At 39.3% G+C, this 72,051-nt stretch overlaps 4 protein-coding genes across 9 annotated transcripts; 3 read left to right on the top strand and 1 right to left on the bottom strand.

Annotated features, from left to right (window-relative positions):
* The first annotated feature begins 807 nt into the window (after positions 1-807).
* Positions 808-2,645, top strand: LOC131320426 (probable E3 ubiquitin-protein ligase RHC2A). Its single transcript, XM_058351129.1, has one exon. It carries the CDS (start codon positions 1,010-1,012, stop codon positions 2,207-2,209), a length of 1,200 nt encoding a protein of 399 aa, XP_058207112.1. The 5' UTR covers positions 808-1,009; the 3' UTR covers positions 2,210-2,645.
* Positions 2,646-12,595: 9,950 nt separating this feature from the next.
* On the top strand, positions 12,596-15,363 carry LOC131321207 (uncharacterized). Its single transcript, XM_058352210.1, has 3 exons — positions 12,596-13,562; positions 13,619-14,436; positions 14,611-15,363. The coding sequence occupies exons 1-3, from the start codon at positions 12,596-12,598 to the stop codon at positions 15,361-15,363; spliced, it is 2,538 nt and encodes an 845-aa protein (XP_058208193.1).
* Positions 15,364-29,459: 14,096 nt separating this feature from the next.
* LOC131320424 (aspartic proteinase PCS1-like) lies at positions 29,460-31,158 on the top strand. The gene has a single exon (XM_058351128.1). The coding sequence runs from the start codon at positions 29,680-29,682 to the stop codon at positions 30,991-30,993; it is 1,314 nt and encodes a 437-aa protein (XP_058207111.1). The 5' UTR covers positions 29,460-29,679; the 3' UTR covers positions 30,994-31,158.
* A 7,269-nt stretch (positions 31,159-38,427) lies between these two features.
* Positions 38,428-46,971, bottom strand: LOC131320423 (peptidyl-prolyl cis-trans isomerase FKBP20-1). Of its 6 annotated transcripts, none has more exons than XM_058351126.1 (7): positions 46,790-46,971; positions 45,813-46,069; positions 43,771-43,904; positions 39,694-39,827; positions 39,515-39,594; positions 38,879-38,971; positions 38,428-38,768 (listed from the first exon to the last, which is right to left on the bottom strand). In XM_058351126.1, the coding sequence occupies exons 3-7, from the start codon at positions 43,877-43,879 to the stop codon at positions 38,618-38,620; spliced, it is 567 nt and encodes a 188-aa protein (XP_058207109.1). In that variant the 5' UTR covers positions 43,880-43,904; positions 45,813-46,069; positions 46,790-46,971; the 3' UTR covers positions 38,428-38,617. The 6 variants fall into 6 exon arrangements, with proteins under 6 accessions (XP_058207109.1, XP_058207110.1, XP_058207106.1 ...); XM_058351127.1 differs by having other exon boundaries at positions 43,771-43,900; positions 46,790-46,959; XM_058351123.1 differs by lacking the exon at positions 45,813-46,069 and adding an exon at positions 44,780-44,842 and having other exon boundaries at positions 46,790-46,959.
* Between the last annotated feature and the right edge of the window lie 25,080 nt (positions 46,972-72,051).

The following is a 72,051-nucleotide window of genomic DNA, read 5'->3' as shown; positions in this document are numbered from 1 at the left end:
TTGGGTCCCATAAAAAATACAGAAAAATATCCATAAATTTTGAAATAATATTTAGGGGGCCTTGTAAAAAATCAGCTTTAACGGGTATCGGTAAGTATTATTTCTAAATTTGTAGAAACGAAAATGCTCAACTGCGCAATTTCGGACATATGAATCCAGAAATAATATTTACCGATATTCGTTAGAACTGATTTTTTACAGGACCTCATAAAACATTATTTTAAAATTTTTGAATACTCCATCCGTCCATTTTTAAGTGTCCTGCTTCGTAACTCTAACTTATTAAAAAGACATCATCATTATACCTTTCACATCAACTTTTTCCTCCACTTTTCCTACTTACCCATCATCATTACACTTTTACTCACTAACTTTTCAAAATAAAATTTACTTTTAAGGACAAAATAGACAATGCACAAACTTTTACCTCATTGACTTTACAAAATGGATACTTATTAAAGGACAGCCCAGAATAGAATACTGGACACAAAATAAGGGACGAAGGTAGTACTTTTTTGTATTTTTGTAAAATCCTGAATTGGCTCCACAAAAAATGTAATAGATGGTGTAGTGATTTGGTACAGTGTATGTAGCATCTCTCCTTATTCCTCACGAGTCACCAACAAAACCAGCGGTGAGATAGCCTGGCTCCATTCTTTTTAACTAACGTTTCCACTAACGCCGTCTAACTTTCTTCCACCAATATCTGCCCACGTGTCCTTAAAATCCAAGCGTTGATCGCACGCTATTCGTTCAACCCGGTTCCTCCGTTATCCCATCTCTCCTCCCTCCACTACCCCACTCCACCCATTATCGCATCCCCCTCTCTCTCCTCCGCCCAAACCCGCTCCTCTCTCTCTCTCTCTCTCTCTACCCCCGGGATTATTATTCCAAAATTCACAAGTTTAAAAAGATTTGATTTTTCGGGGGTGTAAACATTCATTTCTTGACAAAAAGATTTGATTTTTCCTAGGCAAAATCTATTCCTAGGATTTGTGCGTCGGTATTGATGTCTAACGGGGGATCATCGTCCTCCTCGTACTGGTGCTACAGATGCAGCCGATTCGTTAGGGTTCGCGCCAACCAAGACTCCATCTCTTGTCCCGATTGCGACGGAGGATTCATCGAGCAGATCCCCGACGACCACCACGTCCCGACCCGATCCACCCTGTCCGACTCCCGACGGCGCCGTTTCCCCGCCGCCGCCATGTACATGATCGGCAACGGTCGGAACTCCAACCTCGGCTCGAGCCCCGCGCTCCGCAGGAGCAGGAGGAACGGTGGGGACCGGTCCCCGTTCAACCCCGTCATCGTCCTACGTGGCCCCTCCGACGACGGTAATAATAACAATAACAACAATAATAATGGGTTGGAGTTGTATTACGACGATGGGGTCGGCTCGGAGCTGAGGCCGTTGCCTGCGAGCATGTCGGAGTTTCTACTAGGGTCGGGTTTCGAGAGGCTTCTGGATCAGTTATCCCAAATCGAAGTCAACGGAATAGGGCGCGTCGATCACTCCCCGGCTTCCAAGGCCGCCATCGAGTCGATGCCCACGATCCATATCGACTCGGCCCACGTCGTTACGGAATCTCACTGCGCCGTCTGTAAAGAGGCGTTCGAGTTGGGCACAGAAGTCAAGGAAATGCCGTGCAAGCACATATACCACTCCGATTGCATACTCCCCTGGCTTTTGATGCGGAATTCCTGCCCCGTTTGCCGCCACGAATTGCCTTCTGAAGGTAGTGCTGATAGGAACACGGTCGAGCCGAATAGAGGGCAAATTGAAAATGATGATGAGGCTATTGGGTTAACGATATGGAGGCTTCCGGGGGGAGGGTTTGCAGTGGGGAGGTTTTCGGGAGGGAGGAGAGGTGGGGGAGGAGGCGGGGGCGGAGGGGAGAGGGAGCATACGGTTGTGTACACAGAGATGGACGGGGGTTTCAACAACGGGGGCGCTCCGAGGAGGGTTTCGTGGGCGTCCAGAGGGAATGCGTCAAGAGAGGGTGGTGGTGGTGGTGGTTTGAGACGGGTTTTTCGGAACTTGTTTGGTTGTTTCGGGGGAATCGGTTCCTCCTCGGCCTCTACTTCTAGTTCGGGATCTCAGTTGAGTCACAGAAGTGGTTCTTCTCCGTCCTCGGTTTTCAGCACGTCGTTTCGGAGGCGCAGGGATCTGGCTTTCGACACTAGTAATGGTATGCGGAGATGGTGATTTTATGGGCTGGAGAAACCTTATGAGAATTCTGTTAATTGAGAGGAAATGCTATGTTGAAGACATACTTGCCTAGTTGATGTTAATTGCAAGAAATGAGAAAACAAATGAGATTTGTAAAGTCGCCTAAGTGCATTATGCCTATGATAATTGCAGATGGAAGACTCCAGTGACTTGGTAATTGAAAACATGATGGAGCAAAGGAGATTCTTTTCTAAAGGAAGGAACTTTCGGTTGATTATTGGATTGCAGTTAAGAAGGTACATGGACTCGTGTATCGCTGTGACATTGGACTTGAGAGTAGGTGCAGTATGTTTTTATTTGTATTTTCTCTTGTTTCCCATAATGCTTTTTCAATTTCCAATTTTTAGGTAGCTCTAATTTCATGCCTTTATGTTGAGTTATTTTCTTTTATGAAATTTAAAGTTTTTGTGAAGCTTGTTCTTTGAGTTCTATGTCTCAGATCTAGCTTATTGCTTTACTGGACCTATCTTGTATGTTTTGACAGTATATTTATCTTGAATGTCAAAGGATCAGGAAATCTTGAGGTTTAAATGGTTGCATTAAGTAGTTTGTGGATGCATGAATCGTGAGGTAAAAGTCACCAATTAAATTCTGTTTTGAAATTGAAAATTTGAATTTGACTATATGTTTAGTGAGGACTACTTGTAGCCAGGAAGATAGAATGTTGTTGATTGTAGTAGACTATATTCTGAGGGTTCAGCTACCTAAGAAGATGACTATTTTGCTGTAGTTGAGTATCCAAAATGTTGATATCACCGGCATTGGGGTTTTTTTTTTTAAATGCCAGAGAGCACTTGTCTTGTGAGCAATTCCTGTATGGATGATCAAAGGATCAGGAAATCTTGAGGTTTAAATAGTTGCATTAAGTAGTTTGTGGATGCATGAATCGTGAGGTAAAAGTCACCAATTAAATTCTGTTTTGAAATTGAAAATTTGAATTTGACTATATGTTTAGTGAAGACTACTTGTAGCCGGGAAGATAGAATGTTGTTGATTGTAGTAGACTATATTCTGAGGGTTCAGCTACCTAAGAAGATGACTATTTTGCCGTAGTTGAGTATCCAAAATGTTGATATCACCGGCATTGGGTTTTTTTTTTAAATGCCAGAGAGCACTTGTCTTATGAGCAATTCCTGTATGGATGATCAGATTTGCAAGTCGAAGGTAATAAATACTGTGATCCAGTATTTGGTAAACTTAGAATAGGATACTTTTGGCGAGTAAATAAGCAGTTGGAGAACGTTTTGAATTCTGGGATAGAATCTTAAACAAAGGGAATTCTCTGAAATGGTAGAGCTCCAAGGCGGCAATAACACCTAGAACAGGAGGGGGGCCCTTGAAGAATTAGTAGACTGCTATTACTCCTTTAGTTTTCACAGGGTGGATCTTGGATTGGCAGCAGCAGATTTTGTGATGTATTGGTGATCAACTAGGAAATATAGAAAGGAAAAGTGAAGCCGAAGGCAAAACCAAAGAATGGTTCCCCTCGCTCACCTATTTAGTAATGAGATGAAAAATGCAGTTTTTTTTCGCGCACACGCGCGTGTGAGTGTTGGGAATTTGAGTGTATGCGCTTGATTGAGAAAAGGAAGGGTGAAATATTTGTCTTGTATTGGTGGTGTGATGGAGTGAGAGGGGGTCGGAATGCCAATTACCAGCACCAAAGCTGTCTGGGTGTAGGTGCCTTTGAAGAAGACTGGCACATCAAGTTGCAGTGTAGTACTCACTGGCAAATAGGTGTAAAGTTGGGCTCACAGGTTGTGCTTAATACTTCCTTCTTCTTCTTCTAGGGTGAGCCCTGATTAAGCACTTTTTAGTCGCTTTCTTTAGTCATTGGGGGCCCTGTGTTCTAAATGATCATCCCTTAGCCTGGCTGGCTGTGTCTATAAGGACCTGATAGGACAAGCATCTTTAGCTCCAGCTTTGACGCCTGCATTTTTTGACCGGAACAGGGTTCAAACAAATCCTGACTGCAGAAGATTTGAGAGGTGCTTTGTCGTGGTTGGCATAACCAAATAGTATTTCAACGGGAAGATGGAATTAGGAGAAACTAACAGCCCTTGCATGCTGTTCTCTAGGCGTAGGTAGCCCATTGCAAAGGCACTTTACCCCCATGAGACCGTGACCGAGATGAGACATTTTCCCCCTCGATGTTCTTAGAGGCCTTGTATATTCTAATTAAGTGCAAATTTTCACGTGCATCAAGCTTGTATATTTTGGGTCGTAAATTCGTGAACAAGTTTTTGAACTCGATATATTGCAGCACCGATACAAGCTTTACAATGTATTACTTGCTTGGTATTGTTATGTTGTTTCCTGGCATGACTTCTAACCCTTCTGTATTTTTCTTGAATTTGTTGGACTATGGAAATTCGAGTTCATCTATTGGTGATTCTAAAGAGGGAAAACAAAAGCATGAAACATTTGTCGCTTTGAAAGGGGTTGAAATTAGCCAGGTAGGCAGAGGTGTAAATTGAAAGCCATAATTCGAGAGCATCAAAAGGGTGACCCGTGCTCGTCATTTCATAAACTCCGAATCCAAGAGGAGACTGTATAAAATCACTGTTTTTTTTTTTTAGCAGTATCCTCTGATGTTGCTATCAGGAGGTACCCTGTTTCAATCGTATAATTGATTCTCTCTAGTTTCAAATTGTTGGCAATAAGAGCAAAAGGATTGGACTTGTCCATAAATGACACAGACCGTTCTAGTATCATTTTCAGATATTGATTGATGTCTACACCGTTCCACCATTGTTTTGGTTGGACTTGTTTGGTCGTTTCTTCTTACGTTTTCTAAACTTTAATTGTGGGTAAACTTTGCTTTGACCCCTGTACTTTGCAAGTTTCAACTACACCCCCGTACTTCTTTTTTAGACATGTACACACCCAAGCTTGAATTTTGGAGTCGAGTGGAATTGTTTTTTTTTGGGTAAAACAGTTTGAAATTGAAAAAGAGGCTAACCAAATAGCCTACAAGGGGCATACCTCAGGAGGGAAAGAAGAAGAAAACAAAACAAGAGTAAAGAAAATTGCTTAGGCCAAATGGCTACATGGGCTAAAAGATACGCGTTGTTTCCAATCCATCTAGAAGAGGGAAGGAAAACAAAGCCATAAGTACACTAACCAAAAGGTAACACAATAACCTGAGACTTAAACTACTGAACGTCCTAGACAACTCTACAAGAGAGATGGAGTGTACTAAGGTATACAGCCCACAAAATAGGATGCTCTCAATGAGGCTACCAAGAGAACATACAATCTGTGGGCAGCGTGCCCTTCGGAATTTCCGGATTTTGAAAACGCAAGGGCCCAGATCGAGGGAGTGCGAGCGGGGAAGCAAGCGCTCGCAAAATACAGAGTCGCCACTCGGGTTTTGAAGGTCCGACACCCAAGGAACCGTATTTCGAAGCACTCGTCGCGCTGTTTGATTTGAAAAAGTTAAGGAACCAGTCCGTCATAACCATATCTGGGTTCGGGAGCCAGGTTACGAGAGGGGAAGGGTTTTATGGCACCCCTCTCGCCCGATCCGGAGATCGGTCTCTACTTAGGCATTTGCGAAAAATGTTTGTTTGCGATTCTGTTTCATTAATCAATTTTTAGCCAATTAGGGCGGGGGAACAGTTAATCGGGAATTAAAACTGTAACAGTTTGCAGGATGTGAAAAGATATGGCATGGACGGGTGGGATAACAAGTAATAAATGGAATGAGGTTCAAAACGTCGATCATACATCAAGGCAGTGCTGTGTATGATTTTGGCACAAACAAACAGCCAGCTTGCATGCGTGAATCCATCTGCATGCAAGCGAACCGTCGCGCGACAATACCATACACTCGCGTGAGTGTTGATGCTTCACCGATGGTTTGAATTTCACCCCCTTCTGGGCTCTGGAAGGACCAGTGCTCACCCAGGTGCAAACCAAGCAGTTTGTAAGTACTTGAAAGTAAACAATATTACAACAGGCAGATGGAAATATTATGAAAACACGACCCCTAAACAGTGGGGGTATCTAAACAGAGGCCAAGGCTAAGCTGCTCATGCAAGGGCAGTCCCTGGAAAACACAGAACCGTCGCGCGACAGTGTGATACAGGCGCGCGATTGTTCAGACTGGACTTCCAGGAATTGCTTTGCATATTTAGGGCTCTGAGACATGTTCAAGAGCATCCCAAGAGCATTCTGAACCAAGTGAAGTTATAAACTAAGCTAAACGATGATTTTTAACATGCAAAACAGTGAACTAATACTTTTAAAAGACTTGAAAGTGACTATGAACACAACAAGAAACTTAAAGACCAGCATCCCTTCCCCACGTGGTCCAATCTCACGCAGACACAACTGTCGCGCGAGTGTTTGGGACCATCGCGCGAGGGAGTGCTTGGTGACGGCTCTTGAAACCTTGCTAGCTTTAGGGCCAGAACTGGTATTGATTACCAGTCTTGACCCTGCCAGCCCCCCTCAGGGGTTCGAACAGTGAGCAGAAAGGTATATACCTTTGCTTGAGTGTCTTGGAGATGGCTTGAATGAGGTGGTGAGGCTTGGAGGGTGATTATGTGGGAGTGAGTGTGGTATGGGATGTTTGTGCTTGAGCTTTCCTTCTTCTTTCTTGGAGAGAAATTGGTAACCCTTTGCAATGAAGCATGGGGGGGGGGGGGGGGGGGGTTTATAGAAGAATGGGTTGGTTGGTGGCTAGACAAGGCCATGCAACCAGCCAACAAGGTTGGTCACATTTGCTTGGTGGAGAAGTGGGGTGGCAAAGGTGATGGGAGAATGGGGTAGAGGTGGTGCAAGGGGAACCCCCCAGAACGCTGTTCAGTCGACGAAACGGGGTCACATAGACCTGTAGCCCCCTGATCACCACGCAATACGGGTGAAAATGACAGGTGTTGACCATCGCGCGAGACAGTGAGACCATCGCGCGAGGGTCAAGCTAACCCCGCGAGGGTCAACAGTAGGGTCAAGCTAACCCCGCGAGGGTCAACAGTCAAAACTTTGACTTTGACCACCACCTGGCAAACAAAGCATCGCGCGAGTGTTTCAGTGCATCGCGCGACTGTCAAAACCGAGGCCCAGGTTTGGATTCAAGGGTTTTCAGGGCTAAGGATGGGTTCCACACACGCCAAACTCAAGCCATTCCAAATTCTCGAGACTGTTTTCGACCTGATTCATCATCGGGGAAACAAGAAGCCGAAAAACGAAGTAAAACGATCGGGAAGTCAGATTGGGGTGTCTACACAATCTGCAGTGGCCACATGCTCGACAGTAGCACTTCACCATGTAGTAAATGAACGACCAATCGTTACCCATCAGACAACAGCAACTGCTTGATGGTCAATAGCAGCAGAACACTTCCATTGCTGGATTGCACAGAATAACAAAACAGCAGCAGAACAGGAAGTACAATAACAACTACAGAACAACACATATCTGGTGGTACAATAACAGGACAGCAGCAGTCGTGGGATAGCAGCACAGAGGGCAAATAACATCTGTGATTTAGAAAATAGCAGCAGCCACCACAAGTGAAGCAGCAGCAGTAACTGGAAGAAAAGAATTGCCATCAAAACAGCAGCAATACAACCCCTTCCAACAGGCAACCATTAGATTGAAGTTGGCCACTACACAGCTAGGGACATGCCCCCTAGCAAAAGCATAAACTCTCCAAGGGACAACTCCCCAAGGGTAGGTAAAATCAAGTGAAAAAACTATTGTACCAGCTCAAGCTAGTTTGACAAGGATAAATAGCTCATGTACAATAATCTAGGGCCTCAATTACAGCCAACAAATTTGCATAGAGTCCAAAATCCAACAAAGAATACATCTGCTGGAATACACACAAGTATCAGGTTATGTGCAAAAGCAGAAAAGTAAAAGCAGCATGATTGGAACATCCAGTCAAACAACTGGAATGGTAGTGTGCAGTAGACCTGTTCAATGTAGTCCTATTCATGGGACATTCATTCAAACAATTCACTGCACATATCTCACAAGCAGACAATTAAACAATCAACCATTCTATCAAACAAACAATGTCCTTGGCAAGTATAGTGCTCACACCTCTACTCCCTCGGAAACTCACACCTCCCACTCTCTTTTCCAATACCAAGAACAAGGGAGCCCTCATCTCCCTCCACTGATCCTCACAAGATTCCCCCACTAACTATTATCTCCTTTTACAAGGAAAGATGGGGATTTAGCACTCAACTCACATGGATTGCACACAATATGTTAAGAGCACACATAAGCTATGAATTCCCAAGTAACCTCCAATGAGTAAGGTAACTACTTGAGTACTTAGCAGTAATAGCAGTCAAGTACCCTCCTTTGTAGCTTGCTAGCCACCTTGTACATAAAAGTGTAGCAGGCTGAGCAAAATAGCTCATGCCATTTCCGAACGTGATCCAGTATCCCTATCAACTTCAAGTCATCTTTCTCTCAACGTTCGGAACTCCGAAGGCCTCCGTAGCCGAGGGTCTCGCTAATTACGACTTCCTTAATCGCCTCAGTCTCCAGCACCCACGCGAGCAAGAAACGCTCTCGGATTGGACACCCTCCGAGGTCGCACAACACGCTCGGTGCCGAACGAAGCATAGCCATCGTTCCAGCTCTCCTGCGTGGGAACAACAACCGTGGCAATGATGATGGTTGTGACGTCATCCAACGCTTATGAGGACAACGATGGGGGCACGTGAAGGTGCCAGCTCATCCTGTAAATGGTTACAAAACCCTAAACGTGACATAAGAGTGACGTCAGCCGACGCGTGTTGAGCGTTGGTGCAATCTTGGAGATCAAGCTAAGAGGTTTCTCTATAAATATCCCATCATGCCTACCTGGAAGAGGCACGCACAAATAAACCCTGGCTCCTGGTTCTTAATTTCTCTCTGCAAGTAAACTGACTCTTGCACCGGAGGGCCATCCCGGAGGACCTCCGGTGTGGTCTTTAGTTGTGCTTCATTTTTGCAGGGCGGAGGAAGAAACTAGAAGCAGATCTCGAGCCCACATTTAGAAAGCATGAACCACTCAGAACGGAGCCCCACAATTTGGTGAACCCGACGTGAAGGGCTGTTTCTTAGATCCACGACGGCTCCTCCGTGTCCTCCAAATCTTTTGTCCTAAAAACTTCACTCCACCAGATTTCCTCCAGTTTCCCCCTAAAAATGGGCGGAGCACCACCACCTCCTCTTTTTCTACCCTTCAGTTTCTCTTTACACATCACCTCTGAAACCGGTATTAATGCTGCCTCCCCATCTCACCCCCCTGGATTTACTCCTCCAGGCGTGAGCACCTCCATCCAGCGTCCAGTAGGTTTAAGTGAAGACGCTCTAGCATACGTACAAATACTAGAACAGCAGCAAGAACAGACCAACGCTGATGTCGCCATTCTAAAAATGGAGATCGCAAAGATTAAGGCCAACGAATGTCCAACGGCATCCCACTCCGGATCTTAGGGACGGCGCCGGAGAGGAAATCTGCCACCCCCTCCTCCTCTGGGTGGTGATGCACGGCCACATAGAATCTCAGTCCACGACCGCCTGGACCCACCATTGATAGAGCACCGAGCTGGGGATAGCGCTCGCTTTAGGCAGCAACTCTCCCCAGTTCATCAACGTCTCGGCAATGGTGCGGGACTTAGAGGAAGAGAAGGGCGACGAGAAGGGAGCCCATATACTGTTTTCTCAAGTTCATCGGTTGGAGACGAATACTCCTAGGGCTCCCAAAGTTACAATACCGTGGAATTTCAAGACAACGATCAGGCTCTTATCCCATATGAATCCGAACGGCGAAGAAACGGGAAAGGTCCCCAGAGCCATTGTATTGAACATGATGAAGTCCCTCAGCAAAAGACCTACGACGGACGAGCAACAAATTCAGGAAGCGCTCGGAAACTTCACCGTGAAAGAAGCGTAAGTGTGGTCGTTCGGCAAGACGATCGTCCTAGCCAACGAAGGGTCTATCATACTAAAAATCTTCCAGAAAAGGACCACAGAAGGGTCCCCATAGAGAAGAAAGAGAGGGGATCTCAACATTAGCATGATGTGATGGAAGAAAAATAGAGGGAACAGGAATACCGAGCATCGAAGAAATCTCGGAACGCTCGGGAAGGTCTCCCTCCTCGGCCAACTCACGAGTATCAATTGAAAAAGCTGACAGAGTCTCCCTTCTCGGCAAAGATCCAAGCAACCTTGCCGAAGCCAGGGCTCCATCTCCCGAAGTTCCAGAAGTTCGACTCCAGCACAACCGAAGCATACACCCATCTTATCAGTTACAGAAGCACCATCTCATGCGTTACCGACGACGACGCCATCATGTGCAAAGCATTTCCCTCGAGTCTTGGGCACCTCGGCCTGCTATGGTTTAACCAGTTAGAAGCAGGATCGATCCATAGTTTTAAAGAGCTTGAAAGGGCTTTTAACTATCGGTTCATGACGAGCAACAAGCAAGCCAAGGAAGAAGATGCCCTGGCACAGATGAGGAAGAGGCCCGGTGAAACGCTCCGGAAGTATGCCGAGCGCTACTGGCAATTGTTTAACGAAATACCCGGTGTTGATCAATACCGGGCATCAAGGAACTTTAAAAATGGATTGGAAACAGGAAGCAAGATTCTAGATGAGCTAGCAATACGGGCCCCTCACGGAATGAACGAGCTAATGAGGACGGTTGAACAGTTCTGTTCCTACGAAGAGTTCCTCGCTAAATGAGAACTTCAAGGAGGACAAAACTCAACTGCACCCCAAAGCCTTCATATCCCCACGCCCCAAATTGCACCCCCAAAGCCTGTGGTCGCGGTCCAGCCGAAGAAGCAGGTCAACACAGTCAAGATGGCAGACAAAAAGGGTCCTAAAGCTCATGACTATATAGTCGAAACCACCGTTTTTAAAGAGCCAATTTATTTCCTCCTCCGTACGTTAGAGAGGGAATCGTTCTTTGTCTGGCCGAAACCTCCCAAGTTGAACACAGAAGAAAGTAATAATAATAGTCGGAAGAGATGCTCGTACCACAACGAGCTTGGGCATTACACCACGGCTTGCGCTCCGTATAAAGCACTTTTGGAAAATCTAGTGGCACAGGGACTTCTCGATGATCATATTGACTGGACAAAAACGTCGAGGAGACAGCCGAACACCGGTGGACAAAATCCCATTTCCCGTCCGGTCGGAGTAATCAACGTTATTCACGGACCAACTACAAAGGAGGCAGCAAAACAGCTTTGTTTAGAGCTTGATAAAGCTCAGAAAGTTACCCAAATTTTTTCCATCAATCGTGCTCCTAAACGGATGAAGACGCTTGAGCATCCCTGGTCAATCACTTTCACCGAGCAAGATCTTCAACAAATCCAAACACCCCATAGCGACACTCTGGTGGTCACGGTGCAAATCTCAACCCACTCCGTCAAAAGGGTGCTTGTGGATCAAGGAAGCTCGGCGGAAGTAATATACTTATCCCTCTTTAAGGAGCTCAAAATCCCAGAGTCATGCCTTCTCCCAGCAGAAGTTCCCTTAATTGGATTCAGTGGAACTCCCGTTTGGCCTCTCGGTAGGATCACTCTCCCCGTTGTTATAGGTTCGGTTGCTTCTAATTTGGAGTTCGTCGTCGTGGACGCCCCGAGTCCGTACAACGCAATCCTCGGCCGAAATTGGCTCCATTCAATAAAAGTCGTCGCCTCAACCTACCACCAGGTGGTCAGGTACATCGGCTCTCACGGCAAACAAGAGGATCTGTTCGGAGACCAGTTACAGGCCAGACAATGTTATGTCTCAGCCGTCGGAAAGACATCAACCTCCAAACGAGTACATTGGGTTGAAGTCCCAGACAAACCGATTCTCGAGGACGTCGGATCTCTTCCAGAAGAAAAATCCATTGAAGACCATATCAAATTCCCACTCAACGAGGATGCATCACGATATTTCATGCTCGGCGCCGGTTTGCCCGAAGCCGAGCGTAAAGAAACGTTTCAGTTCTTAAAGAGCAATATTGAAGTCTTTGCTTGGACGTCGTACGATATGCCAGGCATCGACCCGAAGCTCATCCAGCACTCACTCAACGTTTCAAAATCGGCAAAGCCAGTGATTCAAAAGCTTTGACGATCGGCCACTATTCATGCCGAAGCAGTAAACGAAGAAGTGGACAAACTCCTCGAGGCAGGTGCCATCAAAGAAGTGCAATACCCCACTTGGCTTGCGAACCCTGTGGTGGTAAAGAAGAAGAATGGAAAATGGAGGGTCTGCGTGGACTACACCAACTTGAATGACGTTTGCCCAAAGGACTGCTTACCCTTTCCAAAGATAGATCAATTAGTTGATGCAACAGCGGGTCATGCTCGGCTCAATTTTTTGGATGCCTACAGAGGTTACCACTAGATAGCCATGGACCCCGACGACATGGAAAAAATGGCATTCATCACCCCCAGGGACCTCTTCTGCTACCTGGTTATGTCGTTCGGTCTTAAGAATGCGGGGGCCACATTTCAAAGAATGGTATACCTATTGTTCAGAATGCTCATCGGAGAGATCATGGAAGCCTATATTGACGATATGGTCGTCAAAAGTCTCAAAGCCGAGAACCACCTCTCTCACCTTGCCGAAGTCTTTGCAATACTGAAGAAGTACAAGTTACGGCTGAATGCCGACAAATGCGCCTTTGGAGTTAGTTCCGGGAAGTTCCTCGGTTATCTCGTCACTCGGCGTGGAATCGAAGCAGATCCGAATCAGATCTTAGCTATTCATCAGCAATTAAAACCACCATCGACTCCTCGGGAAATTCAGAAGCTGACAGGGATGGCGGCGGCCCTTAACAGGTTTATTAGCCACTCATCAGATAAATGCCACGTTTTCTTCCAAACTCTAAAGAAACAAAACCGACGAAACTTCAAATGGACAGTAGATTGCGATGCAGCCCTAACTGAGCTGAAATCTTATCTTTGTTCAGCCCCACTTCTCGTCAAACCAAAAGCTTTTGAAACTCTCCATCTCTACTTAGTTGTTTCCCCACATGCTGTCAGCTCGGCACTTATCCGACGGGAAGGCCTTGAAGACCAACCCATTTACTTTACTAGCCGAACCTTACTCCCAGCACAAACCAGATATCTGGCACTGGAGAAGCTTCTTCTAGCATTAGTTACAGCTACTCCGAAATTGCTCCCTTATTTTCAGGAGCACCCCATCATAGTTCTCACAGAGTTTCCACTAAAAAATCTCCTAAGGAAGGCCGACCTATCAAGCCGAGTATCTCAGTGGGCGGTCGAATTAGCAAATTTTGATATCCATTTTGAGCCTCGAACAGCAATCAAGGCCCAAGTATTGGCAGACTTCATTGCTGAATTCACCTCCGAAAGTCCGGACGAAGAAGCATTGGTTAAGCATTGGTTAAGCCTAATTATGGAATGCTAGAACAACAAGAGGCTCGGAAAACGTGGAACTTATTCAGTGGAGACGTTTGGAAGCTACACGTTGATAGGGCATCAAACAGCAACAGTGCGGGTGCAGGGGTTGTCCTCGTAAACCCTTGTGGCGTCCTTCATGAAAGTGCTATCACAATCAACTTCCCAGCCACAAACAACAAAGCTGAATATGAAGCACTGCTAGCTGGGCTCCGAGCCGCAACAAGTTTACAAGTTGAAGACCTACAAGTTTTCTGTGACTCTCAGCTGATCGTTAACCAAGTAACAGGGGATTATGAAGCTCGAGATCCAAGGATGATAAAGTATCAGGCTACGGCTCTTGAGCTAATCCAAGGGTTCAAGGGATTCCACATTGAACAAATCAACAGAGAGAACAACGCTCATGCCGATGCTCTTGCAAGTTTAGCCTCGGCAAGCAAAGCATCTGAATACAGGCACATCAGCCTCGGCGAGATCCACCAGCCAAGCTTTGAAGTCTCGAAGGAAGTTCTCGGCATTTCCATCGGTCCTACCTGGATGGATAAGATAGTCTCGTTCCTCAAGAATGATACGCTACCCCCCGACAAAAAGGAGGCCCATCGTGTACGCAGCAAAACAGCCCACTATTGGATCTCTGAGAACGGCCAACTCTACAGGAAATGCTTCACAGGGCCATATCTTCGAGTCGTTCATCCAAATGAGGTCCCAATAATATTGACCGAACTTCACTCAGGAAGCTGTGGTTGTCACTCCGGCGGGCGTTCCCTCTGTCAAAGAGCTCTTAGTCAAGGATACTTCTGGAAAGGAATGAAGAAGGATTGTGAAGAAGTAGTCAAAAAGTGCAAACCCTGCCAACTTTTTTCTCCTATACCAAAGCAGCCCGCTCAAACCTATCACCAGCCCCTGGCCCTTTGCCCAATGGGGCTTGGATATAGTCGGCAAACTTCCAACTGCCCTGGGGGCTTCAAATTTTTGATAACTGCAACGGATTATTTCTCAAAGTGGGTGGAAGCCGAGCCACTAGTCACAACCACTGAAGCAGACGTTCGGCGATTCGTTTGGAAAAACATCGTCACAAGGTTCGGCGTGCCTTATGCAATTGTTTCGGATAATGGCTCCCAATTCGTCGGCAAAGAATTAACAGGACTTTGTGCTGAGTTCGGAATTAGATTTTTCAATTCAACCCCATCCTACCCCCAGGGCAACGGTCAGGCCGAAGCAACAAACAAGACAGTGTGCGTTGGCATCAAGCGTCGGCTAGACTCCAAACGAGGAAAATGGGCCAAAGAATTGCCTCGGGTTCTCTCGGCCTACCGCTCCACTCCAAGACGCTCCACTGGCCAAACTCCCTTTGCAATGGCCTTCGGCATGGAGGCTGTTATCCCACTCGAATCCAGGTTCCCAACCCTGCGCACTGAAACTTTTGATCCACAAACCAACAATGATGCAGTGGCTACAGAGCTTATTTTAGCCGAAGAAAAGCGAGACGATCCCCAGCTCAAACTAGCTAACTATCAGCAGGAAGTCGCTCGAAGCTACAATCGGAGCGTAAGGCTTAAGAAGTTCAGAACCGACGACTGGGTCTGGAGGAAGGTTGTCCGAGCAAGCCAGAAGACTAAATTCAAACCTAATTGGGAAGGACCCTACAGGGTGATTAAGGAGGTCGGCATTGGATCATACAAGTTGGAAGATAAAGAAGGAAGGGAAATTGAGAACCCTTGGAACGCTATAAACCTCAGGAAGGCATACCTTTGAAGCTTCTCCTCAGTCTTGGTCTATCACGTCCTCTACCAAGTTTATTACTTATCACTTACCAAAATGTTGTACCTGTTTTGGTCATCCTTTTATTTAATGAGAAGTCCCTCCTATTTCTGAAGCATCAATGTTCTCTATATTCAATTACATTGTTCAAACCTCAATCATTTAAGTTTGGCCTTCTAACCATTGCAACTACGTTCAGATAAATTATCTGAAAACACATAGTGGCTCGGACAACTTGATTTCCAGCCACAACTCGATCAACATATTGGTTCGGCTATGTTCATACTTTGACTTGAACTAATTGCCACTTCAAACATTTACTTAACATATTACCTTGGCACAAGACTGGCATTTGAAGCCGAGCCTTATACCAACGTAGGGGTTGTTACAAGTAAATTACGAGAACTTGGAAACAAGCAAAGGTTGCTTGACCTTCGGCCAAACTCAGAAAACATCTCCAAGGCATAGAAGAATGTTTAAACAAAGTAGTGCATTCAAGAATTTTTCTAAAGCATTTTAAGATAAGAAGAAAATTAAGAAACCCCTAGCAAGAGGGCTCGGCTTGGTAAACCGTTTGACGCCGTCCCCCCTTCAAACTATTACATCTGGCACTGCAAATTCCTGATGTTTGGAGCCGTCCAGTCCAAAAACAAAGTTTAAATCCTTACAAAAAACAAAAAGACTTAAGAAGAATTCTTGAAAAGACTTCATTCACGGTAGCCGATCAACCTGGCTTCGGCACCTGTATAAGTTTCATCACCTCAGTCAAGCTGAACTCGTGCATCTTTAGCAACTTCATCCTGAGCCTCGGGATGACTGTCACCATCACCAACCTTCTCCTGTTGATCGGCGACAGGCGCATCAATCATTTCTTCATCATCATCCTCAGGTGGCAAAGGCTGACACTCTTCCTCGGTGTAAGGAAGGTCAAGATTAAGCACAATTGGCTCGGGAAGTTGCTTCAGAAAACCTGACTCAGGCTGAATCGCCAGTACACCAGCCATTGCGTCGGCACCCGCGGCATACCCCAGCCTGAAGAAGTCAGGTAACCGAGCTTCTAGCTCGTCGTTGACCATCTTGTGCGCAACCTGGGTATACTCGAGGGCGACCTGTTGGATCCCGGCCTCATAACCTCGGGCATCGGCAACCTTAAGTTTTTCTCTCTCCTCCCCCTTCAATTTTTTCACTTCGGCCTCAGCAGTCTCGGCGGCAACCTTCACTTCGGCCAATTCCTTCTTAAGCTTTTCCACTTCGGCCTCCCCTTCCTTGACTTGCTGCTCCGAGATCCTAAACTTGGTTCACCAGGAATCTCGGTCAGACCTATATCTCTTTCGTTCGGTAGAAACTTTGGAAGCCTTGTCATACGCCTTCAGCGCGGCTTGCCCAGCCTGACCAAAAAAGTAAAAAAAAAAAAAAAGAAGAAGAAGAGAAGAAATAAAAGAAAAAAGAGAAAAAGGGGAACAAATCTGAACAAGTTGAGAACACATCTCACCAAGACCTGGAAGAAGGTCGGGCGGAACCTGATTGTAATCCCTCGGCAGGGCTAGCCCTCTCAAAAGAGTGACAGCAAGGTTCGGCTCCTCTTTGACCGAGTCGTTCTGGAGCAGAATCCTGCCATCAGGCATCGTGTAAGAGGGGTTGAACTGGCGACGGACGGCGGCTTCGGTGACAGGATCGGTAAGATCAATGTGAGGTTCAGTAAGATTCACCTGGTCCTTTGATGGAGGGGCTTGGATTGTGTCAAAAGGCACGGATTGAGGAATGTTCGGCAGAACAACGTCCTCTGATGTTTTCTGTCTCTTCTCCTTTTGCTGTTGTTGCTCTGAAGAGCTTCGGCTTCGGCCAGGATTAGCCGTCTTTGATGGGATCACCGGCCTGGGAATGTTCCTCCTTGACATGTCCTCAGAAGAAGGCTCAACAAACTCGGCAGTTCCGAACGGCATAAGCCACTCCTCAGCTGTAAACCCGATCCTCGGCAATCTTACCCCCCCCCCCTGTTGTCTCTTCTTTCGGATTCCCTCAGCGTTTGAGGTTACCTTCTTCTTCTGTGCAGCCTCGGTAGGCGAAACACCGGAAGTCTTTTTCTTGCTCGGCACAAGCTCTTTCCCCTTTTCCTTCCTCCTTAGCACACCTTTGTAAGAGGGTTTGTAATCAAGAAGAGTCGGAGCGTGACGACAAACTTGAGCAAGTAGCGTCTCGCACGCCTTCTCTCGAGAGTTGGTGTTAAGCACCTTGGAAATTGGGCGGAGCTCTGCAAAAGAAAAATAACAATCAGGAAATGCCCTCAGCAGCAAAGAAGACAAAAATAGAAAGTAATAAAAGATTGAGCATGTTCGGCCTTATCACCTCTCGTATCAATCACTTTCGGAATAGAGTATCGACGGAGACCGTCGCCGAACTCAAAGTTTCCATGTACTTCAAGGTAAAAATCAGCCCATTTGTCAGTATCCGAAAGCCCATCGATCAGAGGTTCCTTTTTGGGGCGCGTCGTCAAGTACCGATGGCCGGACTTGCCATGTCTGGACATGGTGTATGTGAAAAATAGATCGGTCGGGGTAAAATCGAGGTCCTGGCTCTCGATCAAAGCAATCACCGACATGATTATTCGGTAACTATTTATTGCGAGCTGATGGGGGGCCAGGCTAAACTTCCAAAGTATCTCCCTAAGGAAAGGGTGTATGGGGAATCGAAGCTCGGCTTCACAGATTGCCATCAGAGGCACTGTGATATGCTCGGGACGATCCTCCTTCCTATCTCTAATATCGGTACTCTTGACTCGGTGGATCAAAACATCGTCAGGAATATTGTACTTCATGCGAAATGCTGCATATTCCCCGGGATTGCCACTAAAATAGTGAGCATAAGGGCATAGCAAGCCTTTGTCAAAAAGATCGGCGTCGCTTGGAGTCGACGTCGAAGCTTCGGCTCTTAACATAAGCCGTGATTTGGCCTCTTGCCCCACCTGTGGCTCGGTCTCAAATTGGGTTTCTGGGGAGAAACTTATCTCGGGCTCCGTAAGGAAGTCATCCTCGACGTACTCATGATCACGCTCGGCGTTAGAATCATCAGACACAGGGGAAGTCGCCGACATCCTAGTTGAAGCAGATTCTACCGCTCGGCCGCTCCTCAACCTACGCAGCTCGAGAAGTTTGCTGATAAATTGACGATCGGATTCGGTTTCCGAGCAATCCGAGTCTGAAGACACGTCGATGACCTCGTGAGCCAGACCTAGGAAAAGAACAAAAGGGTATTAAGCAGTTGAAATCTGCGTCGGCAAATCTAAAACGTCTCTCTACACTCGGCCTAACGATCAAATAGTAGTCCCGTTCGGTCACTTACCCCCATCGGGAGAAGTCGTTCAGAGAGTCTCGTACGTCCTATTGGGGCTTGGAAGAACAGGTTGAGTTCAGGGATGAACATCACTATTCATCCCCAGATTTTCGCTGTTGACTCAAAATAGAAAAACCCCAAAAATCACCCCAAAAACCCAGAAAACCTGCATGAAAAGCAAAGGAAAAAGTGCAGCAATAAAAATTGATGACATACTTGAAGATTTCTGTTGAAATGAGGCTTGAAGGTGAAGATCTGGATCTGAATCAACCTTGGAACAAAGTTGTAGAGAGAGAAGCTCCAAATGCTAGAGAGAGAAAGTGCAGAGGAACTTTCTCTCTCCTCCGTCGTCGTTATTTATAAATGGAGCAGGCGTTTCGAATTTCTCGCCTATCATTTCACAGCCGAACCCCTTGCCAACCACCACATGATACGTGGCGACTTAAAGCCTTTCCCACGCCAGCCGTCCCCTCATCTGCCAAGACGTCCTTTCAACTGACACACCCATTCAAATGCTCGACAGTTGTCATCCTATGTGGGGCTCGGATGAATCCGTTGCAGGTACGAAAGAAGGTCCTCGGATAAAGCTCGGCCTAATCTGAAATCAACCCATACCAAAGTAAAGAGCTTCGGCATGGGTTGAGGGGCTATTGTAGCAGGCCGAGCAAAATAGCTCATGCCATTTCCGAATGTGATCCAGTATCCCTATCAACTTCAAGTCGTCTTTCTCTCAACGTTCGGAACTCCGAAGGCCTCCGTAGCCGAAGGTCTCGCTAATTACGACTTCCTTAATCGCCTCAGTCTCCAGCACCCACGCAAGCGAGAAACGCGCTCGGATTGGACACCCTCCGAGGTCGCACAACACGCTCGGTGCCGAACGAAGCATAGCCATCGTTCCAGCTCTCCTGCGTGGGAACAGCAACCGTGGAAATGATGATGGTTGTGACGTCATCCAACGCTTATGAGGATAACGATGGGGGCACGTGAAGGTGCCAGCTCATCCTGTAAATGGTTACAAAACCCTAAACGTGACATAAGAGTGACGTTAGCCGACGCGTGTTGAGCGTTGGTGCAATCTTGGAGATCAAGCTAAGAGGTTTCTCTATAAATATCCCATTATGCCTACCTGGAAGAGGCACGCACAGATAAACCCTGGCTCTTGGTTCTTAATTTCTCTCTGCAAGTAAATTGACTCTTGCACCGGAGGGCCATCCCGGAGGACCTCCGATGTGGTCTTTAGTTGTGCTTCATTTTTGCAGGGCGGAGGAAGAAACTAGAAGCAGATCTCGAGCCCACATTTAGAAAGCATGAACCACTCGGAACGGAGCCCCACAAAAAGTACTAGCATCCAAGAATCAGTCCCTGTCAAATCTAATATTCCAGTAAGTAACCAAGTGAAATGCATGAGATACTTAAAAGAAAAACAGTCACCAAGATTATATATTAACCATTAATGTTCCACTCATTCACAACCTAGTCTGCTTGAAGAGATTGAAGATTGGATAATGATAAAAGTCTTGCTCTAACCATGAAATAGATTTTGTGAACTACCTCACAAGAACAAGTTAACATTGCTAACGGAAATGTTGAAAGGACGTAACAGCCCACTTGGTTCTGGATACTTGCATTTTAAATTAAACTAATACATTCAACAACACATTCTCCCTTTGCCTCTGAATGATGTCTCCCTACCATCCAATTTATCCAAACCTCCTTCACTCCAAATTCTCTCTCTTTCATTTATGTCTTTCTCCGAAGGATTTCAAAACCCGGTTACTATGAACTGTTCCGGGCCGGTTTGTAGCATACTGTGTCTTTTATGATCCCGTTCAGATACTAACCGATATAATGCTGGGAGCAAAATCGTATGGTGAACCGGCCGGTTCCCGCTACGTAGTGGTTTTCAGCACGGTAGCAGGACTGGTTTGGTCAATAGCGGACCAGTTTGGCAGAAAAAAAAATAGAGAAATTGTTTCCATTTTCAACCCTTTCCCCCTAACATCTCTAACATATTCCCAGAAGCCACATCTTCTATCTTCAGCGTAGTTCCAAAAAACCTGCTGTTAGCGAGGAAATACATGAGTAATGGATGGATGATGGATGATTTGGCGGGTTATGCATAGATGATGGGTTATTTGTTCGTGCCATGGTGATTTGGGGAAGAAAGAGAAAGGGGAGACAAAGGAACATTATGGATGAAACCCAATCCAGATGTATATTTGTTGGTTGAAATGGTCATTTGTACTCTAATTGAGTATAGCCTCGTTATAGGGAGCGAGATTTGAGAAATTTGGAAAGTGGAATTCGGAACCATTTTTACTTTTTTTTACTTTTCAAAATTATACTGTAGGAATTTCATTGATAGAAAAGGAAGAACAAATACACTAAAAGGAGCTCCTACCCTCATGGAGAGAAATGGAAAGCCATTCGGGTGGGTAGGCCTCTCAAGTAGGGGCGGACCTAGAATTTAGTTACAGTGAGGTCAAATATCTACAACACATAATTTGCCTATGCTTGTTTTTGTCTTTGCAAGAGCCTATGCTTGCTTTTGTAGACTAGAGAGAGAGAAGAACAGACTATAGAGTATGGAATCTATGTATAGACTCGTAGACTTTCTACGGAAGAGAGAAAAAACGTTGAGTTCTTTGCATAACGTCACAATCAAAGAAGGCAAAAATATTATCCTTTGGAGCAAAATTACAAAATACTCCTCAAAACTATACATGTTCTAGGGGTATTTTGGAGCTCAATGGGGTCAAGTGACCCCGCTTGACCTAATGTGGGTCCGCCCATGCTCTCAAGGGGCACACCTACGTACACCTCCAAAACCATAACCACAACGTGCAAACCCATAAACACCTAAAACCTTCAGGGGAGGAGACAACTCCATAGGCCTATATATATATATATATATATATATATATATATACAGAAATATATATACATAAATTTTTAAGTAAGGATCTTAAATTTATTGTGACCCAACAATTTTCTTAAATTTATTTCACGAAACTGTAGCCCGGTCAGTTATGATTGGGAAAAGCAACTTTTAATTAATTGTATCCCAATCAGCGTAGAAACTGCATGCTAAATTGTACTATCATTCTGGTTGCGGGTTGTCCAGTAATAGATTTTCGAAGGGCATTTCTGTCCTTCCAAAAAAATCTAAAGCAAACTGAGGCACCACTAATTATAAAGAAAGGAAAAGACTACAATACACACTCCTAATTTGAGTGTGTATCATATGCATCCCAAAAAATGTTATGAATTATAGAGAAAATGTTACGAATCGTACTGCTAAAAAATTACGAATCGTATTGCTAAAAAGTTACGAATCGTATAAAGGTTACGAGATACACCAAAATGTTATGAATCATAATGAAAATGTTATGTATTATACTACTGAAAGGTTATGAATTCTAGAACAAAAATTACGAAACATACTAAAATGTTATGAATGAACTATAAAATAGATGCATATCGTACACCCTTTTAAGGGATGTGTATTGTAGACTTTCCCACCCACAAAGGGAAGCTAACTTTTTGGTTTTGTGGGATCTGAAAGAATTTTACAGTACTTGTTAACATTAGATGAATAATTCTTCGATCGGTAGTTTAAGGCTCGGTATGTATCCAAATGAGTCTCTGCCTTTCCCAACAATACAATTTGCAAAGCAAAATCATGTTCACACTCTACAATTCACATTATTTAATCTCTATTTGTACATATCCTTGTACGTAATAGGTTTAAAAGAACAAAATATCTGAATTAATAGGCTGAGGGGAAGTGCAAATTAACAATTATATATATCATCTCCAAACCAAATACCTACCAACTTCAGAAATGACCCACTCATGCTTATACCTACTCCCACAAGAGATGGAAGGATGTGGCAGTGGAACTAATCATAATTCAAATTTTTTATTTTTTTTAAAAAAAGTTACCTATATATCTAACCGGAACTAAAAGAAGTGTATAAAATGAAAAAGGAATAGACCATGTTCTCATATTTTATACAGATGACAGGGTAAGAATCAATCAATAATTCGATGCAAAAAGACACTTATCTATATAAGTGCATGGCTTGCTGGATTGAGAACAAGTTAGGAAAATGTAACATTATTAGTCATTAATATTCATCGATACCACATCTCAACATAAAAAGAAAAATGCACCTCCCTAATCAACTTAAATCCGTGTTGAGCATTGAAGGTTTATGATATTAGATCACGTACGCATGCACTTAACATTTTTGCCAATTCTTTTCCTCTATGTATTAATCCGTACATGGTCATCACAACATATACATACAATATAGATCAAGGAATTATGAAGGAATCTCCAAAGAAAAGACCGATACGTAATTGATAGAGCCAGCCATAACAGGTCAAAATTAAGTAGTACTAGCAGACATGGGAAGTCATGGTGAGAGAATGGTTGATTATATATATGTATATATATGAATGATTAGGGCAATCATTGAGTTCATAGATAAGAAGGCAAGGGAGACCTTGCCTCCCCCAGCAGGACTGATCTCAAATCAAAACTAGAGAAGCAGTGAATTAACAGGAGGATTCGTACGTGGAATGGGTCCCATGAAGAATTAATCTTTTTGCTTCTTTCTTATTTATATATGCACCTCACCTCACCTCACCTCACCTCACCTTTTCCATGCTGCAGTCCAGTGGCTTTGATGGTGAGATTACAACCAATTCCTTTGTTTTTATCGATCATTGACTTTGAAAATCTCAACTTGTTTAATCAAATCCCTTTTGATGGTAATTAAGTAGACTGGTGTCTCTTTCTTTAATTTATTAAATTTTCAAGTATGATTTCCCTATGGATTTACGTACGTTGTTAAAAAAAGACGTATTATTTTCTCGGAGGACGAGGGAGATGAATAAAAAAAAAAAAAAAACATGGAATCAACCATATTTGGTTTTAATATGTACGTTGGAGGACCCTACAAATTTTCGAAGTATGAGCATACATGAAGAACTATTTTTCAGACAAAAGTTCGCTAAAGTGAATTACCCAATTCACCAAATTCTGTTGGATTTGGCTCACAATTTGATGTACATATAGGGTCGGTACCCATTTGCATATATTCGGAGTAAAGTTATTTTATGCTCATCGTGCATAGCAAATTTTACGTAAATTGGCCTATGAAACATCTCTCTTCTACGTAGCCTTCCCATAGGGTAGAAGGCAAGCCGAATAACGCTTTAATAGTTTGTTTGTTTGTTTGATTGACGGATTAGACGAGCCTTTCATATTTTAAACCTGAATGTAATTAGTGTAGCAATTGCATATTCATAGAATACGAACGTGGATTTATCAGAGGTGATGTATCTATCATAAGTGGTGTCATCATTAATTCTACAATCGGATTTACTCAAGAGAATGTACATCTCAACTTTATTTGTTCGGTTAGTCAAAGAAGGCCTAAAGAGACACACAACTACTTAATTACTAGTAATATAGTTCGATGGTAATATATATATATATATATATATATATATATATATATATATATATATATATATATATATATATATATATATCTAGCTAGCTGATAATGGAAGTATTTTAATATCTACTCCAGCTTTTAATATGAGCCAATTAATGCATGTCATTAATTAATTAAGATGATCAATGCATGCATTGTGTGGTGGTGGTCATTGTTAATAAAAAAAAAGTTAACCATGAATTCTGGACTTCATAAAGGAACCGGTATAGTTTGATCAGATATGTACCGTATATCTTAATCATCAATAGCTATCAATCAACAGAACAGAAATAAGAGGAAAAATTACATTCTGAACCCTGGAGTTTAACATGATTCGATCCCAGACTATATATATATATATATATATATATATATATATATATATATATATATATATATATATATGAAGAATATGCATGCATCGATCTCAAGTACCCTGATCAAGTGTCAATTTAACTTTATGAAATACTATAGACGTAAAGAAACAATTATTACTCTGGAAGATAAGATCGAGCAGTTGTGAATGTTTGTTTTCTTTTCGATTTCGATGGTCCCTATCTAGCTATATAGCTGATTGGAACCGGAGAAGTAGTTGGCATTGGAAATTTGCTACTTAATTCACCAATAATTACTACTTACTAGCTAGTTTGGAGTGTTGGAGTGTAAGAAGAGATTATTCAGTCTCAGCTGATTCCCGGAACCCTGCTCCCCTGCACAAATGTGGAACCCTCTATCTACATTTAAATTTGGACCTTACACGAATATGTGTTTGGTAGAAAATGGTCATGTGTCACCACCATCCCAAAAGCACTGAAAGTTTTTTCTTTACATGCAGCTTAAAGAGATCGAGGACAATATATTGCATTGAAGTACTATATATAAATATTTGTAGTATTTGTTGTGAAGTCCATATGCAAATTAAGAACAGATTAATATCAAACAGTACTTTTCCTATTGGTAGTGGCCTACACAATAAGAACTCGATCGTCGCTTTTCCAAGAAGAGAAAATCAAACCACCTAAGCATCTCGATGACATTAGATTATCTCGATCCATGTGAAATAATTTTTTTTTCCCCAAGTATTTCACATAGATCGAGATAGATATATAATACGCAAATGAAGGTGGCTTGTATATTTTCACTCAACTAATAGTCAATGTTAGAATATGTTAAACTAACTAGCTAATTAGTAAGGATTTAGATTTTGGGGCAGTGCACTAGTATAACGGAAGGCCACTTGTATTGTTAAATATTTTTCATAAAAGTAGGAGGAGATTAACATTAAGTGTTAAGTGAGTACAACACTTGCCTTTGTTTTTAATTTTTTTTTTGGGGGGTTAAAAACGAATAAAGGCTTGATTCAATTCTCCTATAGTCTTTAAATGAAAAGCATTGAATTGTTTTTTTTATCCAAATTAATCATTCATCATTTGAATCGTTTATCATGAAAAGTCAAATTGTATTTACCCAAAAAAAAAAATCAAATTGTTTAAATACCAACAAGTGCCTAATATAATCAATAAGTATAAACTAATGGATGATGCTATGGTGTCCTCGGTCATTTTGGGGACACCGTAATTTTTGGCATAACTTCACCATTATGAGCATAACTAAAACCCATTACAAGCATAACCGAACTCAAACAATGTTAGAATATTTTCACTCAACTACTTATGAAACCGATCGAGCTAAGGGGTCTAACTACAATTCCTCGCTTTGATTTCTTAGATACTCCATATTTGACACCGACAATCAATGCTTATAATATATATATATAGTAAGCAGATAAAGTTTGAAATGATTCAATCACGTAATGGAATTGGGGTGGTGCCTTAATCCAACACCTCAACATTGTAGAATAGCTAGGGTTTTTTTTTTTTCTGCCTATTTATAGTAATACATGATCGGTTTTGCACATATATTATTGATCAATACATCAGTTAGTAGAGTAAAGATAATTTCTGAACACCCTATTATAAATTTCTGGAGTCGCCACTAAAACGCTTTCCTAATTCCTAACTCAAAAGCATATGAATTTCATTGATGTGCGTTTGACATCATCATCATAATATATATATATAGTATTAGGTTTCCAAAAGCTATAAAAATTACTCCGTATTAAACACGATCGAAGACTTTGTTGGCCTTTGATGGGCGGGCCCGATTGGAACTCTAGTGGGGTGGGGTGGCGGTCACACAGACAGACACGTCTCGATTTGCCGTTTAGCCGAAACTTCAAAAAATCGCCTTAAGCCTTTAATTGTTTAATAATTATGGAGTCACAATCTCACCAATAAACACACGTAAAATTGACTCAAAAATAGTTAGCCCTTTCTTCTTCTATGCGGTTGAAAATTAAAATACTCCTGTGGAGTAGTAGTATTTAACTCATGATCTACATTGACGCAATGGATTTCTTGTGGAACACACAAGTATGGGTATCAATGGAGAGAGTGAACCGATGGTACGTGCATGTATAGATCAGCGTGTGAGGTTTACTTAGGGGTCCCGCTCAAATGATCCAAGACGTTCATTAATTTCAAAATTATTTTTGATTGACTCTTTAAAAATTCAACTCAATCAGATACTGTAATTAATGCTTCCTCTAATGTTTTAATTTTCTATTCAGAATTTAGCCGGTACTTGAATTTTGAATGAATTTTGAGAAAAAGTTTCACAATTGAATCAACAACTTAAAGTTATTCAATTGAGTTTAATTTTTATAAGATCACTCAAAAAATTGATTTGAATTTAATGAACGACTCAAATCATTTGTATAATTCTAACATGAGCCCTACATGCTGACCATCTCCGTTCATAGCCGTAGAATTATTGTTGTCGTTTTTTTTTTTTTTTTTGGTGGTCACTGAGTAATTAATCCTTGCCGCGTTTCTTGTATTCGTTTCCCACTTTTATAAAAGGCCATGTCGGTCCACTCACAGACAATTCTACTTCCATACATGCTTTAAGGTTTACCTTGTTTCCCTGGCAGTGGTCGTTCTATCAGATCGGTTGGATTGACTTACTATCAGTGTGTGGTCTCGTCCTATGAAAGTAGAAGCTGTCATCGAAAATATTTGCTACGAATTAAATTGATCGGTTATAATTAATAATTTTCTTTTTATTCATAGATCGGCGAATGTAGTTAAATACACTTTAGCAACTTCGGATTTGCGAGGCTCTGCATTTGTACTTTTCCGATTTGTCTCGCTAACACAAATCGGAAAAGTAAAAAAATATGACTTTTACCCAAATATTTTTGAAAATATCCAAGAAAAATCTCAAAAAGCCCCAAAAAAACAGGCTTTGTCTTGGATATTTTGAAAATTTTTGGGTAAAAGTCATAATTTTTTATTTTTCGGATTCGTCATGACGAGACGAATAGGAAAACCAAAAAAGTGAGGCACAAAACTAACAAATGCTAAAAAAATTTGAATAGTAATCACCTGTGGACCAATAATCGTCTTCTTTGAAGTACTTCTATGCTCTTTTTTATCAATGAAAGTTTCTTACCATGTTGACAAAAAAAAAACTTCTTTATGGTGAGTGGAACATATGCAAAAGTCAAAATAACAGAATACTACATGACACTACATTCATGGACAACTAGGTTAGTCTTGGTGAGGCCTGTTTTGGCTAAATAATTAGGGAGGATTAATGTTTTGTTTTTATTAAAAAAAATTATCCTGGAGGATTATTTTGAGCCAAAATAGCTAGCTAGGCTTGAGTTATTTTTATTGATTTGGTAGAGAACAACTACTGATACATATATACAGTAAATCCCAATAAAATACTCAGAGCATGCATTTCCAACCCATACGCTAGAAATTAATGACGTGGTAATTAATTACACCAACGGATAAATTTAGCAGCAAATTGAAATCCAACCAAGTTGTAGGAGTATTTCTTTGCTTCAACTCCAAGTGGATTTGAAGCGCACGCCGATCTGCCAAATTTGAATTGACGGAAAATAAATACACCTCCATGCAAAATTTACTTTGGTTCAAAAAATTGACCGGTAGTGTTAATTGAAAAATGGCCGTCTGAGAATTTAATTCCTTTTTTAAGTTATGGGAGAGCTCTGTTTTTTTTTGTCTACAAAAAAAATATGGCCTTGAATAAACTAGTTTTCCTCATTCACACCGTCAATTACTCATGCTCTCAATTTCCTTTCTTTAATTTCCACACAACAATCTCAAATTTCTAGTGAGATATCAGAACTTGAAAGTGGTAAAACTCCAAATAAGAAATCAAATACCGTCCAAGGTGCCAGCTTTAGTTTGGAAGACAACCATCTTCTCGTGAGTACATGGCGTAACACTAGTGTGAATGCCATTTATGAAAATGAGGAAGGAAAAAAAAAAAAAAGTGAATCTTTTTGGAAATGGGTTGGAGAATTCTATCATGCGAATAAAAAAATTGTGAGAATGATCAGTCCAAAAAAAAAGCAAATAGATGAACAGAAAATGTAACTTTTGAGATCAAAACAAAAATAGAGATGGAGATGGAAATCACGAGTATGGATACACGGCTAACATGGATGACGAGCAAGAGCTATATATATTATTCCCATAAAAGAATAAAAATCTTGAGAGGAGGACTAGGTAGCAGTATTAATTGAAATTTTCAAGAAAAACATATTTCGTTTAATGGTTTGTTATCGATCTATTATATAAACTAGTTGGTATTGAAATTTATAACCTAGTTGTTATCCCAATCTAGCTAGTATCAATCTATTTCTAAAGAATCGCGATCCTATCTAAACGGTCCTGTCCAACAACTTGTTTTGGGGGTCTTAATTTTCAGATTCGTTTTGATGATCGGGAACGTCCATATTTTAAAACTCATCGAGAACATTAGACACGCCAAAATTTGTGTTAATCAGATGACGTTTAATATGTTTTTAAAACGCATTTATCTTTAAGAAAATGAATTTTTTATCCAGTATTGCAATATTTAAAAGTCAAGGGAATATACTCCTACCAACCCTCTGTTAGCTTCGACTTCAAAATTTACAATACTACTGTAAAAATTTACCATATTACTGTAAAAGCAAGGTGAAATGTAAGGTTCATCTCTTTTGGTTGTAAAAGTAGTAGTAATACAGTAAAAGTTAAAGTAGTAGTACTCCAGTAAACTAGCTGGTGGGACCGCGTACGAGTAATCTAAAATCAATCAAAGAACACGTGCTCCCTCAGTCCCTCTATCTATCTATATAAACCCATCTAAATCGAAAATCGTACTAGGCTAGCCCAGCCGGCCCCCATTTTTAGATTAGAGATTAGATTAGCCCACCTCCTCCCTCAACCATACTACTGGTACCATTGCCTCCATCCACCACCACACACACACACACACGCCACCTTTTCCTCGATATTTCAGCCTCTCAGTACCCCAACCCCCCCCCCCCCCCTCACCAAAAACCCAAAATCAAAAACCCCCGATAGTCATTCGCTCTCTCTCTCTCTTCATGACGTTTGTTAATATTTACTATCTCCTTCAACTCCTCATTTCCTGTGCGATAATAATCCAATCAACACCACCATGTCTCTGTTCAATTTCCAAAACAGGAGGACTCATCCTACCTCTAAACACCATGGCCATCCCTTCTGCCTCCATTCCAAGGCAACCAAACAAGCTCTCCTTCCACCACAACGTCTCCCTCACCGTTTCCCTCTCCGTCGGCTCCCCCCCACAGAACGTCACCATGGTCCTAGACACTGGCAGCGAGCTCTCCTGGCTCCATTGCAACAAAACACCCGCCACCCCCTCCACCTTCGACCCCCACCGCTCCACCTCCTACTCCCCCACCCCATGCTCGTCCTCCGTTTGCACCACCCGTACCCGGGACTTCACCCTCCCCGTCTACTGCGACACTAAAAAGCTCTGCCACGCCACCATCTCCTACGCCGACGCCACCTCCGTCGAAGGCAACCTCGCCTCCGACACTTTCCTTATCGACGGCTCGGGTATGCCGAGCATGGTGTTCGGCTGCATGGACTCAGGTTCCAGCTCCAACCCGGACGAAGACGCCAAGTCGACCGGGTTGATCGGCATGAACCGGGGCTCCTTATCGTTCGTGACCCAGATGGGTTTCCAGAAATTCTCTTACTGCATATCGGGTCGTGACAGCTCGGGCGTCTTGCTCTTCGGGGAAACCAACTTCCCTTGGCTCCGGCCCTTGAACTACACCCCCATGGTTCAGATATCGACCCCTTTGCCCTATTTCGACCGGGTCGCCTACACGGTTCAGCTGGAAGGGATAAGGGTATCGGGCAAAGTCTTGGCGTTACCAAAATCTGTGTTCGTGCCGGACCACACCGGTGCGGGTCAGACCATGGTTGATTCGGGCACCCAGTTCACTTTCCTTCTGGGACCCGCTTACACTGCTTTAAAGAAAGAGTTTATGCAACAGACGAAGGGAGTGTTGAGGGTTTTGGAGGAGCCGAATTTCGTGTTCCAAGGGGCGATGGATTTGTGCTACCGGGTGGGGGGGAGTATGCCGGCGGCGGGGTTGCCAACGGTGACGCTGATGTTTCGGGGGGCGGAGATGAGCGTGTCGGCGGAGAGGTTGATGTATCGGGTGCCGGGGATGGTGAGGGGGAGTGATTGGGTGTATTGCTTCACGTTTGGGAACTCAGATCTGCTGGGGATAGAGGCGTACGTGATTGGACACCATCATCAGCAGAACGTGTGGATGGAATTCGATCTGGCTAAATTGAGGGTTGGATTGGCCGAGGTTAGGTGTGATCTTGCGAGTCAACGACTTGGCGTGCTACCGTAGTGTAGTGTATGTACTACTACTCCAACCAAAATGAATGGTTCGAATCGGAACTCCCTCCCTCCCGAGAAACCATATTGAAACAGAACACACACACACACACACCCCCCCCCCCCCCCCATCTCTCTAATTTTAGTACACTCCAATTTTGATGAAAACGAAACGAAAGCGAAAGCGTTATGGGGTTTGGTGGTGAATAGGGACCCAATGCAATTTTGTCCTATCAATGGTTCACCTAGAGAGGAGAGAGAATGATTGGGGGGTGGCCCATTGATCGGACAGATGGAGGGAGGGAGGGAGGGAAGGCATTTGGAAATGAAAAATGTTTCTTGTTGTACTTTTGTTTTTCTCTGATGATTGTAGAACTAGCTTTAGCTTAGCGGCTAGGATTCTAGTAAGTTGCAAATAGTAAATGATGGGTGGTTTGATTTAGGGAAGTACAACATCGTTTTTTTTTTTTAATTTTGTTTGGGGGGGGGGGGGGGGGTGGTGGTGGATAGACGAAAATGAAAAGTCCTGATCAACGGTGGACAGACATATAAGTGTAATTTTTTTTTTTTTTTTGAAAAGGTTATTCATTCATCAAAAGCTCACCGGGCAAACAGATTTCAGAACAAATACAGGAAAGAATCAAAGTAACCTAAACGTCGATCTCAGGTACCTACTGCCAAAGTAGGCCCCGCGATAACGCCGATACATAAGAACCAATCTCGGTCTAGATAACAGAGAATCAAAGGAGATCCACAGCTCAAACCTGTAACCAATTAAGCATAGCTGAAATCCGAAAGCAAAACAACAAAAAATCAACTAAAATCTAACAGGTCTCCTGGACAAAAACTGGGCAGACCAGGATGAGGAATGAACATCTCCGGACCGCGGCGACCAAAGACCTATCTTCATCCAGTCGAAATCTGTTGCAGCCGAAACAAACACCACCGTACCACCACCAACCCCAACAAACACCATCGAAACTCCCTAGCCCCAAAACAAACATTCAAACACACAAAGATCGCCAACACCGAACCATTCCTCAGTAGGCGCTGGGTTATTTGCCTACCACCATCACCCACCAGATCTAGAGCATCTAGACTGGTACAGAACCGGACGGGGAAAACCCACCGGTAGAAGAGAACGGATAAAAGAAAAAGAAAAAGAAAAAGAAAGAAAGATGAAAAAGAACGGAAAAACCCCCAAACACCATCCACACACCTTATTAAGCTCACCGCCGGACCAGGAACAGCAGATCTGGAGACGAGAAAGAGGGACGGGACAGAGGAGCCACCATCCGCCGGCGGAGCCGGCCTGAGGAACCCTCGCCGTCCTAACGAACCGCCGCCCGCAACCTGGAGCCCATGGAGAACACGACAACGAGGAGAGAGAGGAGGGGGGGAGGAGAGGAGGCGGCGGCCTCCCCCCCAATCGGTTAGCTAGCTATTGTATGAGTGTATGAATGATACAGAACAGATGGAGTGAGAGTATATATATATATATATATATATATATATACTACTATACAGTAGTAGTATCTTGTTTTTTTGTTTGTCAAAATTTTAGGAGTAGTAAAAGTAACTACTGGACTGGAGTACTACTACTTTATATTTTCAAAAGTTAAGAGTGCCAGTCTGGCAGTTTACAGCCGCCGTGTCCACGCTTGCTTGCTTGTTCATTGGTTTTTTCTCGCTTTCTTTCCTTCCCTAGACTTTTTCCAAGGCTGGTTGGTTCTACGCTGGCTGGCTGTATCTGTAATTCTGTATGATACCAAACGTTGGAGACCCTAAAGCCAAGCCAAAGTACCAAACCAATCCCACTCTATACATCCATCCATCTTCTGCTCAAATTGGAGAAAAGCTAGCAAAGCTTGGGCGTAATAATAATAATCGGCCCACAATCTTTTTAGCTGTGAATCTTTCTTTGCGAGACAATTCCCGCCCGCTGGTCCACAAATCACAAACTCTTACTACCTGTTTGGATGGAGAATTTAATTTTGGACGGATATAGAAGAATGGTGAATTTTAAAGTGAATATGTAATGAAAGGTGGATATGTAAGAAGAGTGGACCCACATCCTAAGAATGGTGGATTTATAATCTAGTGTTTGGATGATTTTTTGAGAAGAAGGATTTGGAGGGTGGATATGATGGGATAAAATGTCAAAAGACTTAATTGCCCCCAGTTTATTAATTTAATGAACAAATTGAGTTAATTTTATTATAATTAGAATAAATAGGTATTTATCATTGCTTGTGGGATAAAATAAATCTATTTTATCTTACAAATGTTTAAACCATATTTTTTGTTAATAAATTTATTCTTTTAAAAAAAATTAAGATAACCAAAGTTTTATAATGATTTTTCTTCCATACAAAAAACAAAAAAGAAATTTCTTAAGAAATAAAATTCAACCACCTCGAAGATAACGGAAATTCATCCACCACCAATTCAAACCCTTGTTCTCTGCATCTGCTTCCATTCATCCCCTCCTTTCTCTCTCCTCCCCTATCTCTCTCTCTGCCCCCAAACCCAATCCAACTCCCAGAAAACGAAAAACAAAGAAAATACACACAGAAAACTACTCCACAATAACCCAATTAAATCAATACATCATTATGCCATCAGAGAAGGAATTGTTCCCATCAACGCCGGGCAAGTTCAAGATCGAGAGGGCCCAGTGCCGTACTTGAGCTTCGTCGACTCTGGTAGCCGATACTTCTCTGCCTCTTGGGGCGGCATCCACTAGGAGAGATTTCAAGGGAAAAACAGTCATTCACCTTCCCCATGTCACCCCGCGTAACCAACGACAGGGGTACCCTGTCGTTACAAATCCACCTGTGGGGTGGATTTAAAATCCGAAGTCAGCAAATCAGGGGCTAAATCTGGGTAGGGTTTTGGCTGTCAAAGACCGGAGAAGAGGAGAAGGTGGAGAAGTAATTAATTAGCTCGCGTCCCAAAGCCGCCTCCATATCCGGCATCCAAATAGGCTGTTACTCCCACTAAATAAGACGGGCGGATGGGCAACAATGACCAAACTTTTACAAATAACAAATTTATACAAGTTCGGACCCAACGTCTTTAAAGAAAATCTAACCACCGTTTATCCAAAAACTTTTTAAAGAGTTTAATAATCGTCCGTAATATGTACCTCAAGATGTGTTAAAAACAAAAATGGAGTATTTAATGTTTGCCCATCCAATGTTAATAGTACTACTTGGTATCCTTCCTTGAACACTTGCATTCGGAAAACAACCTGACACTATTGCGGCAGCTGCGGCTCGAAAAATCTAAATAATGGGATGAATATTAATTGTTGTCTCTGTCATTTGGTTGTAAACGTGCAGAGAGATTCACAAGATTTTAAATTCAATTAGTAATACATAAGAAAGTAAGTATTGTTGACAAATGATCCCTAGATGTATGTCACATGACATTGTCAAAGAAAGTGAACTTGGTGCCAGTAATAGGGTTGCAAATGAATCGAGCATTCATGACCGGTAAGTTCGATTTGGTAACACCACCCACATCAAGTCAAGGTAGTAGGAGAATTGGTGAAAACTTGAGTCGCAATGTGGATGAAGACCAGGTTCGGAATCAAGATTTATTCGGTGGAGGAGTTTAAATTGTTTCTTGACGGTATTCGTAAGCTCAAATTGTAGTTTTTGTTGAGGTGTAGTGGCTGTCTAACTTTTTGTTGGATGGGCTAGTCACTGTTTTCGTTTGTCTTGTTTTACCCTCGATGTACCCTTTCGAGTTTCTATAAAAAGTTTCGTTTGCCGAGCAAAAAAAAAAAAAAAAAAGTTCGATTTGGTAAAGATTTGTTATTTAACAAACCTAGCCTTAGCCTCGGCCTCAATTTTAAGCTCATTTAATAAATTAGCCAAACATGTACTCTATTGTATTCGGCTCAATTAGGCTCATAAACCTGAAGTACACACAGATCATGCGAATTTCATTGATAAACTTGAATATATATAAACTTGGGTAACTTGTATACGTATAGACCGATCTATGTAATTATGAAACTTCTATAACTTACACATGTACAAATTTTAATAAGTACTATAACCCTATATTTGTATTATTTTTTAACAATTTATGTGTTTGATCTTTATGTATAAAATGAAGTTTTTATTTACAACTCTAAATTCGTATGACATCATAAAAATCTGATATTTTTGATTCGCCGAAGCTCGTGAACAAGTTTGAATTCGACTCAAACCTAATAAACAAGCTCGGCTCATCAAAATTTAATTACGCTCAAGATCGGGCTTGAGGTCGCTAAAAACTTCAAAAATAAAACTGAACAATCTAAAAGTTGGTTTTGCTCGACTCATTTGCAGCACTCACTTGGAACCAATTACGAGCGCCAATGAAAAAGATGGATTTCTCAACCGTGTCCAGTAACCCTCGGCACAATCAATAATAATGCTTTAAAATCACCATATAATCTCTCTTCGACATGTTAAAATGGAATGCCGATAAAAACTATATATATATATATATATATATATATATATATATATATATATATATAGTCCGGATCAAGTCAACACCCTTACGGTCCGCACCCGTCCGCACCTCCCATTTCCCGATTGAATTTCGATGATCCGAACCGCTCAATGTATTCAGAACGTGATTTTAAGGGTACCCGCTAGAAATCAGCAAAAAAAATGACCGGGAAGGGCTTGATCTGAGCAGTTTTTTCTGAACCGTTAAAAAAAAACTGCTCAGATCAAGCCCTTCCCGGTCATTTTTTTTGCTGATTTCTCGGGAGTACCTTTAAAATCACGTTCTGATCATATTGAGAGGCTCGGATCATCGAAATTCAATCGGGAAATGTGAAAAATAGGGAGGTGCAGACCGGAGCTCCGGTCCACACCTCCTGACTTGATCCTGACTGTATATTTATTTATATACATATATATATATATATATATATATATATATATATGAATTTTCAAGTGAGGGATCCCTCATTTAACAAAATGAGGGACTTTCATTTTCCGATCAAAAGTTGAAAATCCGAACCGTTCAATGTGTGCAGAACGTAATTTTAAGGGTTCCCGCTAGAAATCAGCAAAAAAAATGATCGGGAAGGGCGTCACCGAGCAGTTTTTTTTGAACCGTTCAATGAAAACTGCTCGGATGAAGCCCTTCCTGGTCATTTTTTTTGCTGATTTCTCACGGGGACCCTTAAAATCACGTTCTGATCAGTTTGAGCGGCTCGGATCATCGAAATTCAATCGGGAAGAGGAGTCATCCCTCACCGGAACCTAATGTTAAAATGGATACTGTAGACCAATCCAAACAACTCACGAAATGAACCACACAGTATTAGCATAAGAAATTGGATCCTCTCCGATGTTTAATTTGCACTAGAGAAACAGTCCAAAATTAAATCATTCATTTTTGTAATTAATGGCTCAGATTTGCTGAGACCATTCCCGAAAAGAGTCCACTCTTGACGGAAACAAATTCTAAACATATTCGAAACATTGATTATATGAATGTATGGTCTAAATTTGAACTGTCCTTTCTAGTCCAAAATTTGGACGGAAGAAAATCCGAACCCTTAGCAAGACTCTTGATTTCCGAAGCCCGAGTGCATTGAATAACTCTATCAATGTTCAATTTGGGCACAACCTTGTTCGTTTTGGCCACGGTCTCCAATAAATTTTTCCTATCTCGATATCTCCGGTCATTATTTTCAAAAACCTCCCTCAAAATTCAAACCGAATGGAGAGCAGCTTTTGTACAACGAAGAAAGTTTTGTAAGTGGGACCAATTGAAAACGCCCCGTCCCTGTTATGGCCAATGACTTGTACATTGCAATTAATAAGGTCGGCTCCTCCGTCACATATATTCCCGCCAGCTGCTATTTTGCCCTTTTAAAATAGTGAGCGAATGCAGACATATTACTCCACTATGGACGGAGTAGGAAAAAAAACAGATTTGACATATCTCTGTTTGACTGTTTCATAGATCATCATCAGAAAGAGACAATCAGGCCCTGTTCCAAAAACCTTAAAAAATAAGTAACTTATTTCACATTTTTAAATTCAAAAATAATATAAATAAAAAATAATTTTTTAATTTTTTTTGCACCGTATAAAAGATCTTGATAGAATCTATCAAATACTAGTAAGATCCATATTAGTAGGAAAATTATTTGTGTAAACACATTATTTTTAAACTTAAAATTGCCTTCTTAAAAAATAAGTACTTATTTAAGGTTGCAGAACGAAGCCTAAACCTGTCCACTTGAGCCCTAAATGGGTCCATGCTCCACCCTTTTTTGTACTGTACTAATCAGAAATTTTGGACTATCCCACATTCTCCCTGATCTTTCACATTTCACTGGTAAAGTCTACCTCAAGTCCCAACCGGGACCATGACATTTCCAATTTCAAAATTGTCTTCCTTTTTGTGCGGCAAACTTTGAGAATCATCTAGACAAACTGAAGTGAACCGAAACATACAACGGATCAAAAAAAAATAATCCGAAACATATAAGACTTACCCATGACGTCAATAACCCGAGTAACTCATTACCAAGTAAACTTCTACTAATACCAAGTGAACTTATAACACTCATTACCCATGACATCAGTTTTGTCTATATCAAATGAGGTTTGATAAATTTTGGATCTAAAAAAAAAAAAAATTTCTGGGTATTACTATATGTTTCCTCATATCCTAGTATCATACTGGGCCCTTTCTTCTGTTAAATTGGGTAAATTAGTTTTCGTAATGAGTTATCTTATCTACTCATTTGTCAACTCAATGGACTTTGTTGCAGGGCCAAAATCAAATAAACCAAGTAAACCAGGCCAAACCAAAGTTAAACCAAACTTGTTTGTTCCAGTTTTGGTTTACAAAACTCCAAACTGAATGAACCGGTTTGGTTGCAAAATTTGTCAAAATCTGGACCAAACCAAAGCAAAACCAAACTTGTTTGGTCCAATTTTGGTTTTCAAAACTCCAAACTAAATGAACCGACTTGGTTGCAAAATTTGTCAAAAACTGGACCAAACCGAACCGATTTCATCCCTGGAAGAATGATATCTCACTGTTTCATAAATCATCATAGGAAAAAGACGATCAATTACTCTGCCCACTTGAGCCCTAAATGGATCCATACTCACACTTCTTTTACTATAATTTTAGACTATGCTATCTTCTCCACGATTGTGATCGTTCACATTTTTTTGATAAGCGTGATCTTTCACATTTAGCCAACTTATCATCTTTGCAAATTTCCACTTTGCAAATTATCTTTTTTGTTTTCTTGATCAGCCAACTTCCCAAATTATCTTTAGAATCTTAACGTTGCCCCCGTCTCGGTTTACATTGGAACCTGCCAATCTTAACCATAACCGTCTTTTCAACTAAATAAAAGCATAAATATGAAGTTCAGACGAAGAACAATCAGTAACAGAATTCCTGCATAATAATAGAGATTTATTATAGTTTTTCAAATTTTCTTTTTGGGAAACTTCTCCATTCCAGAAATTTATATGTTGGTCAAATACTGCCTGATAAGTTAACCTTTCAATGTAATGAGAACTTGAGACATAGCATGTTTCTTATGTTTCTATGCAATATTTAAGTGTCACGAAAAAGGTTAGATGGACCTATTTTGCTTTGCCTTTTCCCTTACCTTGACCTTTCTTGGATTCCATCTTGGCTTGGATACGAGCAGCAGCAGCAGCTTTAGCTTCTTCCCTCCTCTTCTTCTCTTCCTCTTTTACAGCAGCAGCAATTTCCCTTTGCTTCTTCAACTCTCTGATTAATATAGTGAACAAAATCCAAAGTAAGCAAATCGTGGCAAAGAGAACATGAAATAAGTATCCAAAAGATTTTAAATGGGAGAAAATGGAAGTAGAGAAAATTACTGTAGCCTAGCCTTCTCATCTGAAACGCTATTTAAACTGGAACCCTTTGGCGGTCTGCATGCCACCAATTCAACCTCGAAGACAAGTGTTGCACTGCATTACATAATTAAAACAAATGCGAGTAAATCAAAATTTCATCTTTAAAATAATCCATCTCAACAAGCAAACCAGACGTTAATAAAAAAAAAAAAAGCAAACCAAAACATTTCAAAAATAATAATTCAATCCAGGAAAAACTAGTCCAGGTAGCAAATGGAACAAAGATTAGAACAAAAGGGTGCGTGTGGAATGCTCAACCATGGGAAATAATTTTTCTACATTCTCTCTCCCCCTTTCACAGAGGGTTCTTCAGATGCGTAGATTGGGCAGCTAATTGAAAACTTTCTGACTTAACACATGTAGTAGGTTCTATTAAGGCCCAAAGGTTCCATATGTTGCGTATGCACGACAAATCGCACTAAAATATCACAAAATTTACTATTATTTATTTTCTAGGTTAAGTCTCTCCTTGTGTTTAAGGATCTCCTGATTAAAGTCCCCCCGTGCCAGTTCTATAAGTGATTGTTTTTTTTATCAATAAGCCAATTTTCTCTTAAGTTACATCTTCAAACAAACGGATAAGAGGAGGAACATTACTCTGGGGGGATATCAGGAGGAGAACCTGCACTGCCATAGGCATATTCTGGCTTCAGAGTCAGCTTTGCAACCTCCCCAACCTTTGAAGAATTGAAGGGAAAAAATGTCAAGACTACTTCAATATACTGTTGAGAAATAATTTGACCAAAGCTTTGCCAATCAAAACAGTTCTCATTAACCTTCATGGTTCTCAATGCAACGTCCCAACCCTTGATTACATTGCCTTTTCCAACTTCAAATGTGAAGACGGTATTATCTTCACGTGTAGTATCAAAAACTTCACCAGTTTCAGGAAGGATGCCTTCGTAATGAACTGTTCAACATGAAGAAGTATGATGTTAGCAGTTGAGGGATGCTGATAGAGAGCGCTTTCACAAATCTTTAGGGCTACACCATCTTGCAGAATGAATCAGAAAAGTCGACTACCCTTTGTTGCAAAACACTCTTGCCTTGCCTTTAGACTAAGGTCTTCCCAGTTTGCCAAAAAGACAAGTCCAGTAAGCAGCCATGAAGTAATTGTGTTCCCAATCTTTCCAGCAATGGAACACATAATCTTAAGCAGAATATACCTTACAATGCATCCCTAAAACACAACCAAGTACCCCCCCCCCCCCCCCCCCACCAAGAAAAGAAAGAAAAGAAAAGGAGTAAAGTTATTCAGCAAGGAGAAGGTTATTCCACTACTGACTACACTATACAACTCAATTCTGCTACAAGCTTAAAGTTCATCATCCACCAAATGAAATGGAATATGAATCAGCAAATTTAATGTTTCACTGTGACCAGAACAGAAAGGTAAAAAAGGGATGTTACGATTTGGATAGATTCTAGACGAGCTGGATTTGCAGATTCAAATTTACCCAAACAAATTAAGGGAAAGGAGGAATGAAAAGGGTTGTGAAAACCAGACGAGCAAATAGGTTAGGTCTTAGTAATACCTAACAGTCATGCAACAAGAGTCTTCCTCAGCACATAATGTGCAGCCAGCCATCACGAGAGGAGCATGGGTAGAGGCACCCGGAGGCAAGTGAGGTCACATGACCCAAGGAGCAAGCCTTGTCTTAGTGGGTATCCGGAAGAGGATCACCACGTGGCACTTACCGGTGGGCCCAATACCCTGCGGGTAAGAGAAGCGAGCTCCTCCGGATTCACGACTCCTCATACCATGCAAGCACTCTAGACTTCATGGACCTTCATATTGGGAACTCCTCCGTGGAGTCTCCAAAATACGACACTACGAGGCTTAATGACATGCCCGCTCTCCAAACAACAAATAAGGCTCTCACGAGCCTGGCGACTTTCAAAGACTCATTATACCCATGTCGGAAGCAGGGCCTGGGTACCCCGTTTGGGACCTATAGGAGGTATGTGGCTTGGAGGCTAGAGCGAGGGGATTGTCAAGGCTCGCCTCCATGAGGCGAGATCCACCTTGACCAACCATAGAGAGAGAGGGGTGCCGCCTACATCACCTGACGTCTTCCTCAACTACCATCATCAGTACTACAACCACCGTCATTACACTCATGTCGGAAACAGGGCCTGGGTACCCCGTTTGGGACCTATAGGAGGTATGTGGCTTGGAGGCTAGAGCGAGGGGATTGTCAAGGCTCGCCTCCATGAGGCGAGATCCACCTTGACCAACCATAGAGAGAGAGGGGTGCCGCCCACATCACCTGACGTCTTCCTCAACTACCATCATCAGTACTACAACCACCGTCATTACAACCATAACCACAACCATTCCTATATCAACCACCCCTGACACCGGTAGATGATCAACTGCCTCTCCATCCCCTGGCAAGCCCATCTCTCTGGATTGCCCATCTTCGAGGCCTCCATATAAGGATGGTTGATATGCCACGAAAAAGATATAGACACACGACACATACACAATACCTACAGATACAGAGTCTTAACTCTCTAGTTGACCATCCTCTCTCTCTACAGCAGACCCGAGCTCTCTTCTCCTCCACCTCCGGTGGTCCCGAGCACTGTTGTAGTGATTGCCATAGACCCCGAGGGCAACCTCAAATACTCTTCCGCCACTCACATCCACAGTCTTTTGCCTTTTTAACCTGTTATTACACACTTTTGTGCCCATATAAAAATTTAAAGATGACCCGAGTAGCACAACTAAAATTAGGTAATTGTCCATGTATTTCTTGCCTCAAATCATTTTTTCTTCCAATCTTCATAACTTGACCCCACTACACCTAAGTTCTAGCTATGCCCTTGCTGGGAGCCTTCAAACCATCCACTGCCACCACCAGGGGTTGGAAGAGAGAATCAAGGACTGTAGAAAATCAAAGAACAAAATGAAGAAGCAGCAGAGAAAATACAAGAGCACACAAACCAAGAGAGAAAGGGGAGTGCAGCCACATTCCATTGACTGTATCTAGCCAAAATAGCCCCCTCCGCCCCGCCATTCCGTTGTAAGCTTGTAATGTGCAGTCCAACCCAACCATCGTCTCGCTCATGAGTCATTTGGAAGTCCCACTTTTCAAGCCACTTAAAAAGGTGATTATGTGACAACAAGTGATCACTTAAGTTCTAGCAGACACGCCCAACCTCGTAGGACTCAAATACGCATTAAAGCTAAAATGAAAAGAAAAACCATTCTAACCATCCAAGCAAGTAAAAGGGAAAAAAAAAAATCTAAAAGCCAAGTTGATGTAGGTTGCCTCCAACAAACCATGGACAAAGGGACCACCAGTTCCATGATCTAGAGCTTGGCCGAACACACTATATGCAGCATTTTGATTGTCAAATTGAAACACCTGTCAGCTCTGTGACAACTTGAAGATCTTTGGTTGACAATTAAAGCAAAAACTTGATGAGGCAGCAAAGTATATCAAACCCATCAAAGGATTGATAAACCCCCACAACCTTCCCCAACGTTCTCCTATAGTTTGCAATGCCAGCATCACTCAATTAAAAGTTTCTGTAGGAATTCTGCACAGTTTCTATAATACCCATTGCATGTTCCTCCACATACCACATTGGTTTCTTACTATCCCTCGGACCTAACTTGACCCTTGGTAGTTCCAACTCTTGACACCACTGCTCTGACCTACATTGCACTCTAAGGTGAAGCATATGATTGCTATAGCTGAAGTAGATCATACATGGAACCAACCTATCCTTAAAACTATATTTACATGGAAACGCTTTTGTTTCAATTGAGAAATTTTTAAAAAGTTATAAATCTGTAAAGTTCGCTGAACATACACCTCCTTAAAATGACTCTGCGCAGCTGTAGTCCAATTTTGCTATAACTCATAGCTCACCTCAAGACAAGCTATTCTCAGTAACAAAACAAACAAAAAAAATACTAGTCAGGGGTCTTCAACACCTTCCATTACTTGATGCCTTTTGCTTTTGCATAGGTATCTGTACATGCAAATGATTTGGTTGCGAAAGAGACATCCAGCTATTGTACTGTCTATGGGTGCAACTTGGGCTGGGAAACCAGACCCAACCCTGAAAACTTTTGGATAATAAGTGCAGACATGCAATAAAATTTTGGAGCATGAACAAAAATTAGGAAGGGCTTGGCAGAGGTTTCATACAACTCAAGCCCGAGTTGCATTATATATATGTGACTAAAAAAATGATGCTTAATAGAGATACCTAACATTGCTTGATATAAGTTACGTATACATTTATGCACGGATGAATGTCTCTACTTTTTGACAATTGAGTACAAGTTATTTTGCACTGGCATTCCATTTCATGTGTACTTCTTACTTGCGGAATTTCAAATGAACACTCAGAAAACCATCATCTGTTCTATGTTTCTATACGTAGAGTCGTAGACACATAACACATTAACAATCCAAAAAGGAATTTCAATAAAATGACTTTCAGGATCGTCCCGCCTTGACATTTCTGGCTACTCGAACGTAACCGGAGTTCAACAAGTGATGCGCAGGCTGGTCGAGCTTGGGCAGGCTTGATCATACCCAATAACCGGCCAGAAATGCAGCCCTAGACTACCCTAAGTTCCTACGTCCTACCAGCCTAAAGTGGGTCCATTTATTAAATGAATAAGGCCAAAGTAAATCTTGAAATAGTGAAAGAAAAATTAAAACATGTAAAACAGTAAGATATTAAAGCTTCTAAATGAACTAAGCCAATCCCATGTGCAACTAAAAGGGTGAAAACCAGCAAGAAATACAGCTTGTAGACTAACAGTTAAACATTTTCGTAGAAATCAAGCTAGAAAAAATCATGAACACTAGTAACATGAGGGATACCATCAACAAGAGGAAGGCTATCTGTTGGAGCAATTGCATCAGGTTTGGCACGCCTTACAATTGTCTTGATGACACCTCCATCGCCAGTTAAATCAATTGCATCACCCATGATCTCCAAATGTTCACCAAACTGGCTGGGTAAACAAAAGGTCAAATAACAGTGAGAATCACTCTGTAGATGGAAAAACCAATTCAGCCGTCCAGATCATACAACTCGTGCACCACTAATGTCAACACTTTCTTGGAGTCATAACATGCATGTAAAGAAAAGGAATGATGATTTGCCGAATATACTGAGTCACAACTATAGAAGTTGATCTAATCCACCAACTTGACGCCTAAATTTGCCAAATGTTCGAAAATTTGGGTGCCAAAACGGATCAAATAGGAAACCTAGTTGTGGAAAAATCTGCGTATCTCTAACGGTCTAGTTCCAGCCTATTCTTGACTACCACGTACACCCTTCTCACGTGGGTGAAAAGGAACCACCTTCCACCATTCAGGAAAACGAAGCCCCAACAAAAAACAAATGTGTAACCGAGGAATACATGCACTCCCACCATATACTACCATGCATCAGTTTGTTATAAGCCATATTATACGAATTTACAGCAAACAGTTTCTATTTCCTTTCCTAAAAGCAAGTGCAGTTACTTCTCAACAAGGTATCATCTCGAAGCAAACAAACTATGGTCTTATATGTACAGAGTTACATAAATACCCACATACATACGTATTTATACACATATGTAGTATGTACGATGGATGCAATCATGCTCACAAGTTACATTCTAAGAAAGCTTCTGCTCTGTGAATTAGTTACTCTTAGGATAAACCATAGCCTAATAAAGATGATTATGGGAGTGATTCCGGGCCAAAACCATCGCCTAATAAGATGGTCGTGGGGGTGATCAGGGCCAATGAACTGTAGTACTCCAAAAGACCCTCAGGTTTGAACTCCTCTGTTCAGTTCATCATACTTCAGAGTATTTGCAAGCATTCTGCATACCTTCCCAGGAACTTCTTAACTATCTCAATCTCCTCGTCAATCACAACCTCAATGCATGAAAATCTGAAATGAACATGACTAACAAGAGGGTCACACAACAGACCAAAGGAAATTCTAAGGGTAGCCCTTAAAGTTAGACACTACAATGAAAAATTGAACTTTACCCCCACTGATAAGAAAAATCAAATTCAAGCAACAGTACTGCCTCATCTTTCAAGTTAGTACTACATACCCCAGCTGAAAAACACAATCTAATCAAACTAATTTTCATATAGAACAATCCAGAGCACTATAACGTAAAGCAATTGAACTAAACTGCAGAGTATAGCAAGGACAATATACACTATCGTGCTGCCAATGGAAATGGAACTAATCCAATTAAAAGTAGGTCAAAGACAGGTAATGGTTAATGAAGAAAAATCAAATACAAGAAGCTTGTGAAGCCTTTTATTTTATTTTATTTTATTTTGGTAATAAGAAGCTTATGAAGTCTTATGATGGAAATATCATGTGTTAAGTGTACGGTTTGTCTGCAAAAGCCATCAGGAGTGATACCGGGTGAGGAAGGATGAAAGCATCAATGTATATTGTTACTGGGATGAGGGATCACAACAGCAAGTTGGAAAGCGAAATAATCTTGAAAACTAGGCTACACCAACTTTGATTTAAGAAATCTCTTGTAGAAACAGTAAATTCTCAAAGTTTTCTATAGGCAATACAGTGCAGAAAATAAGAAACTTGTTTCTGATATCTTTAGCTCAAGCTAAAATTTGAATATGTGTATGAAATAAACCAAACACTTGACAAATCTAGCAAAGGCTGCCATATATGGTACACAGTATAGCGGTTCTTATCCAGATTGCAGCTCGTAGTTCAACCCTCATATAATGGGAACAAGGCTAATCAAGGAGATGTATCTGCCTACTTCAACTAAGTGCATACCGAATAGCCACAGTTTATCATGCATGACAGCAAACAGACCTATACCAATGAGATAGATCCAAAAAGAACTAACAACCTGAAGGATCCCTACCTTACGTCCCAAAGTCCAGAAAGAATTAGATAAGTTGGAGATGTGTATAACTGGAAGGAATGGAGATTGAAGTCAACCAAAGAAAGGTTGTTTGTTGAAGTTTATCCTGGTTTTCCCAAATGGCGCCTATAGGATGTTCCAAGATCAATCTACAAGCACAAGACTTCACAAGCATATTGTGTCTACCACCAAGCAAGATGTAGACAATTTGTTCCCTCACTGGCAAGCACCAATCCACCTTTAGTTATGCTTTCTATCTGTCGCATCACATCAAGAGGTTCAGGATGGCAATCTGGTCGTGTCATCCAATCTTCGATAAGAAAATTAGGGGTGATAACCGAGTCGAGCAAGTGCTTGTTCAAGCTTGGTTCAAAAACTTAACTAGCTTCAAAACAAGTTCGAGCTTAGGAGTTAGGACATTGATGAGACGAGCCAATCTCAGACGAGCTTTAACCGAGCTGAACACAAGCCAGTCTTGAGTAGCTTGGAAACTTAAAAAGCATAAGCCCAACAAGCTGAATAGTAGCTTTTTCGAGCTTGGTTCGAAAGCTTAACAAGGTAACAAGCTTTACAAAAATGTTCAAATTTTGTTTGTTTACATAACAAACCGATCTTGAACGAGCTTTTAACAAGTGAACATGAGCTCGAACTGGAGTAGCTTGGTTCGTTTACCAACCCTAGAATTGATTAAGTACCGCATAAAAGTGATACTTAGTTTTCTGTGTGTAAAATTTTACAGAAAAATCAACTGCAAAAGAAGACTTTCATGTGGTAGTACGCAAAACTAGGGTTCGTCAAATTGTTGCACGTAGAAAATAACTCACATACAGATGAACTTCAACTTAAAATCAATTCCAGAGGAAAACGAGATGCAGAGCATGGGAGCAATAAGCAGACGATTTTAATGACTCTATACATATATAACATATGTATAGCTAGGGTTTAAGAAAGGCAAGGTACAAATAAAGTATGATTACCTGGTTCACGGCGAGGGAAAATCTGAAAATTGGATGTGCGAAAGATATGAAGTGGCGAATTGGAGTAAATTGGAGAAGAATCTGCTTGTCGCGTGAGATGTCGGAGAACTGTTATGTATGCTGTAGAGTTCGTCGGCCATAGCCTTCTTGGAAAGTGATCTGCTTGGTGCTCAAGTGATATTGTTTTACTTGCGTAATCTCGGATAAATTACACTTATTCTCCTTTGACTTTATACAGTAACGCAATTAACCCTGTCCTAAATTTTTTAAGAATTTGACTACTCGTTTCAGAATTGGTACAAATTTATGCTTAGATTTGAGAGAGTGTAATGTTGTGTTTGGATGAGTTTTTGAGAATTTTTTTGAAATTATGGGTGGAGAGAGAAATAGAGTAATGATTGAAAGTATGGGTAATGAGTGGAGAGAGATAAAGAGAGAAATGAGAATAATAATTGAAGATATGAGTAATAAGTAGAGAGTAATGATTGAAAGTAGAGGTAATGAGTATTTTTTGAGTTGGAAACAATTTTCCAAAAACCAAATTGAACAAATTATAGGATAAATTACAGTAAACCCCCATTAACTATCACCCATTTTCGAGTTGCCCCTTGTTGTTTGAACTCATACACTTAGCCCCCTTGTTGTATTTGAGCTTTCACACTTCCCACCTTCTATTAGTATTCTGTTAGTCTTTTGGATAGAAAGTGTCGTATGCTGATCACATGACATGGGTATAATGGCAGAGATACCCTCCATTCTTGAGTTTTTAATGATGGCAGCATCCAAACATGCCCTTAAACTACTCTATACCAGAAGACAAAAAGCCCGTTATCACCACCGTGATCCGTTAGCACTTAACCCAAAACTGCCTTTACTGCCGCCATGGCTGGCCAGTCTACCTCCAAAACCCCTCAAAAGTCACTGACGACATTACTGGGTACAAACATGGATTCCCAACAAACACCTCATAATCCCCTAAAATCACCCCAAAACAAACACCTCCACGTTGTAGCTGCTAAAACCTCACGACGAACCCATCTCAGCTCGTTGTCGTCCCCTTGCTCGCCAACGCCGTTAGCCACCGTTCCCTCAAACCCAGTCACAGCCACCCCTTTCATAAACTAGATCTAGAATCGGCGACCTCAAACCCCCTCAAATCAGTGATCAAACGCTGCTGCCCCCAATAAATGAACCCCTGCCATCGTCAAAATATATGAACCCATATACCCCCAACCCTTTCTGCTCATTGAACCAACTCACGGTTCCAGTCCAAAACTCTCATACCGAGTCTGAAATCCAAACTCCCACTGTTGCCACTGCTCGCCGCCGCCTATGGCTGAAATCTCATCCCCGATAACCCATAACTAATTGCGTTCCAATGGTTGTTCAGTTCGCCTGCGATGGTGGGAGTGACATTGGGTCTCACACTTATGAGAGAGAGAACGCCCGTTCACCGCAGGTGAGGTTAATTGGTGTTGTTGAGGTAGGTTGTTAATGGCCGTGAGTCCATTTCAACACATTTTGAGGAAGATGATGTTGGGCTGATGGCTACAGGGCAAAAGAGTCAGATAACGTTTTATGTTAACAGAGTTCACCCCGTTTGCAAATTGTATAGTTAAAGGGGGTTAAGTGCATGAGTTCAAATAATAAGGGGCAACTCATAAATGGGTGATAGTTAAGGGGGGCTTAATGTAATTTACCCTAAATTAGAATGCTTCACTTCAAATAAAGCTTTGTCGGACCGCTTTTCTACCATCTCTCCTAAAATCAATTGGTCGTAGTAAGCGTTTCAATTAAGTCTTTTATAGCATTTGACAAAGTCTATTTTTAGAGCAGTCGTAGAGAGTGGCATTGTATAACCAAATCCATAAGAGCACTTCAGGCCCAACAATCCCTCCATCACAATGACGCTCCCACAACTCGAACTATGACTTCCTAGCTCTGATACCACTTGTCGAACCACTTTTCCACTATCTCTCCTAAAACCAATTGGTGGTAGGAATGTTTCAATTAAGTCTTTTATGGCATTAGACATCACACATGTAAGTTTATTTTTAGAGCGGTCGCAAAGAGTGATATTGTGTAACTAAATTCATGGAGGCACTCTAGGCCCAACAAAGCTCTTACTCAAAAGCTCACAATTTTTTGAGTAAAAATATGAGTATAGGACAGGGTTGGAGATGGCCTAATGCCATATCCAACCCTTCACTTTTTTTTTCATCAAATAAGATTATAAAATAGATGGACTAATGCCATATCCAACCCCTCGCTTTTTTTCCATCAAATAAGATTAAAAAAATTGGCCAAAATTTTGATTTGATATTGAGGACTCCAGGGGTTATGATCAAATGTTTCATTAAATCATTTATGAATTCCTACTTTGTCCCAAATGGATGCCTAGTAAAGGAATAGGCAAAAGCATTTACTATACCATTGCATTTAGGAAAGAAGGACGCAAAAGGCATTTATTAGATTTTATCGAATGTTACCGTTAAAAGTTTGATGAAGAAATTGATATTGGTGAATTCTCTCTTGATTTGATGAAATATTTGGTTCTCCCTTGATTTGATATGAATCTGATGTAAGGGTACGAGCTGCATTTAATTTGATGAAGGCCGGGTTAGAGATGGCCTAACAAACTATATCTTCGTGAGTGACTTTTTCTTCGAATTTAATATCTTCCATATCAAAATCATATTTCTCTCTTATTAATTAGTATTGTTTGATTTTTTCCTTCTTCCTTTCTTTCAACTCAAAGGATCAGAATTTCTGTTTGACCAAAAAAATACGCAAAGGATTTATTTGTGATAACATAGAGCTTGGCGACATGTAGACAATTAACACGTGAACCACAATAAGATAAAACTGAACACCTAAGCATAGCACCCTCAGTTCATCTTTCAAATTAATCGGAATCAAATATATGGTAGGAATAATATCAAACATTTGGACAAAACCACATGTGACTAGCCCCCTATCAATTTTTTTAGACTAAAAAAATCTTTCAGTCTAAGCCCTGAACCCTATCCCTGAGTACATATGATTTTATATTAGTAGAACATCCTTTAACTGTAACAAAAGAGCGCTACATAGGCCCCCTCTCCAATAATTGACAAGAAATACATTTTGTTAGATGCTCTCAAGTTCCTCTACTAACTTTGAGACACATTTAGACCACCTTATATGATAAATGGGTTCAGTAGTACAAGGGCTGCACTACAAGTGTGCAGTGAGCGATTCGAGCCATCCGTCTCAGCAATTTATGGTTAAGATTTCATCTTTAAAAAGGACGGCTCAGATCAAGCCAAAAGTGGGATGAAATTTCAACCACTTATTATCGAGACGGGCGAATCGGATCGCTCATTACACTCCTGCAGTGCACTCATGTACTATCAGTGTTCTAAAAATTAGAATTTATCGGAGATTAATCGCTGGCAAGGCCTGTACGACTACATTCGACTAATTGCTATGCGCCGATTAATCGCTGATTACTAATTGCTATGCGCCGTCGATTAATCGCCTGTTATTAAGCCTCGAAGGTGGTTGACCGTCAGAGTAGCGGTTAGCGATTTTTAGAACATTATGCACTACAGGTCCCATGAGGGAGTCTTCATTTTAGTTAAAATGCGGACTTCCTCATTTCTCCCATTTTCCGATCGAATTTCAATGATCCGAGCAGCTTAACTAAAATAAGGACCCTCTCATGAGAGACTGATATTTTATATATATATATATATATATATATATATATATATATATATAAAGTAGCCATTAAACCATTAACAAGAAAAGGATTAAATTCCTCTGTACTTCTGTCTTTAAGAGACAGTAGATTCACTGTCTACAGTGACAGTCTGTTAGGATTAATGGAATCAAGTCTACATAATGGTCCAGTTTATTTTAACTGTTATCCTGATTTACCCCTTAGTTTAAAGGATAAAAATATTCTAAAAGCATTAACATTAAATATTCAAACTGCTGGAGCAATCACTCAAATGCTTGAAGGAAGTCAGTCCATTGCATTAATCTACCGTCTTTACTACAAATGTATGAAAACTAATTTAAATATTCACGCATTAGTCAAAAGTCCAAAAGACAAAACTGTTCTTATTCAAAGTAGTACAAATGCCAATATTCAAGTACCCAAAACCATTTCTTGGAATGACATCCAGTTACCAGCTAGTTGGCTTAGTGAAAATGAGAGTTTCCCACAGAAACTCCAGAATGGCACGATTGATCTAGATTATATTCAACAATACCTAGATGGTACGGTTAGGATAAGTTTTGATCAACAAAGAACAAACCCTCCTCAGAGAATCAAAGAATTAAGTCGGTCAAATAGCTCAGTCACTATTGACAGATCAGTCACCAAGCCTAGGAAAGACAAAAATTTGCTTGACCCTAACATTAAACTAAAAGGTGTTGAGTCAAGCTCACAAATTAGAATACCCATGTTCCTCTACTGTGTCTGTGCTTCCGCCCCCTTTTGGTATCAGAGCCAAGTAGGAAATTGTTGAAGGATTAAACACTGAGTAAACTGTAAGTTGATTTGTTCCTCTTGATCTTTCGTTTAGCTCTTTTATTCCTGCTGTATTTTCAATTGGTAGATTAATTCTAGTTGCCTTCGGTCGAGCACCTTGCACTGGCCACCCACTTTGAGCCACCCTGTAGTAATCCGTAAAAGTCCCCGTGAGTAAGTCCCAGGTGGGCAGTTAGGGGTTGGGAAAAAACTTAGGGTATGTGTTCAATAGGCTATGGGTATGTGTTAAGTGGGGTATGTCTTTATCATGGTAATTTAGGATTAAAATACTAAAAGAGAAGACTTTAGGAGTAAATTACTAAAAGACGAATATTACAAAAAAGTGGGCTACTTGTATTCAAGAGGAACAAATCAACTTACAGTTTACTCAGTGTTTAATCCTTCAACAATTTCCTACTTGGCTCTGATACCAAAAGGGGGCGGAAGCACAGACACAGTAGAGGAACATAGGTATTATCAGAGTAGAGGAGAGATACAGAGTGGGAGGTGATCCCAATTGGAGGAGGTGACCGAGATATTTATAGAAAGTGATTAAAGAAATCAATCAGTTAATCAACAATAGTAAAAGCAAAAGTTGAATGATACGTTTAATTAAAAAGGAATCAATAGTGAATAGTTAAATCCGTGGGTGAACAGTACTATGAACAGTAATGAATAGTACTTCGGATGAATAGTGCAGTTATATGATAATTCTATAACTGAGTATAGAATAACTTAATATGAACAAAAGTATGAACAAAAAGTAATTACTGGAACTGTAATTCAATTGCTAAATTAAAACAGTACATGAATGGTTTACCGGTTTACAAAGGAAGCTGGAGTAGATTGATACTCCGCAATTAACTGGGATAGAAGAGTATATTCAGAACTCTAATAACTTTGTAGAAGAGTATCTAAAATATCTCTGAGTTAACTTTCGAGAGCAAGTATGCAACTAATTGCCTCTAAATGCCTCTGCCTACTACATTACTCTTGGATCCTTTTATAGACTAAGGTCCAGAGTATTACAAATAATTCAATCCTGTGACTTTTCCTCTTTCGGTGGAGAAATGATGACTAAAGTGACTAATTAGTCCTGCTTTCGGTGCTGGTAGTCCTGCTTTCGGTGCTGGTAGGACCTGGTAGGTCCAAAAATGGAAATAATTGGTGACTGTTGCTTCAAAGTTGAAATGACTGTTGACTGTTGCTACTTTCGGTGCAGGTGGGACCAAAAGTAGTGATTGACTGATTTTTGATTAGGACTCCATCATGTTGTCCAAATTCTGCAATTCTTCACTCGGAAGATTATCCCAATAATCTTGCCCGTTGTCTTCGTTGTCTTCATTCATGTCTGGGCCGGATTCTTGGTCATCTTCGGACAGGGGGTTCATATTGTGATCCCAATAGAACTTGTAGTCTTTGACTAAGTTTTGGAACTTTGTGTAGAAAATAAACGGAACTTCTTGAAGAGGATCAGTGGACTTGATTTTTTGAATAAGATCTTCACAAATTAAATGATACCTGCCTTCTTGGAAATAATCCTCATTTCCAAGGTTACTTGCAATTGACTTTGCCCTGTGATGTCTGATCTGAGCTCTAATGGGTTCAGAACATGGCCATGGGCATTCATCTTCAATAAGATCAATAGGTGCATGTATCCTGCTAAAGGGCCAATTAGTAGAGAGATACATGATATATTGTGCTAATATCACGTTCCCTGTGTTTGTCCATTCGGGCATTTTACTAGAGATTAGGACTTGGCATTTCATTGCCCTATGTTTATTGAAGACATTGTTGACACATATGGCCAACTTTCTAGTGACTCGGTCAGTTTGGTCTGGGTCAGTAAAGATGAGTTGCTTAAGAAAGCCATGGTCTAGTAGGGTCATTGGGCTGATTTGAATGTCTTGGCCTTTGTATGGAATGACAAGGTCTTGGAAGTGTTGCATATGTATGCAGGCTTGGGGAATACTGAATATTAACTGGCAAGGACGATCATATCTTTCTAAAGGTATTTCTAAGCATAAAGGATTAATTTTTGGGCAAGTGACTCGGTCTTGGTTTTCATTATAGTGAGTTTTCCAAGTGATTGATAATCCTGGGGTTGGTTGACTGGCTAGGTTAGCAAGGGTTTTGAATAGAAATTCTTGAAAATGGTGACCATCTTGTCTGGCTAGATGTTGAATGTGGCTGACTACATCTAATGGTAGTGACTTGGGGATTAGAGATAGGGATTGTGGTAAAGCTAGGGTTTTGAAAGCTTTTTCTTGAAAAGTTTTAAATACACTTACGCTTTCACCATCATCCAGTGGGGATGACTGCACATGTACACCTTTACTACCATCCAGTGGGGATGATAGGGTTTTTACTTCTTTTACCAGTGGGGTAAAAGAGGCCTTCTGGGCTTCAATTGACTGATTCTTCATTGCAGTGAGGTCTGCTTTGAGCTGATTATTCTCAGTGGACTGCTGGTAATACCTGCAGTTTAAATCAAAATATTTGCAAGCCATTGATTCGCAATACTTGCAAGAAGGGGGGTTAGTAGATGAACTGGTGCTGACTAGGGATGGGTTAATTGAAACTCCACCCAAAGAACTAGGGAAAACAATTCCACTAGTTTGTTGATTAAAATAAATACTTAAACAATTTAAGCTGTCTAAGAATCTACGGTGATCTCCACGTGAATTCCAGAGATTATCCAGAAGACATTGTTGGGTTTCATCCATGCTGTCTAAGTAATTTAGCTTCTTAAATTTTGTGCTTGCTCTTTCAGGGAATACTGGCAGAAGGATTTTCCCAAAGGGAATTGTTTTGTGTTGACTTTGAGCCATCTGTAAAATAATCAAATGAATCATCAGTAGGATAAATAGAAGAATTTTGCAATTGACTTAATTCATTTTTGTCTGGTGTTGATAAAAATTCAAAAGTGACTTGTTGATCGCAAGACACAATGTTGTTACTAGTGACTGTGAATGGATAGAGTAAATAAATGAAGGGCATTTCTAAAATTACCTTATCAGTTAAATTTTTGACTAAAACAAAAGAGGTTTTGAAATCAATTTTATTTTGGCAAATATTTACTTCGGGCAATTTGTATTTAATTATCATTTTACTCCAATTTGCAGAACTTAATCGTTCAGTTGTTTCTTGATAATATTTAACAGGTATCAAACTTTCTTGAATACAATTTAAATCTGCTCCTGTATCAATGAGAGCAGTGACCTGTAATTTATAATCGCCTATTATTAATTTAATACGGGCATGCCATTTCTGTATGTTTATTTGATTGATTATACTCAATCTGTGACTATTTTGGTTAATGTTTGGGTGGTCAATATCTTGATCACTATTTGGGTCGTCAATATCTTGATTTTGGCTGGGATTTTGGTGTTGACTATCATCTTCGAAGGTTTCTTCAGAAGATGAACTGTCTTTCTTTTTTCTGAGGAATTTGTTAGCTAGTGCTAATGTCGGAAGTTGGTTTTTAATCTTCGTAATTTCTATTTTAATAAGATTTATTTCATGCTGTAAATCATGCAGAGTAACTTCTTTATTAATTTTATTAAAATGTTCTATGGTAGCATTAAGGCTTACTGTTGGTTTATTGTATAGGGGTTGTTTCCCTTGTTGTAACAAGAGTTGTTTGAGTTTTTAAATATATTGTTGTTTTAATTCTAAATCATCTATTCTGCTGATTAGATCAATCAATAATTCTTCTTCTGGTAATTCTTTAGTAAGTACATTTAATTTCTTACAACAATTATCAGTACAGCCAATTTTAATTTGATCTTCACTTGGACTTTCACTAAGGGAATGGTAATCAGAAGATGTACTAATATCTTCTTCATCATCAGAATTGTTTAGATTTGCAATTCTGAAAATCTCCAAGATATGCTGTTTATCAGTATCAGATATATTAAGTTGACTGATTTTGGCTTGGACTTTACATTCAGTTTTGTAATGTCCCTTTTTACCACAGTTATAACATGTAATGTTCCTTTTGTCATCATGATTCTTTTTATTCTTATGATTTTTGGATTTTTCGTAATATTTGTCTTTGGATGATTTGGGTTTACTATTTTTTGAGTATCGGTGACTCTTACTATTGTAGGTTGGTTTAGTATGGTGTTTGGGTTTCCTTCGTGATGGTGCTACAGGTGGTAGACCATACTGTTCACAAAAGTTTCCTAACTCATACTTGGCTTTATTTTTATCTTTTTGGGCTTGTTTACTAATTTTCATATCAATGCACATTCTTAGACCTTCTTTTTGAATGGTACTAATAATGTCACCATACGTTAATTTATCATATTCAATAACTCCTGTTGGTTGACTAAGAACATCTCTAATTTTGTGAGCAAATAAATTAAGAAGTCCATTAATAAACTTTTCTTTCCAAAATGATTTTGTACAATCATCTCTGAGCATGACTCTAGATGTAAAAACATCTTTGTACCACCTAAAATCACTTAATGTTGGACAATGCAAATTGCTTAGTTGATCATGTATCCTAGAAGTAATGTTACTGGGTTGTCCAATAAAATGTTTAATAATGGTATAAATTAAAGTATTGATTCCGTCTGGTGCTCCCATTTCAATTTCATTGTCAAAAATTGGGAGACCATTTTCATCCAGTTGGACAGCATGTTTAACTTCTTCTCGTGACTCATGGGTGAGATATTTATCCCACCATGCTTTTAACATTTCAGTGAAACCAGAAGTTAGTAGATCAACTATTTGTAGTTGATTAAGATCTGTATTACCTAAGTAGCTATTAGCAGCCATTGACATGTGGTTTAATTTTTCTAATATTTGGTGTTCACTCAAGCCATCAATATTCCATTCATATAATTTATTAGAAGAAACAGAAAATTGATTGGATAGATTATTTTCTTCATATTGTAAATCAGGAGGAGTTGGTCTAGAATACCAATTTTTGGTAAGAGTGTTATGGTTGGTTGAGGGGTTAATAAGACGGTTAATTCCTTGACTGGAGAACTGGTTTTGGAGTTGTGTGATTTCTTCATCAGAAGAAGTTTGTTCTTTTTGACTAGAAGTACTAGTGTCACAATTTTTTGTGATCGTAGAAACTTGAGGTGATTCTTGTTCAGATTTAATGGTTAATTTTGTTAGTATTTCATCAATCATTTGAATATTTTGATTCTGGTTGATGTTAATTTTTTCTCTTTTTTCTGGAAGACGTATAAGGTGTGCTTCTATTTGTTTACTAGAGGATGGGAAACTGCAAAAAGATCTTTCATCAATTTTGGTTTCTATTTTATCTAATTGATTCCCTATGATTTTGAGACATTGATTGGTGTAATTAATTTGTTCAACAATTTGTTTGCATTCTATTCTTTCACTGGGTAATTTGAATGGAGATGCAGTAATAGATGCATTTTTGTAATCAATAATAATGGGTTCTAAGGGAGGATGACTAGAATTTGTAGTGGTGTTATCTGACTTTTTCCAACTCGTTTTTGTAATGGTGTTGACTTTTTTGTAAAAGTTTTCCAAGTAATTAAAAAAGTAGATTTCAGTCCTTGTGTTTTTCATGAAATCTTCCCATTGAGTAATTATCTTTGCTTGTCTAGATTGTGAGTATTTATTAGCATAGTCTTTTCTTTTTTGTTTATTTTCTTTTGACTTAAATTCTTTGTATAATTTAGCAAGATTAATTTCAAAGTCTTTGTTTAAAACAAGTAGAATTGGCTGTGTAGAGTAACTAGGTTTACTAACTTGTGATCTAAATTCGTGAGCTTCTTTTACTGGGATTTTGGGAATATTCCAATTAGTTAATCCTGTATCTAAATCCTGATACTCATGTTCTTCTTGGTTGACTATGTCCGACAACTCAGATAAATTAGCCATTGAAGAACTGGCTGAAGAACTACACTTGAATAATCTATTCATTGTGTTTATTCCTAAAGATTCGTCTTTTAGTAATTTACTCCTAAAGTCTTCTCTTTTAGTATTTTAATCCTAAATTACCATGATAAAGACATACCCCACTTAACACATACCCATAGCCTACTAAACACATACCCTAAGTTTTTTCCCAACCCCTAACTGCCCACCTGGGACTTACTCACGGGGACTTTTACGGATTACTACAGGGTGGCTCAAAGTGGGTGGGCAATGCAAGGTGCTCGACCGAAGGGAACTAGAATTAATCTACCAATTGAAAATACAGCAGGAATAAAAGAACTAAACGAAAGATCAAGAGGAACAAATCAACTTACAGTTTACTCAGTGTTTAATCTTTCAACAATTTCCTACTTGGCTCTGATACCAAAAGGGGGCGGAAGCACAGACACAGTAGAGGAACATGGGTATTATTAGAGAAGAGGAGAGATACAGAGTGGGAGGTGATCCAAAAGGAGGAGGTGACGGAGATATTTATAGAAAGTGACTAAAGAAATCAATCAGTTAATCAACAATAGTAAAAGCAAAAGTTGAATGATACGTTTAATTAAAAAGGAATCAATCGTGAATAGTTAAATCCGTGGGTGAACAGTACTATGAACAGTAATGAATAGTACTTCAGATGAATAGTGCAGTTATATGATAATTCTATAACTGAGTATAGAATAACTTAATATGAACAAAAGTATGAACAAAAAGTAATTACTGGTTTACCAGTTTACAAAGGAAGCTGGAGTAGATTGATACTCAGCAATTAACTGGGATAGAAGAGTATATTCAAAACTCTAATAACTTTGTAGAAGAGTATCTAAAATATCTCTGAGTTAACTTTCGAGAGCAAGTATGCAACTAATTGCCTCTAAATGCCTCTACTTTTACAATACTCTTGGATCCTTTTATAGACTAAGGTCTCGAGTATTACAAATAATTCAATCACGTGACTTTTCTTCTTTCGGTGGAGAAATGATGACTAAAGTAAGTGACTAGCCCTGCTTTTGGTGCTGGTAGGACCAAAAGTGGGAATAATTAGTTGCTGTTGCTGCTTTCGGTGTAGATAGTCAAAAGCAATAATTGACTGCTGACTGTTGGTGCTTTCGGTGGAAAATGGACAGGAAGCAATAATTGACTGCTGAATAATTGACTATGCCATTATGTTTAGGCAAATGGGTCTTGAGCATCTTGAAAAGCAGACCCATATGGGTTTTTGCAAGATGTTGCTGTGGCTGATTCTTCAGATGATTTGTCTTCTTCTTCTTGACTTGCTTGAGCAATTAATTGTTGAGCTAACATCAATAACTGTGAACATTTGGTTTTTGACTTGGATTTTGACTGTATGAGAGAACTTGGAGTGGGACTTCCAAGTCTAATTGTAGAAAATGTCGGTGAACTTGGTTCAGGAAGAACTGACTTCTGTTTATTCGGGTGAACCTGTGTAATTGGAACTGGAGCTTTGACTAGAGTTGGGACTTTGACTGGGAATTCTTCTTTAACTTGTTCAATAATGCGATGATGCTTGTATGCACCCCACCATTTTACCAAATACTGGCGAGTAACTGTTTTGTTATTGATGCTGTATCGCCATTTGAAGATCCATGGTACCTTGTATTTTGCCATGAATAGTAGGAGAATAGGAAATTGACCAGTGTGATGGTTGGTTGGGTATTGATCCATAAGTTCAATTGGTAATAGTTCAGGAATGACTCCATTTTGGTGCCACCATCTGGAGAACCAAGACAGAATTACCGATTTGAATTTGTGATCAAATGAGAAAAACCAGGAGTGGGTAAATGATTCATTTTCATAGAGGATGACTTTGAACCAAGAATCAATAGAATCATAGTAATTATATTGAATTGGGTGACCAGGAAGATTTCTGAACAAAGATGGGTGTCCTCATTCATCAAGACTGACTATATTGTGAATGTAGAAGGAATGGTAAATGACTTTATTTGGATTGACTCTATCAGTAATAGGTTTGATTACAATTGACTTGTGGTGGAGAAGAATGTCTTTGTAGAAAAGAAGGGTTTTATCTGGGTGAGCAGGAATGAAATGCCAACCCGGAGGAAAAAAGGCTTTGACTAATTCAAGGGGGCTGTGGATATTTTTGTGGACTGGTTCAATGGAAAATAAATTGGTTGCAACTGATTTGAGAACATATTCAGTGGTGCTTGCTGGGTAAGTAAATTTTGGTTGACTTAGTTGGATGGACTGGTTCGAAGAAAAAGGATCCATTGTGGATGATGTAATAGTGTGACTAGAGGAAGGAGTGTATGCAAGTGCAGAACTGTAACTGGTCTTGGGGATTTGCCCAAGAACTTGGTACCTGTTGCCGCAATCTGCTGGAGGAAGTGCAAGCTGGTTTTTTGTAGGTAGAGCTGGTGTCTTGCTTTTGTCTGTCATTGTAAGACTAAAATTGGATTGTTTGTAAGTATGATGAATAATGAATGCTACTGGAAAATGGTTTTAAATAGCTGAGAAGTACTTTTTGATAAATGAGATGCTATTATGATTTGTTAAATAAAAATTCTCTGGTAAGAAAATCAGGGATAGAATTTTGGTCTCCCTTAATATATTCAATATCAAAATAAAAAATGCTTAAAATTGACTGCCACCTGGCAAAGATCTGTTTACTAGCTATGTTCTTAACATCTTGTTCCAGAAAATATTTTGCACTTTTACAATCAATTTTGACTAAAAACTTTTGGTTTAATATATCATCTTGAAATTTTGAAATACATAAAACCAGTGCTAAAATTTCTTTTTTAATGGTACTATAATTGCTTTGTGCTTTATTCCAAAAACCAGAATGAAAACGAACAATTTGTTCAGGGGAACTAGAATTGACTTTTTGCAGGAGGATGCCACCATAACCAATATCTGAGGCATCAGTTTGGATAATTTTAAAAGAATTGACTGTCGGAATACCTAGACATGGTAATGTCTTGACATATTTTTTGACTTGCTGAACTATAGAAGTGTGTAGAGATGACCAAGGAGGGGGCTTGTCTTTTAATCTTTTAAATAGGGGCTGACATGTTTTCCTAAGATCTTTATAAAATTCTGCTATGTAATTTAGAGATCCTAAAAATCTTTGCAATTGATTTTTGTCAGTAAATTCATCAGGAAATTTATCAGCAAATTGAATTGCTCTACTAATTGGTACTATGGTGGGCTGATGAATATCGTATCCTAAAAATCTTATTTTAGTTTGGAATAATTTAATTTTAGGAGCAGAAATGACTAAACCATTATTTTTAATGGTATTGACAAATGTATTTAAGTGTTTTCAATGTTCATCAATAGAATTGGAAAAGATGAGAACATCATCTATATAAACAAGGATGAATTGACTAAATGGATTAAATATTTCATTCATGATATTTTGGAATTCACTTGGTGCATTTTTTAATCCAAAAGGCATTACATTCCATTCGTAATGTCCGAAAAGTGTAGTAAATGCTGTTTTGTACCTATCATTGGGATGTAACTGGATCTGTCAAAATCCACTTTTTAAATCAAATTTTGAAAAGATGACTGCATTGCTTAATCGGTTGATTAAATCTTTTTTATTAGGTATTGGCTATCTGATCCATTCTAGTACTTCATTTAATGGTTTGTAATTAATAACTAGTCGTGGTACACCTCTTTCTTTTTCTGCATTTTTTTGACATAGAAAGCTGGACATGACCATGGTGATTTACTTTTTTGAATGATGTTATTACTTAGTAATTCATTAATTTCTTTCTTACAGGTTTCCATTACTTCAGGGTTCATTTGAATAGGTCTAGATTTTGTAGGGATCTGATTTTCATTAAATTCTTTTACATATGGTAGAGTTACTATATGCTTTTTTCGATGCCAAAAGGCACTAGGGAGACTAGAACAAACTTCTTTTACTAGTTTTTCTTTGAATTTTTCAATTTGTTGACTAAGATTCGTATCAGTAAGGTGTTGTTCAACTAATTTATATCTGATTTCATTCTGTAGGAATTTTAGTTGATTTTCTTTCTGATTTAAAGAAGGTACATGGTAGTTTTTAATTTGCTTTAATTCACGAAATTCTGGTTTCGTTAAAAATTTAAATGTTACTTGTTGATCAAAAGGTTTAGTGGTAATTCCTTCGTGATTAGTTGTAAAAGGATAAAGTAAACAAATAAAAGGTGTTCCTAAAATCACCCTATCAGTTAAGTCTTGGACTAACACAAAAGAAGTTCTAAAGCAAACTTCATCTTGACAAATATGTACTTTGGGTAATTTATAATTAATTTGCATTTTACTACCATTTGCAGAACTCAATTGTTCAGTTGTTTTGTGAAAATACATAGTAGGAACCAAACCTTCTTGTATGCAATTAAGGTCTGCTCCTGTGTCAATAAGAGCACTGACTTCTATTTGGAAATCATGTACTACTAATTTAACTTTAGTATACCATTTTTGGTAGCAATCCTGGTAATTAGTATCTTCTTCATTTTGAGCCTTTAACTGATTGTCAGATTCTTTTAATTTGGTAATTTCTTTTTTAATAAGATTAACCTCTTGTCTGAGATTTGATACAGTAGTTTGTTTAATAGTTTGATTTGATTCTATTTTAGTAGGGGATTGACCAGGGGTGCTATGGGGAATAAAATTCGTTGTTTTCTTTGTGACTGTTGTAACTGTGTTAACTTTTTTGTAATATTTTTGTAATATATATATATATATATATATATATATATATAAAATATAGTTCCTCTTGATCTTTCGTTTAGTTCTTTTATTCCTGCTGTATTTTCAATTGGTAGATTAATTCTAGTTGCCTTCGGTCGAGCACCTTGCACTGGCCACCCACTTTGAGCCATCCTGTAGTAATCCGTAAAAGTCCCTGTGAGAAAGTCCCAGGTGGGCAGTTAGGGGTTGGGAAAAAACTTAGGGTATGTGTTCAATAAGCTATGGGTGTGTGTTAAGTGGGGTATGTCTTTATCATGGTAATTTAGGATTAAAATACTAAAAGAGAAGACTTTAGGAGTAAATTACTAAAAGACGAATCTTTAGGAATAAACACAATGAACAGATTATTCAAGTGTAGTTCTTCAGCCAGTTCTTCAATGGCTAATTTATCTGAGTTGTCGGACATAGTCAACCAAGAAGAACATGAATATCAGAATCTAGATACAGGATTAACTAATTGGAATATTTCCAAAATCCCAGTAAAAGAAGCTCACGAATATAGATCACAAGTTAGTAAACCTAGTTACTCTACACAACCAATTCTACTTGTTTTACATAAAGATTTTGAAATTAATTTTGATAAATTATACAAAGAATTTAAGTCTAAAGGAAATAAACAAAAAAGGAAAAACTATGCTAATAAATATTCACAATATAGACAAACAAAAATAATTACTCAATGAGAAGAATTCATGACAGATACAAGGACTGAAATCTATTTTTTCCATTACTTAGAAAACTTTTATAAAAAAGTCAACACCATTACAAAAACAAGATGGAGAAAACCAGATAACACCACTACAAACTCTAGTCATCCTCCCTTAGAACCCATTATTATTGATTACAAAAATTCATCTATTACTGCATCTCCATTCAAATTACCTAGTGAAAGAATAGAATGTAAACAAATTGTTGAACAAATTAATTACACCAATCAATGTCTCAAAGTCATAGATAATCAATTAGATAAAATAGAAACCAAAATTGATGAAAGATCTTTTTGCAGCTTCCCATCCTCTAGTAAACAAATAGAAGCACCTCTTATACGTCTTCAAGAAAAAAGAGAAAAAATTAACATCAACCAGAATCAAAATATTCAAATGATTGATGAAATACTAACAAAATTAACCATTAAATCTGAACAAGAATCACCTCAAGTTTCTACGATCACAAAAAATTGTGACACTAGTACTTCTAATCAAAAAGAATAAACTTCTTCTGATGAAGAAATCACACAACTCCAAAACCAGTTCTCTAGTCAAGGAATTAACCGTCTTATTAACCCCTCAACCAACCATACCACTCTTACCAAAAATTGGTATTTTAGACCAACTCCTCCTGATTTACAATATGAAGAAAATAATCTATCCAATCAATTTTCTGTTTCTTCTAATAAATTATATGAATGGAATATTGATTGCTTGAGTGAACACCAAATATTAGAAAAATTAAACCACATGTCAATGGCTGCTAACAGCTACTTAGGTAATACAGATCTCAATCAACTACAAATAGTTGATCTACTAACTTCTGGTTTCACTGAAATGTTAAAAGTATGGTGGGATAAATATCTCACCCATGAGTCACGAGAAGAAATTAAACATGCTGTTCAACTGGATGAAAATGGTCTCTCAATTTTTGACAATGAAATTGGAATGGGAGCACCAGATGGAATAAATACTTTAATTTATACCATCATTAAACATTTTATTCGACAACCCAGTAACATTACTTCTAGGATACATGATCAACTAAGCAATTTGCATTGTCCAACATTAAGTGATTTTAGGTGGTACAAAGATGTTTTTACATCTAAAGTCATGCTTAGAGATGATTGTACAAAATCATTTTGGAAAGAAAAGTTTATTAATGTACTTCCTAATTTATTTGCTCACAAAATTAGGGATGTTCTTAGTCAACCAACAGGAGTCATTGAATATGATAAATTAACGTATGGTGATATTATTAGTACCATTCAAAAAGAAGGTCTAAGAATGTGCATTGATATGAAGATTAGTAAACAAGCCCAAAAAGATAAAAATAAAGCCAAGTATGAGTTAGGAAACTTCTGTGAACAATATGGTCTACCTCCAATAGCACCATCACGAAGGAAACCCAAACACCATACTAAACCAACCTACAATAAGAAAAGTCACCGATACTCAAAAAATAGTAAACCCAAATCATTCAAAGAAAAATATTACGAAAAATCCAAGAATCAAAAGAATAAAAAGAAGAATGATGACAAAAGTAACATTACGTGTTATAACTGTGGTAAAAAGGGACATTACAAAACTGAATGTAAAGTCCAAGCCAAAATCAGTCAACTTAATATATCTGATACTGATAAACAACATATCTTGGAGATTTTCAGAATTGCAAATCTGGACAATTCTGACGATGAAGAAGATATTAGTACATCCTCTGATTACCATTCCCTTAGTGATAGTCCAAGTGAAGATCAAATTAAAATTGGTTGTACTGATAATTGTTGTAAAAAATTAAATGTACTTACTAAAGAATTACCAGAAGAAGAATTACTAATTGATCTAATCAGCAGAATAGATGATTTAGAATTAAAACAACAATATATTAAAAAAACTCAAACAGCTCTTGTTACAACAAGGGAAACAACCCCAATACAATAAACCAACAGTAAGCCTCAATGCTACTATAGAACGTTTTAATAAAATTAATAAAGAAGTCACTCTGCATGATTTACAGCATGAAATAAAACTTATTAAAATAGAAATTACAAAGATTAAAAACCAACTTTCGACATTAACTAACAAATTCCACAGAAAAAAGAAAGACAGTTCATCTTCTGAAGAAATCTTCGAAGATGATAGTCAAGACCAAAATCCCAGGCAAAATCAAGATATTGACGACCCAAGTGGTGATCAAAATATTGACCACCCAAACATTAACCAAAATAGTCACAGATTAAATATAATCAATCAAATAAACATACAGAAATGACATGCCCGTATTAAATTAATAATAGGCAATTATAAAATACAAGTCACTGCTCTCATTGATACAAGAGCAGATTTAAATTGTATTCAAGAAAGTTTGATACTTGTTAAATATTATCAAGAAACAACTGAACGATTAAGTTCTGCAAATGGAAGTAAAATGATAATTAAATACAAATTACCCGAAGTCAATATTTGCCAAAATCAAATTGGTTTCAAAACCTCTTTTATTTTAGTCAAAAATTTAACTGACAAAGTAATTCTAGGAATGCCTTTCATTTATTTATTCTATCCATTCACAGTCACTAGTAACAACATCATATCTTGTGATCAACAAGTCACTTTTGAATTTTTATCAACACCAGACAAAAATGAATTAAGTCAATTGAAAAACTGTTCAATTTATCCTACTAATAATTCATTTGATTGTTTTACAGATGGCTCAAAGTCAACAGAAAACCATTCCTTTTGGGAAAATCCTTCTGCCAGTATTTCCTGAAGGAGCCAGTATAAAATTTAGGAAGCTAAATTACTTAGACAGCATGGATGAGACCCAACAATGTCTTCTGGATAACCTCTGGAATACACGTGGGGATCAACGCAGATTATTAGACAGCTTAAATTGTTTAAGTATTTATTTTAATCAGCAAACTAGTGGAGTTGTTTTCCCTAGTTCTTTGGGTGGAGTTTCAATTAACCCATCCCTAGTCAGCACCAGTTCATCTACTAACCCCCCTTCTTGCAAGTATTGCGAATCAATAGCTTGCAAATATTTTGATTTAAACTGCAGGTATTACCAGCAGTCCACTGAGAATAATCAGCTCAAAGCAGACCTCACTGCAATGAATAATCAGTCAATTGAAGCCCAGAAGGCCTCTTTTACCCCACTGGTAAAAGAAGTAAAAACCCTATCATCCCCACTGGATGGTAGTAAAGGTGTACATGTGCAGTCATCCCCACTGGATGATGGTGAAAGCGTAAGTGTATTTGAAACTTTTCAAGAAAAAGCTTTCAAAACCATAGCTTTACCACAATCCCAATCCCTACTCCCCAAGTCACTACCATTAGATGTAGTCAGCCACATTCAACATTTGGCCAGGCAATTTGGTCACCATTTTCAAGAATTTCTATTTGAAACCCTTACTAAATTAGCCAGTCAACCAACCCCAGGATTATCAATCACTTGGGAAACTCACTATAATGAAAACCAAGACCGAGTCACCTGCCCAAAAACTAATCCTCTATGTTTAGAAATACCTTTAGAAATGTATGATTGTCCTTGCCAGTTAATATTTAGCATTCTCCAAGCCTGCATCCATATGCAACACTTCCAAGACCTTGTTCTTCCATACAAAGGCCAAGATATTCAAATCAGCCCAATGACCCTATTAGACCATGGTTTTCTTAAACAACTCATTTTTACCAACCCAGACCAAACTGACCGAGTCACGAGAAAGTTAGCCACATGTGTCAACAATGTTTTCAATAAACATAGGGCAATGAAATGCCAGGTTCTAATCTCTAGTAAAATGCCCGAATGGACCAATACAGGGAATGTGATATTAGCACAACATATCATGTATCTCTCCACTAATTGGCCTTTCAGCAGATTACATGCACCTATTGATCTTATTGAAGATGAATGCCCGTGGCCGTGCTCTGCTCCTATTAGAGCACAAATTAGACATCATAGAGCCAAGTCAATTGCAAGCGATCTTGGAAATGAAGATTATTTCCAAGAAGGCAAGTACCATTTAATTTGTGAAGATCTTATTCAAAAAATCAAGTCTACTGATCCTCTCCTAGAAGTTCCATTCATTTTTTATACAAAATTTCAAAATCTAGTCAAAGATTACAAATTTTATTGGGATCACAATATGAACCCAATGTCTGAAGATGATCCTGAAGATGATCCCGAATCCGGCCCTGACATAAATAATGAAGACGATGGGCAAGATTATTGGGATAATCTTCCCAATGAAGAATTACAGAATTTGGACAACATGATGGAGTCCTAGTCAGCAGCCAATTATTTCTTATTGGCCATTCTCCACCAACTGTCAACAGTCAACAGTCAACAATTGCTTTTGGCCATCTACACCGAAAGCAGCAACAGTCATCAATTATTTCTACTTTTGACCCCACCAGCACCGAAAGCAGAACAGTCATCAATTATTTCTACTTTTGGTCATACCAACACCGAAAGCAGGACTAGTCACCTACTTTAGTCATTATTTCTCCACCGAAAGGGGAAAAGTCACATGCTAGTACTATTTGTAATACTCGGGACCTTAGTTTATAAAAGGATCCAAGGGTAATGTAGTGGAGAGGCAATTAGAGGCAATTACAGAGTTAATTCCATACTTGCTCTCAATAGTTAACCCAGAGATATTTTAGATACTCTTCTACAAAGTTATTAGAGTTCTGAATATACTCTTCTATCCCAGTTAATTGCTGAGTATCAATCTACTCCAACTTCCCTTGTAAACCGGTAAACCATTCATGTACTGTTTTAATTCAGCAATTGAATTACAGTTCCAGTAATTACTTTTGTTCATACTTTGTTCATTTTATTCTATACTCAGTTATATAACTGCACTATTCATCCGAATTACTATTCATTACTGTTCACAGTACTATTCACCCACGGATTTACTATTTATAATTGATTCCTTTTCAATTAAACATATTATTCAACTTTCCCCTTTTCCTTTTACTATTGTTGATTAACTGATTGATTTCTTTAGTCACCTTCTATAAATATCTCAGTCACCTCCTCCAATTGGGATCACCTCCCACTCTGTATCTCTCCCTTACTCTGATAATACCCATGTTCCTCTACTGTGTCTGTGCTTCCGCCCCCTTTTGGTATCAGAGACAAGTAGGAAATTGTTGAAGGATTAAACACTGAGTAAACTGTAAGTTGATTTGTTCCTCTTGATCTTTCGTTTAGTTCTTTTATTCCTGCTGTATTTTCAATTGGTAGATTAATTCTAGTTGCCTTCGGTCGAGCACCTTGCACTGGCCACCGACTTTGAGCCACCCTGTAGTAATCCGTAAAAGTCCCCGTGAGTAAGTCCCAGGTGGGCAGTTAGGGGTTGGAAAAAAACTTAGGGTATGTGTTCAATAGGCTATGGGTATGTGTTAAGTGGGGTATGTCTTTATCATGGTAATTTAGGATTAAAATACTAAAAGAGAAGACTTTAGGAGTAAATTACTAAAAGACGAATCTTTAGGAATAAACACAATGAACAGATTATTCAAGTGTAGTTCTTCAGCCAGTTCTTCAATGGCTAATTTATCTGAGTTGTCGGACATAGTCAACCAAGAAGAACATGAGTATCAGGATTTAGATACAGGATTAACTAATTGGAATATTCCCAAAATCCCAGTAAAAGAGATTTACAAGTCAAGTTTCCTAGATGATACTTTTCGTACGGATCAAGTAGCAAAAACTGCAGAACATGTTTATGCTATTACTAAATAAGAAGAACGATGTTCTCTTCTTAGTCAAAATTCAATTAAAAGACACCTCGAAAGAGGATATAAATATATTCATGTAGGATTAATACAAGTAGCTATTAAACCACTTACAAGAAAAGGATTAAATTCCTCAGTATTACTGTCTCTAAGAGATAGCAGATTCAAGATCTATAGTGATAGTTTGTTAGGATTAATGGAGTCAAGCCTACATAATGGTCCAGTCTACTTCAACTGTTACCCCGATTTACCCCTTAGTTTAAATGACAAGAATATTTTAAAAGCATTAACTTTAAATATCCAAACTGCTGGAGCAATCACTCAAATGCTTGAAGGAAGTCAGTCCATTGCATTAATCTACCGTCTTTATTACAAACGTATGAAAACTAATTTAAATATTCACGCATTAGTCAAAAGTCCAAAAGACAAAACTGTCCTTATTCAAAGTAGTACAAATGCCAATATTCAAGTACCCAAAACCATTTCTTGGAATGACATCCAGTTACCAGCTAGTTGGCTTAGTGAAAATGAGAGTTTCCCACAGAAACTCCAGAATGACACGATTGATCTAGATTATATTCAACAATACCTAGATGGTACGGTTAGGATAAGTTTTGATCAACAAAGAACAAACCCTCTTCTGAGAATCAAAGAATTAAGTCGGTCAAATAGCTCAGTTACTATTGATAGATCAGTCACCAAGCCTAGGAAAGACAAAAATTTACTTGATCATAACATTAAACTACAAGGTGTTGAGTCAAGCTCACAAATTAGTAAACCCTGTTATTCTACACAGTCAAAATTTGAAGATGAAGACACCTCCCAAGGGTCTCCAACTCAAACAGACTTTGAAGAAGAAATTGACCCGAGTTTAAGAGTTTTACATAAAGATTTTAAAATTGATTTTGATAAATTATACAAAGAATTTAAGTCAAAGAAAAATAAACAAAAACGAAAAGACTATGCTAATAAGCATTCACAATCTAGACAAGCAAAAATAATTGCCCATTGGGAAAGTTTCATGGAAGATACCAGAACAGAAATCTGTTTTTTCCAATATTTAGAAAAATGTTACAAAAAAGTCAATACACTCACAACAGTTACAAAAAGAAAAATAAATTTCAGTCCCCACAAAGTATCAGGTCAATCCCCTACTAACTCAGAATCAAATCAAATTATTAAACAAACTATTGTACCAAATCTCAGACAAGAAGTTAATCTTATTAAAAAAGAAATTACCAAATTAAAAGAATCTGACAATCAGTTAAAAGCTCAGAATGAAGAAGACACTAATTACCAGGATTGCTACCAAAAATGATATACTAAAGTTAAATTAGTAGTACATGACTTCCAAATAGAAGTCAGTGCTCTTATTGACACAGGAGCAGACCTTAATTGTATACAAGAAGGTTTGGTTCCTACTATGTATTTTCACAAAAACAACTGAACAATTGAGTTCTGCAAATGGTAGTAAAATGCAAATTAATTATAAATTACCCAAAGTACATATTTATCAAGATGAAGTCTGCTTTAAAACTTCTTTTGTGTTAGTCTAAGACTTAACTGATAGAGTGATTTTAGGAACACCTTTTATTTGTTTACTTTATCCTTTTACAACTAATCACGAAGGAATTACCACTAAACCTTTTGGTCAACAAGTAACATTTAAATTTTTAACAAAACCAGAATTTCATGAATTAAAGCAAATTAAAAACTACCCTGTACCTTCTTTAAATCAGAAAGAAAATCAACTAAGATTCCTACAGAATGAAATCAGATATAAATTAGTTGAACAACACCTTACTGATACAAATCTTAGTCAACAAATTGGAAAATTCAAAGAAGAACTAGTAAAAGAAGTTTGTTCTAGCCTCCCTAGTGCCTTTTGGCATCGGAAAAAGCATATAGTAACTCTACCATATGTAAAAGAATTTAATGAAAATCAGATTCCTACAAAATCTAGACCTATTCAAATGAACCCTGAAGTAATGGAAACCTGTAAGAAAGAAATTAATGAATTACTAAGAAATAACATCATTCAAAAAAGTAAATCACCATGGTCATGTCCAGCTTTCTATGTCAATAAAAATGCAGAAAAAGAAAGAGGTGTACCACGACTAGTTATTAATTACAAACCATTAAATGAAGTATTAGAATGGATCAGATATCCAATACCTAATAAAAAAGATTTAATCAACCGATTGAGTAATGCAGTCATCTTTTCAAAATTTGATTTAAAAAGTGGATTTTGGCAAATCCAATTACATCCCAATGATAGGTACAAAACAGCATTTACTACACCTTTTGGACATTACGAATGGAATGTAATGCCTTTTGGATTAAAAAATGCACCAAGTGAATTCCAAAATATCATGAATGAAATATTTAACCCATTCAGTCAATTCATCCTTGTTTACATAGATGATGTTCTCATCTTTTTCAATTCTATTGATGAACATTGGAAACACTTAAATACATTTGTCAATACCATTAAAAATAATGGTTTAGTCATATCTGCCCCTAAAATTAAATTATTTCAAACTAAAATAAGATTTTTAGGATACGATATTCATCAGTCCACCATAGTACCAATTAGTAGAGCAATTCAATTTGCTGATAAATTTCCTAATGAAATTACTGACAAAAATCAATTGCAAAGATTTTTAGGATCTTTAAATTACATAGCAGAATTCTATAAAGATCTTAGGAAAACATGTCAACCCCTATTTGAAAGATTAAAAGACAAGCCCCCTCCTTGGTCATCCCTACACACTTCTATAGTCCAGCAAGTCAAAAAATATGTCAAGACATTACCATACCTAGGTATTCCTACAGTCAATTCTTTTAAAGTTATCCAAACTGATGCCTCAGATATTGGTTATGGTGGCATCCTCCTCCAAAAAGTCAATCCTAGTTCCCCTGAACAAATTGTTCGCTTTCATTCTGGTCTTTGGAATAAAGCACAAGGCAATTATAGTACTATTAAAAAAGAAATTTTAGCACTAGTCTTATGTATTTCCAAATTTCAAGATGATATATTAAACCAAAAGTTTTTAGTCAAAATTGATTGTAAAAGTGCAAAATATGTTCTTGAACAAGATGTTAAGAACATAGCTAGTAAACAGATCTTTGCCAGGTGGCAGTCAATTTTAAGTATTTTTGATTTTGATATTGAATATATTAAAGGAGATCAAAATTCTATCCCTGATTTTCTTACCAGAGAATTTTTATTTAACAAGCCATAATAGTATTTCATTCATCAAAAAATAATTCTCAGCTATTTAAAGCCGTTTTTTAGCAGCATTCATTATTCATTATACTTATAGACAACCCAATTCTAGTCTTACAATGACAGACAAAAGCAAGACACCAGCTTTACCTACAAAAAACCAGCTTGCACTTCCTCCAGCAGATTGCGGCAACAGGTACCAAGTTCTTGGGCAAATCCCCAAGACCAGTTACAGTTCTGCACTTGCATACACTCCTTCCTCTAGTCACACTATTACACCATCCACAATGGATCCCTTTTCTTCAAACCAGTCCATCCAACTGAGTCAACCAAAATTTACTTTCCCAACAAGCACCACTGAGTATGTTCTCAAACCAGTTGCAACCAATTTATTTTCCATTGAACCAGTTCACAAAAATATTCA

The sequence above is a fragment of the Rhododendron vialii genome, chromosome 3a (genome assembly GCF_030253575.1).
Source record: "Rhododendron vialii isolate Sample 1 chromosome 3a, ASM3025357v1".
NCBI classification, from domain to species: domain Eukaryota; kingdom Viridiplantae; phylum Streptophyta; class Magnoliopsida; order Ericales; family Ericaceae; genus Rhododendron; species Rhododendron vialii.
Note: the sequence above shows the minus strand (reverse complement) of the source record. Positions and strands in the feature narration are given on the sequence as shown.

What these genes read in the sequence shown, in the direction of transcription:
- LOC131320426 (XM_058351129.1), top strand. Translation starts at nt 1,010, where the DNA reads ATGTCTAACGGGGGATCATCGTCCTCCTCGTACTGGTGCTACAGATGC.
- LOC131321207 (XM_058352210.1), top strand. Translation starts at nt 12,596, where the DNA reads ATGGACCCCGACGACATGGAAAAAATGGCATTCATCACCCCCAGGGAC. An exon ending in TGCTGAATTCACCTCCGAAA is followed by an intron (nt 13,563 to 13,618) that starts GTCCGGACGAAG and finishes ATGGAATGCTAG; the next exon opens with AACAACAAGAGGCTCGGAAA. An exon ending in TGAAGAAGGATTGTGAAGAA is followed by an intron (nt 14,437 to 14,610) that starts GTAGTCAAAAAG and finishes TATTTCTCAAAG; the next exon opens with TGGGTGGAAGCCGAGCCACT.
- LOC131320424 (XM_058351128.1), top strand. Translation starts at nt 29,680, where the DNA reads ATGACGTTTGTTAATATTTACTATCTCCTTCAACTCCTCATTTCCTGT.
- LOC131320423 (XM_058351126.1), bottom strand. Translation starts at nt 43,879, where the DNA reads ATGGGTGATGCAATTGATTTAACTGGCGATGGAGGTGTCATCAAGACA. An exon ending in TAGCCTTCCTCTTGTTGATG is followed by an intron (nt 39,828 to 43,770) that starts GTATCCCTCATG and finishes CATGTTGAACAG; the next exon opens with TTCATTACGAAGGCATCCTT. An exon ending in CCTCCTGATATCCCCCCAGA is followed by an intron (nt 38,972 to 39,514) that starts GTAATGTTCCTC and finishes TATGTAATGCAG; the next exon opens with TGCAACACTTGTCTTCGAGG.